Source organism: Bufo gargarizans, chromosome 2 (genome assembly GCF_014858855.1).
Source record: "Bufo gargarizans isolate SCDJY-AF-19 chromosome 2, ASM1485885v1, whole genome shotgun sequence".
Taxonomy (NCBI): Eukaryota; Metazoa; Chordata; class Amphibia; order Anura; family Bufonidae; genus Bufo; species Bufo gargarizans.
The window spans coordinates 459,680,789-459,752,877 of NC_058081.1; positions in this window are offsets into that span (position 1 = coordinate 459,680,789).

Below are 72,089 nucleotides of genomic sequence, written 5' to 3' on the forward strand. Positions count from 1 at the left end.
CGATAATTACTGCATGGGCGATTATCTTTCAGCTGGCAACAAGTAATTTATCCCCAACTGGTGCAATGAGTTGATTCTCATTTCTTAAACAACCATGTAAAAAGAGACATCTCGTGTGCATGGAAAAGATGTTAGTCTGAGAAGGATCAAATCATTGGCATGCATCAAGCAGAGAAAACCTCTAATGAGATAGAAGAAACTACTAAAATTGGGTTAAGAACTGTCCAACACATTATTAAAAAAAATTGAAGAATAGTGCGCTGGGGACCCATCAAATTAGATTAATAAATATAGCAGGAAAAAAATTCAGAATGATACTGCTTGGCGATTACTTCAACGTTTGGTGAAATGAAATTTGATGCAAAGAACTGTTGAACTCAAGCCTATGTGTCATAGTGAAAATAAGAGACTTATCAGCTGTGTAGCCACAAGAAAACCAATAATCAATGGGACAAACAATAAAAAAGGCTTCAATTTGCTAGGGAGAACTGTGGAGGCATGAACGAAGGTTATGTGGTCTGATAAGTCCAGATTTACTCTGTTCCAGAGTGATGGGCGGATCAGGGTAAGAAGAGAGGCAGATGAAATGATGCACCCATCATGCCTAGTGCCTACAGTACAAGCCTGTGGGGGTAGTGCTATGATCTGGGGTTGCTGCAGTTGGTCAGGTCTAGGTTCAGCAACTGTATGTACTCCAAGAATGAGGTCATCAGACTTACTGAATTAACAGGTTATTGCATCAATGGAATTTTTTCTTCACTGATGGCACGGGCATACTCCAAGATGACAATTACAGGATTGATCATGCTCACCTTGTGAAGGATTGTTTCAGCGAGCATGAGACATAATTTTCACACATGGATTTCACAAAACAGAGTCCAGACCTTAACACCTTAGGATTTTTTTTTTGTTTAGTTTTCTTTTGAAACAGGCAGTGCATTGCACTGCAACTGTCGGCCTTATTCTGCCAAGTTAGGAGTCGGCATTCTAGTACAGACAGTGTTAACAAATACCTACAAATAGGACTTTGACAAGTATAGAGTATTTGAATTCTCTTTAACTGGTGGGCATGGTTCATATTTGCGCATGTGCCATGTTCATTATGTATTGTCAATAATTTTAAACTTATATTTATAGAAAAAAAAATATTTTTTTATTTTTATTGTGCGGTGTTCTGCTTCATTCTCAAAATATAAATGTATTCATTTAATTTTTTTTTATTATTTTGCTGAAGTTGGGTTTGCGGAGGCCCATTTGTGGTTCTCACTGTAGCAAGGTGGGGACCACATGTGACATTCCCTTGTCAAAAGGTCTTGTGCATTTAACATTGTACAGGACTGATTCATGAACCTGATAACAGTTTATTATTTTTGTTTTATTTTACATACGGACTTAGGTTCAAACATGCGTTGTCTGTTGTCCTGGAAAGGATGCCTGACTTCCGTGTTGACCTCTCTACATGGTTGGGTGTGACTGGCATTATACTCATTTGTGTGGTAATCCGGTTTTGTGAATGGAGCCTTATTGCCACATGTATATATTGATATAAAGATTTATAATTATATGTTACTTATTGACAAATATGTAATGATAATTTGCACATGCTCATTTTATATAAATACAGCTTTAAACTTAGCAGTATAAACTGTGGACTATATAATCTTCTTGAAGTAAAAAATTTTTATTGTAACTTTTTTTGTTATGACACTTAATTTTTTTTAAAAATATTGCTAAAAATGATCAATTAGATGAATTAAGCTAATTTTATTCATACGCATAGTGTTAGTGAAGTTATTAATCTGTTCACTGTATGGATAATAGTATCAAATGTTCTTATTTTTTTCATTTTTTTTTCAGTTATAGAAAATATAAAAAGCATGTCAAATTTTTGTTGATGCACGTAATAATATTTTTCTATAAAAATACTAAACATAGCCATGGTCCAGGTTTAGATCTTCTGTTTCGTTCTCGGGTTGGGTGGCATCCGGGGTGCTCCCTGATTCCCCTCCTTAATACTACCCAGCTATTCTCTAGCTATGCCCTACAATCTCTCCCCCCCCCCTCCTTTTGTGTGTCGTCCTGTCTCCCCACATTTTTGTCTTGATTGTCTGGAATTATTGGCCCTTACATCATTTGCTTGAGGCCTTGTTGAGCCCTTCAGGGCCTATGTCTCCGCCGTCTTCTGTAAGCTGATTGTTTGCTTGATTATACTAATACAGTTACATCCGCAAGCCTTGTCTTTGATGCGGTTTTGCTGTTTACAGTTGCATGTCGCAATGTAACCTTGTGTGCGGTTTGTATACTGCAATGTGTGATGTTCTTTTATGAGTACAAATGATAATTATATCAATAAAATCTTATTGAACCATAAAAATACTAAACATTTGGTATTAAACCTTAAAATTGCCACAATTCACTTTGGTCACTATTTGAGAAATGTCTCATTGTGTTGACAATAGCACTGTAAAGTAGTATAACATGCTTATCATTTAAATGTATTTAACTAATTATATGCTGCTAAAGTTATTCTAAATATTTGTGATCTCGAACATTTTTAGTAACATTTTTCGGAATACATACAAATTGTCATTTTAACTTGTTTATGACTCACAACAATACTTATTGCCCCAAATCATTAATATCTACTCAAAGTTAATTGCTGTTAAATAAATACACAATTTCTGTTTAAACTTACAGGGTATTTGGTTTATGTTATCTGATATATAGGACTATTTTATATTGAACTTTTCAATCTTAAACAAACAAATTAGATTTTTTTATGCGTGGGAGAACACTCCTGATGTAACTGAGGAACAAACATGCGGCTGTTGGGATACTATAATTTTTATAGCGTTATTTACCCCGTCTGCAGGGGGCAAATTCCTGGGAACACTTTCCTGCTGCAAAACAATAACATGCTGCTGTATGTTCCTGCTGAGTTACGTTGAGCTATGTGTAAACCTTAAACTATAACGGTAAATAACCATCTGCATGCTGCTATTGTACTGATGCTTCTTAGTTATTTGTAGGCATTATACTCCACCGTTACCAATGACTGCTTCTATTATCCTGATCCTTCAGAGTTATATGTAGGCCTAATACTTCACCTTTACCAATGACTGCTGCTATTATCCTGATCCTTGAGAGTTATGTGTAGGCCTAATACTTCACCTTTACCAATGACTGCTGCTATTATCCTGATCCTTCAGAGTTATGTGTAGGCCTTAAACTACACCATTACCAATGACTGCTATTATCCTGATAATTTAGAGTTCTCTGTAAGCCTGATACTACACCGTTACCAATGACTGCTGCTATTATCCTGATCCATCAGAGTTATGTGTAGGCCTTAAACTATACTGTTACCATTGACTGCTGCTATTATCCTGATCCTTCTGAGTTATGTGAAGGACTTATACTGCACAATTTCAATGTACCTGCGGCTGCTGTATGTCATAATAATGATGAATTAGGGCTGGACTAAAGGGTCCATACTATAGCCATATTGGTTAAATTAAAACAGAAACATCAATATTAGAAAAAAACACTAAGTTAAAATTTAAAGAGAAAACCTTTATATTAATAATTAACATTATTATAAAACATTATTTTTACAATAAAAACTATGGGAAAGCTTTTATTTGGTCATGGAGGTTTACCAGCTCCTCCACAGCCTTGTTGCGTTTCTCCTCCAACTTTGGTATTTTATGAGAAAACTGGAGATTCAGCTCCCGCAGATTGTGCTCCCGGATCTCCTCTTGGCGGTGCTCCTGCTGAATTTTTAATATTTTATTTTTTCATTTGTATTAGTACTGTTTAAACCAAAAAAAAATAAAAAAATTTTTTCTTATCTGATTAAAAGCCAATTAGTGATTATTGCATAAAGCAGCTGACAATATGCATCTCAATTCATTATATTGTTGTTTATTTAGGAATAGTTCATAAGCGTCTATTGTTATTTAGTAGTTCATTTAATGGTTTTTATGTAGATTAATTAATTAGTGTATAGTGTTGCTGTTTATATTACTGGAGTGTTTGTTATACGTTAATCGTTGCAGTTTTTTTTTTTTTTTAAATAACATTTCTACCATTTTATAGATATAGATTAATATTGCTGTGTATACTGTAGTGGCCAAAATGGGAGAATAATGGATAGTCGGTTTGTCTCAAAGAGAATGTACGCCTCATTGAGATAATTTCCGGGAATCGGTACGCCAGTAACACTAGGTTACTGTGAGGTTATCATTAAAGTGGATTTGGGTCTCGGTTTTAGGCATGACCAGAGACAATGGGTGGAACAGGTAAGTCCCGTACTACATCCAGGGTTTTCATAAAGGTGTGGTTCTAAAGGCTGGGTAAATAAAGTGTGGACAGGCGATCTGAATGCTGAACAAGCTGAGAAGGGAACCTGATCTCTGAAATACTGTAAAGAGTGTTAAGATACTACTGTTTTGTTACCCTGCTTGGACTGCACACAGTGCAAGTGTGTGACTTTATGTTATCCAATATGTGTGGGCTGAAGAAAGATTTTGCTGGAATAAACTGTGCCTATGGTGAAGATTAAACTGACACGTGTGTGTGTGTGTGTGTGTGTGTGTGTGAACAGTGAGTTAAAACAACAACAGCACATATTTACCCTCCTGGTGGGGGGTTGTCACAACCTCATCCTCCTTGTCCTCCTCCTGAGAGGCTAGGGGTGGTGAAGCAGGATGGTGTGAGGTTCCAGCCTCCATCAATTGACCCACCTAAGGTGGGGTAGGGGCATTCTGCTGCCCAGAGGGTCCAGGAGGCTCCTCCTCCGATGGAAAGACCTCCACCACTGCCTTTTTGGAAGTCCTGCGGTGGACGCAGGGAACAGGAACATCTATAATGACACAATTTTCATAATTTATAAAAGCAAATATTAAAGCATAATTGTACATATACATTAACGAATGTTGGCGAAAGATACAAAAGTTATGTAAGCATTGTACCTGGGCAAACTTTGATCGCGGATCTGTTTTATCCTATCCAAATTCCACCGCTTCAGGTTGGACCATTTCTTAACGATGGCCAACCTATTGTGCTGGCCATCATGTTGTCTCCATAGCTTGTAGCCAATTCTCCTCACTATTCGTCGTTTGTCAGCATGGGACCAGGTGTTATCATAGCCCTTCTACAACATGCGCTGTAGGACGAAAATGCAAGCATATATTCACAACTTTTTAAAAGACAAGTATTAGAATTTAAAGGGTTTCTCCAGGATTGGTTATCAATATCTGATCGGCGGGGGTCCAACAATCGGCACCCCGCCCATCAGCTGTTTGCGTGGACTGTGTTCGCAGTGTGCACGTCCTTCTTCCGACTCTCTTCTTGCCCGCTGCTGCTGTCCCATAGACATACAGCAGTGAACAGGAAGAAAGGAGGGAGATGGCACGTGCGCAGCGGCTTCTCAAACAGCTGATCGGCAGGGGTGCCGGGTGTCGAACCCCACCAATCTGATATTGACGACCTATGAAATTTTAGGCGTCTGGGGTATGATCTCATCTGAGGAGAGCTGTACCTGTCTAGTGAAGTGACGGTACGGTATGGGGTGTACAGCTGGTTCACCTCCCCGTGGTGTGCCCTGGGTAACGCTAAATGAACCATCAAATACTAGAAGTCAAACATTACTTGTCCTGACCAACAAGACACAAATTAGAATCTATAGACTGTGTGGGTGGTTGTGTGTGTGTTTGAGGGTATAGTGTGGGGCAGGAAAATGGATGTGTAATGTGCAGATGACAGATATTTGTCTGCTATTCATACATACATGCTACAGATAAAGTTGTGTGATGTCAGATAAAGTTCTCCTAAATATCCATGATCTCGAAAAAAAAAATGTACTATTTTTTGGAATACATACAAATTTTTATCATGTTTGAGTAGATATTAATGATTTGGGGCAATAAGTATTGTTGTGAGTCATAAACAAGTTAAAATGACAATTTGTATGTATTCCGAAAAATGTTACAAAAAATGTTCGAGATCAAAAATATTTTGTATCTGGGCCTGACACAGAGACTTCCATTCGTCCATCTGGGGAGGAATGGGTTGTCTCTGGTCCTAACCTTTTCCAGGGCCTTATAAGGCTATGAAGGCCTAGGTATGCCTACCGTCAGGGTCTATTCATATTATTAGATAGTTAGGGCCCGGATTAGGGTTGTCTAGGAGGTGACCTGTTTCTTCCCTAGTTTCCAGTCCTAGTTACTGTTCCCCTTCCCTCCTGTGTTCAGTGTGGAGTCCCCCCCCCCACACTGTTCGTTACAATTAGTGGCACAAAAAAAAGTATTTGCCGTTGTATGGTGAAGTGAGAAAATTACAGCTCTTTCTGGTGTGTATTAGTGGGGAAAAAGGGCTTATTAGCCATTCTGTGGTGAAGTGAGAAAATTACAGACTTTTTTGGGTGTGACTTTTTTTTTTATTATTTGATCTAACAGTATGTCAGACAGAGAAGTGCCAGGCCCTGCACAGGGGAGTGGCAGAGGCCTAAATGTTTCCAGGCACAGGTCGCAGCAGAGTAAGGTGGCATGGAAGCAGGAGTCGCAGCGAGAGGCCTGAGATCCCGGTGTCATCTAGCACTGTACAGTGAGGACAAGCTACTAGAGGACAGTCAGCAGCTACTGGCCAGCCAAGATGTGGAGGAGACATCCGCCGCTTCCTCCGGTAGGCGGGCAAGTAGTGATGAGGAGAGTGGCTTGGGAGCTGGTGTTGCGAGCGGTCAGGCTCCTGATCCAGAGACCGTTGAGGAGGACATCAGTGACGTACAGACAGTACTTGATGATGATGATGATGTAGCTGATTGAACTTGGGAGCCGGGTAAATTAGGGGCTTCATCATCATGATCAGAAGAGGGTGGCAGCTTGCCCATGAGGCAGCGGCGGAGCCAGCAAGTCGCTAGTGTGGCCAGGAGTCAGCAGGATGGCAGCAGTGGGAGGTCGGGAGCCAAACATGCTCGGGGTAGACCACCCGCTTCTCAAGAGTCTACCTGCCCAGAAAGTAGTGATGCAGGGGTTCACGGAAGCAGCGGCGGTAGCAGTCAGTCGGTGCGGAGTGTTGGGGGTAAAATCACATACTCGGCGGTGTGGCAGTTGTTAAGCTGCCGGAGGAGGTGAACATGCCCATTTGTAGAATCTGTGGGCAGAAGGTGAAGCGGGGCCAGGGTGCCAATGTTGGCACCACGGCCCTGCGTAAACATATGTAGCATCACCATAAAGTGGCCTGGGAGAACCGTGGCTCCGATGTGGTGGTTCAGCCTGCCTGCTGTTTCAGGCAGTCAAGGCTCCACCACCTCAGCCGAAGGGAGCTGTCTGTCCTTCCCATCATCTACTGGTCTTGAGGCTCCTACTCCTCCTCCTACTCCTCGTCAGTTATTCCATCAGCAATCGATCACCAAGAGACAACAATATGCATGCACTCATCCAATGGCGCAGAAGCTGAATGTGCTCCTGGCCAAGTTGCTGGTGCTCTCCCTTTTCAAGTGGTCGACTCTGCACCTTTCAGAGAACTGATGGCTTGTGCCGAGCCCCAAGCCGGCATTTCTTTGCCAAAAAGGCAGTACCAGCCCTGCACACGTATGTTGAACAGAAGGTAGGCCAGTCCTTGAACCTGTCGGCGTCTGGCAAAGTGCACGGCAGCGGCAACGTGTGGAGCTGTAACTACGGTCAGGGACAATACATGTCCTTTACTGCCCACTGGGTGAATGTGGTTCCTGCACAGCCACACCAGCAACTTGGCCAGGTGACTTCTACCTCCACGTTCTCACTAGTGATGAGTGGCATAGGCAATATTTGTTTTCGTGATATTTCGCAATTTTTTCGCATAATATTCGCAATATATTCGCAAACTCTAGAATTTGCGATATCCAGTCATTATTTTTGTGATTGCGCAAATCGGCACTAATGATGCTTATTTTTTTGCACAATATGTGCAACTTAACATTTTATCAGATCTGAGTAGATATTACTGATTGGTGCATTAAGAATTGTTGGGACATCACAACATAGCAATATTCCCTATCACAGCACAGTAATTCCTATCACACTACCTAACACCCTGCACTGGAACCTATCAGTTACACTATAATCACTATCTAATCAAAACAGACTGACTATCTCCCTCTAACTATCTGTATTATATATATATGAGCTAACTATCTAATGACACTGCTGTCTCTCTCAGAACTGCAAAAAAACAGCAGAAAATGTCTGCTGTGGAGTTTCTTATATAGTACAGGAGTAGGCAACTTTCCTATTGCTTGCTAGAGATGTTGCTAAGCTCTGACAAGGATATTGCAGCCTTCTCATTGGCACACAAGCAAGAAGCAGTAGTACTGCTGAAAAAAAACTAGAATATTCTCGAAGTGCCGATATTCGTGATAAAAATTTGCGATTAGAATATTCGCGATCAACACTAGTTCTAATGCCATTGGTCCTGCGACAATGTCCGCCTCTGTCTCCTCATTCTCCACGTATCCTCAGCCTCCACTGCAGGGAAAATTCACAGTACCCCTCCAGCATACCACATGTGCAGGGCACAGCGGTGTCATGCTGTTCTGCACCTGTTTGCCTGGGCGAACAAAGTCACACAGGGGAGGAACTGCTCTGTGTCCTTCATCAAGAAATCGAATCCTGTCTTTCTCCGCGACAACTCAAAATCGGGACCATGGTGACCAACAATGGTGAGAACATGGTGTCGGCTCTGCAAACCCCAGCATGTTAGATCAGGAAATAACTGCTCCATCACCATCATGTTCAACACTGGTACTCCACAGGGCTGTGTGCTGAGCCCTTTCCTCTACTCCGTTTCACCTATGACTGCAGGCCTAGGTATGGATCCAACTCCATCATCAAGTTTGCAGATGACACCACTGTGATCGGTCTCATCAGTGACAACGATGAGTCGGACTACAGGGAGGAGGCAAAGCACCTAGCTGTGTGGTGCACTTACAATAACCTGCTCCTGAATACCAGCAAAACAAAAGAGCTCATTGTGGACTTCAGGAAAGAGAAGAGAGACCCCATCAACATAAATGGCATGGCTGTTGAACGGGTCTCCACTTTCAAGTTCCTGGGGACCCACATCTCTGAGAATCTGTCCTGGTCCACCAACATCTTCAGCCTGGTCAAGAAGGCACATCATCGCCTCTTTTTCTTGAGGACACTGAAGAAAATCCACCTATCTGCTGACATACTGGGTAATTTCTACCGCTGTGCAATAGAGAGCATCCTGACCAACTGTGTTAGTTTGGTATGGGAATTGCTCTGTGGCTGACCGCAAGGCGCTGCAGCGGGTGGTGAAAACTGCCCAACGCATCACAGGGACTCCGCTTCCTGCCATTGAGGATGTTCACAAGAAGAGATGTCTACGCTGGGCAGGCATCATTCTTAGGGATTCCACTCATCCTGCCAATAAACTCTTTCAGCTCCTTCCCTCTAGAAGGCGCTACAGGACCCTTCAGACTAAAACCAGAAGATTTAGGTACAGCTTCTTTCCCACAGCTGTCACTCTACTGAACTCAATCCCCCGATGAAACTTTCTATCCACACTCATTTAACCCCTTACACTCCTCCATCCCTCCCATGACCATAATCATGACTGTCATTCATTCTCAATATTCACTGTATGTTCACATTGGTTACTGCTATAGTTTGGTAGACTGTGATAGCATAAGTCTCATTTACATACGTATACATTAGCACAGCTGTATATATGTATACATCAGTACATCAGTACAGGATGACAGGTCGAACTGGATGGACATGTCTTTTTTCGGCCTTACGTACTATGTTACTATGTATCTGTATATTTGTCCATAGTACATCTGTACATTAGCTCTCTGTATAGCAATATAAACATCTGTATACTTAACTTATTTGTACATAATCTGTACATAACTATTCCTACCTTCTACACTACCCTTATCTGTATATAACCTGTTTTTATTGCACTTGCTGCTCTTTGCACTTCTGATTAGATGCAAACTGTATCTCGTTACTCTGTATTTATACATGTGTAATGACAATAATGTTGAATAAAATCAAAGCGGTTCCTGGAGTCTTCCACCCATCTGCAAGACATCCTAAAATAGCCAGGAAACTTCATGCAATTCAGCCACTTGTACACCACAAAGCACACCCTTCTTGAGCGGCATCCCCCAACATAGGCTCATATGCGACGATTCCACCCGTTGGAATTCCACCCTCCATATGTTGGACCAACTATACGAACAGAGAAAGGCCATAAACGATTTATTGATGATCCAAGCGGACAGGAGTACTCCCCTGTGTAACTTCGATGTCAGTTTATGCGTGACACCTGCCGTTTGCTCAGGCCCTTGGAGAAGGCCACATTATTTGTCAGTCGCCAGGACTACAAGATGAACAATGTCATTCCACTGCTTCATGTCCTGAAACAGATACTGGTAAGGGGTCTGGAGATGAGGTGCCTAGATCTCACGGCTACATGAGCAATGTGGGGGCTGAACTGGAGGACATTGGAGCATAAGTAATGTGTAGTGAAATGGGTGGTTTTTCTACACAGGTGACAGGAGAGGAGGAGCAGGAGCAGCCAGACGAGGAAGACGAGGCAGAGGACCCAGACACACCGTGGCAGTATGCAGTGGAGATGGAGGCTGGGAATCCCTCCAAGTCACTTGCGCAAATGGCCCAATGCATGCTCACTTGCTTGCGTAGTGACAGCAGAATTGTCACCATTCGGCAGAGGGATGACTTCTGGCTCTCCACTTTGTTGGACCCTCACTGCCGGTCTAAAATTGGGGCCTTTTTTACACAAGCTGAGAGGGGGGACAAACTGAACTACTATAGAGACATCCTATGTAGTGAGTTTGCCGCTGCCTATCTGCGCCATCGTCCTCTCGCAGGTCTGAACGGGGAAGCCCTCTGTGCTCATGCTCCTCTGCCATGGCTGCTGTGGCAGGGTGGGGGGGTAGGAGCAGTTTCAGCTCCATCAGCAGCAACTTGAGTCTAGAGTCACTGATAAGCAGCTTTCTTCACCCGCCTAGTGAAGAAACTACTCACCATCAGGACCTGGAGTACGACCTGAACCAGCAGGTACCCTGCCACCCCACAATGAAGATCCCGTGGACTACTGGGCAGCCAAACTGGATTTGTGGCCGCAGCTAGCTGTCACAGTACTGTGGCATCAGATCGGGTGTTTAGTGCGGTGGGGGCCATAGTTACCCCAAGAAGAATTCGCCTGTCCACCCAAAATGTGGAGAGACTGGCCTTTGTCAAGATGAATCAGGCATGGATCAGCCAGGATTTCCACCCACCAATGCCTGATGCATCAGACTAGATCATCCATGGTGCCACACCAACACTTTGACAAAAGAGACCGGTTTCATTTGGCTGGCTGCCTCAGCTACTATTCTGATGCTGCCACCTGCCTGATGCCACACATCTGATGCCAAGTACTCCTTCTTTGACCCACCATCTTCAGCTGGTACTCGTATTGCCACCCACCTCCCCACTCTGTCACCAGCTCACTTTGTGGTCTCACTTTGTGGTCTCCTGATGCTGCTGCCACCTCCTCACTATGTCACCAGGTCACTCTGTGGTCTCCTGATGCTGCTGCCGTCTCCACACTATGTCACCTTCCACTCTGTGGTCTCTTGATGATGCTGTCACCTCCACACTATGTCTACTTGCCATTCTGTGGTCTCCTGATGCTGCTGCTGCCACCTCCACACTGTCATTGTGCCACTCTGTGGCCTCCTCCTCATGCTGCTGCCACCACCTCTACACACTGTCATTGTGCCGCTCTGTGGACTCCTGATGCTGCCGCGAGCTCCACACTGTCTTTGTGCCACTCTGTGGCCTCCTCCTGATGCTGCCACCACCTCCAGATTCTGTCATTGGGCCACTCTGTGGTCTACTCATGCTTCTTCCACCTCACCACTATGTCATAAGGCCACTCTGTGGACTGCTCATGCTGTACCCACTTCATGAATGGGTCACTATTTTGCCTTAACATCATCATTTATTTGACCCTTTCTCTGATTTGTCAGGAGAAAGGAAAAATGAGACGCACAGCAGATCCTCTCTGAGTAGCAGCTGTAAAGCCTGTATGGTCCCATTAGATTTGGCTTGTGATTTGGCAGCCAAAAGCAAGAGTGGGTACAAAACACAGAAGACATGCAAATATTCCATCCACGTGTCATCTCTGTTTTGGATCCACTCCTGTTTTGTTTGGCATTAGCAATACTGATGGATTACTGATAGTGTTGATCGAGCATGCTCGGCCGAACACCAGTTCGGCTCGAGCATCTCGATGCTCGGCACATGGCAGTATTCGGCCAAGCCAATAAACGTGCAGGTAAGTACTGCCCTTCACTATAATGCCATAGCCAATCATTATAGTGATTGGCTGGCCGAAATGCGTCATCGGTTGCTATATAGCACCCGATGACATGTGTTCGGCTCAGTGTTAGTCAGGGAGAGCTGTGCTGAAGAAGGGAAAGATAGTGTAGGGAGTGAATTGTTTTAATTTAAGTAGAAAACTTGTCAGAGACCCAAAAGTCCTTTTAAGGACAATCGTGTTTGGCAGCAGCAATATATATTTTTAGCGCAACTTGCACTAAATTGCTAAAACTTTGAAGACCCAAAAGTCCTTTTAAGGACTATCGTTGTGTTTGGCAGCAGCAATATATATTTTAGCGCAACCTGTGCTAAATTGCTAAAGTTTTACAGACCCAAAAGTCCTTTCAAGGACTATTGTGTGTGGCAGCAATATCTATTTTTAGCACGTCCTGTGCTAAATAGCATGCTGCTATTTAGTCTGCTGCTTAGTTAGTCTGCTGCCGACAGCAACATTATCTGTGTTACATCTCCTGTGTAACGTGTGAACATCCCAAAAATATCAGTGATATCCAGTGTACTTTTTCCGTAGAGGGTGTCCGCTGAGGACAGTGACATTACCTGGGGTACATCTCCTGTGTAACGTTTCCACATCCCAAATACCTGTGACATTCCCTGTAATTTGATATTAGCCACTGCTGTCATCAGCAACATTATCTGCTGTATTTCTCCTGTGTAACATTTCCACATTCCAAATACCTGTGACATTCCCTGTAATTTTGTATTAGCCGCTGCTGACATCAGCAACATTATTTGCAGTATATCTTCTGTGTGACGTTTCCACATGCCAAATACCTTTTCTTATTTTTTTGCGCATACACTTACAAATCCTAAGCTACTGTACCTGTGACATATTTTCAAGCATATATAACATTTAATATGAAGAAGGCAAGCAGTAAGGGACAGGGAAGTGGCCGTCATGCTGATGGTGCACGCAAAGGCATTGGTCCTGGGCATGTTGAAACTGTGCCTGCTGCCAGAGCACAAGAAAAACAATCATCCACGATACCTAGCTTCATGTCCCAACGCTCTCGAAGTTAGACCAGTGCGACCAGGTGGTCGGTTGGATTGTAGCAAATAATGCTTCCAGTCAGTTAAGCACCACCCTGTCTTCCACCAAGTCCAGTTCCTCCTTCCTCCCACCATGGAGAGTCTTGCCAAACAAGTGATCCCACACTCGGATATTCAGAGGAGCTCTTTTCAGCGCCATGCCTTCATTTGGGCTTCTCGACAAGCCCGCTTGAAGAGGGACATGAGATCTTGTGCCCTGATTCCCAAACTCTTGAGCATCCACAGTCACAAGAAGATGACCTTGGGGAACGGCAATTAGTATTTTACGAGGTGGATGATTATGATGAGACACAGTTGCCAATAATTAGTGTCTCAAGACGTTGATGATGAGGATAAGACACAGTTGTCAATAACTGAGGTTGTTGTTAGGTCAACAAGTCAGGAGGATGAGCAGAGTGAGGAAGTGAAAGAGGAGGTGGTGTCCGATGAAGTCACTGACCCAACCTGAGAAGCTGGCAAGCCGAGCGAGGACAGCAGTACAGAGGGGGAGGTATCTGCAGCATCGCAACAAGCTGGAATAGGCAGTGGGGTGGCAAAAAGGAGAAGGCGGGCCACACCAAACAGGCCCGCAACTGTTCCCCGGAGCACACCCTTGCGGAAATCTCCCTTGCCAAGAGGTAGGTATTCCGCAATCTGGCGCTTTTTTTTAGGAAAGTGCAGACGACAAAAGAATTGTAATTTGAAACCTGTGCCATACAAAAATGAGCAGGGGCGTGAACACAAGCAACCTCACCACCACCAGCATGACAGCATGGCATCAAAGCACCGTAATAGGTGTGCCGAACGCCTGGGTCCACAATCTGTGTCTGCAGGTCACACCACTGCCTCCTCTTCCCCTGTGTTACGTGCTGGCCAATTCTCTGTCGAAGGCACAGGCCCAGATGCCTCCCACCCTGCACCTGGACCTTTGCAGGCACCATCAGCGACCACATCCACTTCCGTGTCCCAGCACAGCATCCAAATGTCCTTACCCAAGGCATTTGAACGCAAGCGCAAATACCCAGCCACCCACCCAAAGGCCATAGCACTAATTGTGCAACTTTCTAAATTACTGGCCTTGGAAATGTTGCCATTTAGGCTTGTGGACACTGAGGCCTTCCGCAGCCTGATGTTGGCGGCCGTACCTTGTGTGACGCTTTGCGATACTAGGAAATCGCAAATGCGCCATATCAACATAGAAATATAGAAACATAGAATGTGTCGGCAGATAAGAACCATTTGGCCTATCTAGTCTGCACAATATACTGAATACTATGGATAGCCCCTGGCCCTATCTTATTTCACAATCACAAAGACAAAAGAGCCTTCACTAAGAATCTTCTCTTTTGACTAAAAAAGTAATTCACAGAGCAGAGGTGCCATTATCACCACCTTGTGACAAACCTTTCCTGCCCATGCCAAGTTGAGTACCCATCCATCTAGTTCTCTTATGACAGAACCTCATAAACCTGGTCTTTCTGCAGCCATAGTGTCTCCAATACCAGCAGGGGTCTCACACCTTTAGCCTGGGCAGCGAGCTTCAGAAGAAAAGGACAGATCCTTATCACACAGCTGGTTGGTACAGGAAGGAAGATGACCTGAAAGTCCCCTTCAATCCATAAGCTTCATATTTTTCCCATATTTTCCTAATATTTCATGGGGTATGGAAATGTGAAAGGAACCATCTTTTCAGAGATGGTTTTGGTTCTTCTAATCCACCTTCTAGGAAACGGGCACACCCACCAACTTGGATTATTCCTTTCAAAGACTTTGCCTATTACTGGACCCTACCACGGTAATTCTGAACTTACAGACATTCTATTCCCTTCCACCTCTTACCTATTTCTATCCAAACCAATCTGTTCAACTGGCCGGTATATTTATCTGTCAGCTTTAATATATATATTTTTGTGTGTAGTTTTAGAATAAAAACTAACGATTTCATCGTTCCAGTTTTGCCCTTGTTACTTGATGACCTGATCTATGCTAAGAACTCTGTCCTCAGAAGACATACTACCAAATTGTGTTATTTTTATAAATTGTTAATGTACTAGCTAGGTTGCAAATAACCGTTTCATCCCTTTAGGATTAGCTAGCCGGGGTCTCTTCGCCCCGATTCAATACGAAGAGTGGTGGCAGCAAATTAATTTGATTTCCAGCGTGAAATCAGTAATTTTATTTTTACCGATTGTACATACAATCGTGATTGCATCCGGTCTGGGCCCACCAACCAATCTTAAACGTCTTCTGTGCTCACAGTGGATTCGCCTACAGAAGTCTCTAGTGGAGACCTGTATGGCAACTGTGGCTTAGTACGACGGGATTGGCGGGTGGTTGTCACACCTTGTTACTCAGTCCCCAACTGCCACCATTTTTCACGGTGTGCCGTGCCCGCCTTACACCAGCATGTGTCCTGTAACATCACCCGTGCCCTGACCATCGCAGTTACTGGGAAGGTCCACTTAACCACTGACTCATGGACAAGTGCTTTCGGACAGGGACGCTACATTTCCCTGGTGGCACACTGGGTGAATGTTGTGGAGGCCGGGAGCGAGTCGTACCCTGGGATGGCACAGGTTTTACCGACGCCAAGGATTGCGGGCCCTAATTCCATCAGGGTTTTCCGCCAGCACCTACATTAGTGGCTCCAACCCCCACTTCTCCTCCTCCGCCTCCTCCTCAGAATTATCCTCTTGCAGCACCAGTCAGCCATCAGTCGGTAGCTGGAAGCTGTGTAGCACTGCAGTGGGGAAGCATCAACAGGCTGTGCGTAAGCTGATCTGCTTAGGTGACAAACAGCACACCGCCGCAGAGCTGTGGCAAGAGATAAGAGACCAGACTGAGCTGTGGCTCTTGCCACTCAACCTAGAACCAGGCATGGTGGTGTCTGATAATCACCATAACTTGGTGGCGGCTTTGGAGCTCGGCAAGCTCACACACATCCCATTCCTAGCCCACGTCTTCAACTTAGTGGTTCAGCGGTTTATCAAAACCTACCCCAGTTTGCCTGAACTACTGGTGAAGGAGCGCCGCGTGTGTTCCCATTTCCGCAAGTCATCGACAGCTTCCGCTGGTCTGTCAACGCTGCAGCAGTGCTTACAATTGCCAGCTCACCGACTGTTGTGTGACGTGAGCACGTGCTGGAACTCAACGTTCCACATGTTGGCCAGGCTTTGTGAGCAGCAGAGGGCAGTAGTGGAATACCAGCTGCAACATGGTTGTCGCCTTTCCACTCCGCTTCCGCTATTCATAAGGGAGAAGTGGGCATGGATGTCTGACCTCTCTGAGTTTTTAAGAAACTTTGAGGAATCAACACAGATGGTGAGCAGCGATAACGCTATTATCAGCGTCACCATCCCACTTATGTGTCTACTCAAACACTCGCTGCTCACAATTAAGGCCGACGCTTTGCATGTGGAAGTGGTGGAAATGGGGGAAGACATTACACAGGGCGATAGCCAGACCACCCTCAGTTCATCTTCAAAGCGCATATTAGATGATGAGGAGGAGGAGATGGAGGAGGAGCAGGAGACAGTAGTACCCATGGAAGTTTAATTCCATCTGTTCAGCTTGGATGGGCAGAAGAGGAGGAAGAGGATGAAGTGGTTGAGCGTCATCCTCCTGATGACGACAGCGAAATCATGCCTGTTGGGACTCTGGCACACATGGCTGAATTTATGTTAGGCTGCCTTTCCTGTGACCCACATGTTTTACGCATTTTGGACAACACTGATTACTGGCTGTTCACCCTTCTTGACTCCCACTACAAAGAGAACTTCTCATCTCTCATTCCTGTGGTGGAGAGGACGAGCAAAATGGTGCAATACCAGAAGGTCCTTGTTGAAAAATTGCTCCAAAAATTTACAGCTGACAACGCTGGCGGCAGAGTACGTAGTTCCTTGGGCAACCGAGGAGGGGAGACAAGGGGAGCACACAGCAGTTCCAACAGAGGCAGGGCAACACTCTCCAAAGCCTGGGACAGTTTCATGACACCCCGCCAGCACCCTCACCCTGATGCGCGGCCTAGTCACAAGGAGGGAAACATTTTAGAAGATGGTTAAGGAGTACGTAGCAGACCGTGTCAGCGTCCTCAGTGTACGGCATACATATTAGGACATCGTCAGACATCATCCACAACTCCATCCTCCGTCAGGCAAAACTCCATCAGCCCTCAGACATCAGACAAAACTCCGTCCTCCTTCAGGCAAAACTCCATCAGACATCAGACAAAACTCCGTCCTCCGTCAGACAAAACTCCATCAGCCCTCAGACATCAGACAAAACTCTGTCCTCCATCAGGCAAAACTCCATCAGACCTCAGACATCAGACAAAACTCCGTCCTCCAAAACTCCATCAGACCTCAGACATCAGACAAAACTCTGTCCTCCATCAGGCAAAACTCCATCAGACCTCAGACATCAGACAAAACTCCGTCCTCAGTCACCCAAAACTCCATCAGCCCTCAGACATCAGACAAAACTCCGTCCTCCATCAGGCAAAACTCCCTCAGACATCAGACAATACTCCGTCCTCCATCAGGCAAAACTCCATCAGACCTCAGACATCAGACAAAACTCCGTCCTCCGTCACCCAAAACTCCATCAGACCTCAAACATCAGACAAAACTCCGTCCTCCGTCACCCAAAACTCCATCAGACCTCAAACATCAGACAAAACTCCGTCCTCCGTCACCCAAAACTCCATCAGACCTCAGACATCAGACAAAACTCCGTCCTCCGTCAGGCAAAACTCCATCAGACCTCAGACATCAGACAAAACTCCGTCCTCCGTCAGGCAAAACTCCATCAGACCTCAGACATCAGCTAAAACTCTGTCCTCCCTCAGACATCAGCCAAAACTCCTCCTCCCTAACTCAAAATACACCCTACTACACACACTTCATCTGACGGAGCTGCTAGCTGCTGGAGAGACAAAGGACCTGTGATGACGTCATGACCATGTGACGAGTCACATGTGTGGGAGGGGTCAGATGTGCACAGCAGCTGGTAGAGTGTACAGAACAGTAGCCATCAAATAGAGCTCTGTACTAGAGATGTGTGTGTAACCTGCATGTAGCAGAGCTGTGTACTGTGTTACAGAGATGTATGTGTAACCTGTATGTAGCAGAGCTGTGTACTGTGTTACAGAGATGTACGTGTAACCTGCAGATAGCAGAGCTGTGTACTGTATAGCAGATCTGTATATGTAACCTGCATGTAGCAGAGCTGTGTACTGTGTAGCAGAGCTGTATGTGTAACCTGCATGTAGCAGAGCTGTGAACTGTGTAGCAGAGCTGTATGTGTAACCTGCATGTAGCAGAGCTGTGTACTGTGGTACAGGGATGTATGTGCAACCTGCAGGTAGCAGTGCTGTGTACTGTGTAGCAGAGATGTGTACTGTGTTACAGAGATGTGTGTGTAACCTGCATGTAGCAGAGCTGTGTACTGTGTATATAGAGCAGTGTGTGTAACAGCATGTAGCAGAGCTGTGTACTGTGTTACAGAGATGTGTGTGTAACCCGCATGTAGAAGTGCTGTGTACTGTGTAGCAGAGCTGTATGTGTAACCTGCATGTAGCAGAGCTGTGTACTGTGTTACAGGGATGTATATGCAACCTGCAGGTAGCAGTGCTGTGTACTGTGTAGCAGAGCTGTGTACTGTGTTACAGAGATGTGTGTGTAACCTGCATGTAGCAGAGCTGTGTACTGTGTATATAGAGCAGTGTGCGTAACAGCATGTAGCAGAGCTGTGTACTGTGTTACAGAGATGTGTGTGTAACCTGCATGTAGCAGAGCTGTGTACTGTGTTACAGGGATGTATGTGCAACCTGCAGGTAGCAGAGCTGTGTACTGTGTATATAGAGCAGTTTGTCTAACCGCATGTAGCAGAGCTGTGTACTGTGTTACAGAGATGTGTGTGTAACCTGGGAACTATAAAAAAGTGTAAAAAAAACCCATAAATATTCAGATCACCCCCCTTTTCCCAAAATTAAAATAAAAGACACATCATGGGTGTCGCAATGTGTAAAAACGCCCATTGTATAAAAATATATTCCCCATACGGCAAACAGCAAAACAGAAAAAAAAAAAAGAGTCCAAATGTCCGATTCGCCGTTTTTGGTCACTTAATTTGCTACAAAAATGTAAATAAAAAGTGATCAAAAAGTCTTAAACACCCCAGAATGGTATCAGTAAAAAGTTTAGATTGCCCTGCAAAAAATGAGCCCCCATCCAGCTCTGTACACATAATTACAAAAAAGTTATGGGGCTCAAAATATGGCGACAAAAAAAATCGGATATTTTTATTTTTTTTATCACTATTAAAACGCAAGAAAAACTATACATATAAGGTATTGCCGGATTCGATCTGACCTGTAGAATAAAAGTAACTAGTCAGTTTTATCGCACATCGAATGTCGTAAATAAAAATCACGTAAAACTGTGGTGGAATTGCTTTTTTTTTTCAACAGGAAGAATGGGCAGTTTTACCATCTGAGAAAATAAAGACAGTTAGTCCAGCAGAAGTACCCTGTTTATTCATTAAGTAACTAAATTTAATAGGTAATTTCAGAATTTACATATACACAGACAAAACAGTTCTATGCGAATGATCCATGTAGAGGCCAAAAAATGAATACCTAAGATACAGGTATACACGGCGGAAGGCCGGGGAAGGTTATCCCTAGTACTGATTCCCTAATCTGGTCCTCTGCCCAGGGACGTCTCCTGATGGTGGGGGCGCCCTGTCCCCGTACCTACACTCCAACTCCTAACTATCCCTGGTGAGGTGAGTGGTGGAGTGGGACGATATAAGTGGTGTCTAACATGGAAAACAAGCACAGATAGAAAGGATTAGTTGCAAAGGTGTCCACTGTATACTGCCCTCGTGGCATAACCAGGAGGTACAGGGCACACCTAGAAGATAAAATATACAAACAAAACGCACAATTAGGTATAGGTATATTAAGATAAGTATAAAGACCTTCATCCATAACTACCACAAAAGACTTCAAGCTGTCATTGATGTTATAGGGGGCAATACATGGTATTAATAACTGGGGTGTGTAAACTTCTGATCAGGGTCATTTGGGGAGTTTGTGTTGTGATTATGATTTATAAAGAGTAAACACCGTTGTTTGACATAAATGGCTTCAGCCGACCACTAACCACGAGCGAGAGAGAAGTGTCTGTGGTATCAATCATATTCTCTGCACAATGGTTAAAGGGGTATTCTCATCTTAATGATCACTGTTAAATCTGGCAATGATTTGACAGTGATAATTTTTCTAAATACATTTTATTACCCAATTCCCATCCTTTTTTAGAAAATAAGTCCCCTCTTACCTGATGTTGTCTTTGGTCTCCCCTGGTCACGGCCACCTCTCCTGTCGAATCCAGCCGGGCCACGCTTGCGCAGAAGACGGAAAATTCTCTCCCGGCTGGGCCGCGCAATGTCCTGAACGCGCATGCCGCCGCGCATGCCCCATGATGACTTCATCCTGGCCAGTATAGTACAGAGCCGCGAATGCGCACGCCGACTCTGTACTATACAGGCCAGGAATAAGTCACCTTGGCACATGCACGGCGCTGTGCGCATTCAGGACATTGCGCAACCCTCGGCCGGGAGAGAATCTTCATTCTTCAGCGCAAGCGCGGCCCGGCCGGGAGGAGAATACAGGAAGTGAACGTCACGCTCAAGGAAGGTAAGTATGAAAAAGGGAAGATGAGAATACCCCTTTAAGAAATCATAAATTCTGCAAGGGTATGTAAACTTATCAGCACAACTGTAAGTAGCTCTGTGATATAAATCTGTGGAATATGGGAAGCATAAGAGGATGTGCACCATAAATCCCATCTTTGTAAGGCCTCTTGCACATGGTCGCTGTGTGCCTGTGGTCGTATTGTGGACCACATACAGCGGTTCCGCAATACACAGGGCACCAGCCGTGTGCATCCCGCATCCGTGATGTCGACCCATTCGCTTGAACGGAACAGAAACACGGATCGGATCCCCACAGAAGCACTACAGAGTGCTTCCGTGGTGTTTCTGGCCATGCCTCCGCACAGCAGAAAAGTAGAACATATTCACGGACCCATTCAAGTTGAATGGGTCTGGATCTGTCCCGGCTGCTGCACGCACGTTGCCCGTGCATTGGGGACTGCAAATTGCTGTCCCCAATGCACGGAATGGACCAACAACGTTCGTGTGCAAGAGGCCTAACACTTGTGATCTGTGTGAAGCGGCATATATGCATTCATGTTGCATGTATTTATTAATTAGGGTTACCAATTCTGAGTAACTCGGAGTGACAGGAGATTTACAGAATCAGATTTTTTTTTTTTGTCGTCATATTTTGAGCTCTATAACTTTTTTGTAATTATGTGTACAGAGCTGGATGGGGGCTCATTTTTTGCGGGGCAATCTGACCTTTTCACTGATACCATTCTGGGGTGTTTAAGACTTTTTGATCACTTTTTATTTACATTTTTGTAGCAAATGAAGCGACCAAAAACGGCGAATCGGACATTTGGACTCTTTTTTTTCTTCTGTTTTGCTGTTTGCCGTATGGGGAATATATTTTTATACAATGGGTGTTTTTACACATTGCGACACCCATGATGTGTATTTTTTTAGTTCTTTTATTTTCATTTTGGGAAAAGGGGGGTGATCTGAATTTTTATGTTTTATTTTACACTTTTTTATAGTTCCCAGGTTACACACACATCTCTGTTACACAGTAAAAAAGCTCTGCTACATGCGGTTACACACACATCTCTGTAACACAGTACACAGCACTGCTACATGCAGGTTGCACATACATCCCTGTAACACAGTACACAGCCTGCTACATGCAGGTTACACATACAGCTCCGCTACACAGCACACAGCTCTGATACATGCAGATTACACATACAGCTCTGCTACACAGTACACAGCTCTGCTACATTCAGGTTACAAATACAGCTCTGCTACACAGTACACAGCACTGCTACATGCAGGTTACACATACAGCTCTGCTACACAGTCCACAGCTCTGCTACATGCAGGTTACACATACAGCTCTGCTACACAGTACACAGCTCTGCTACATGCAGGTTACACATACAGCACTGCTACACAGTACACAGCTCTGCTACATGCAGGTTACACATACAGCTCTGCTACATGCAGGTCACACATACAGATCTGCTACACAGTACACAGCTCTGCTACCTGCAGGTTACACATACAGATCTGCTACACAGTACACAGCTCTGCTACCTGCAGGTTACACATACATCTCTGTAACACAGTACACAGCTCTGCTACATGCAGGTTACACATACAGATCTACTACACAGTACACAGCTCTGCTACCTGCAGGTTACACATACAGATCTGCTACCTGCAGGTTACACATACATCTCTGTAACACAGTACACAGCTCTGCTACATGCAGGTTACACATACATCTCTGTAACACAGTACACAGCTCTGCTACCTGCAGGTTACACATACAGATCTGCTACACAGTACACAGCTCTGCTACCTGCAGGTTACACATACAGCTCTGCTACCTGCAGGTTACACATACATCTCTGTAACACAGTACACAGCTCTGCTACCTGCAGGTTACACATACAGCTCTGCTACACAGTACACAGCTCTGCTACCTGCAGGTTACACATACAGATCTGCTACACAGTACACAGCTCTGCTACCTGCAGGTTACACATACAGATCTGCTACCTGCAGGTTACACATACATCTCTGTAACACAGTACACAGCTCTGCTACCTGCAGGTTACACATACAGATCTGCTACACAGTACACAGCTCTGCTACCTGCAGGTTACACATACAGATCTGCTACACAGTACACAGCTCTGCTACCTGCAGGTTACACATACAGATCTGCTACCTGCAGGTTACACATACATCTCTGTAACACAGTACACAGCTCTGCTACCTGCAGGTTACACATACAGATCTGCTACACAGTACACAGCTCTGCTACCTGCAGGTTACACATACAGATCTGCTACCTGCAGGTTACACATACATCTCTGTAACACAGTACACAGCTCTGCTACCTGCAGGTTACACATACAGATCTGCTACACAGTACACAGCTCTGCTACCTGCAGGTTACACATACAGATCTGCTACACAGTACACAGCTCTGCTACCTGCAGGTTACACGTACATCTCTGTAACACAGTACACAGCTCTGCTACATGCAGGTTACACACACATCTCTAGTACAGAGCTCTATTTGATGGCTACTGTTCTGTACACTCTACCAGCTGCTGTGCACATCTGACCCCTCCCACACATGTGACTCGTCACATGGTCATGACGTCATCACAGGTCCTTTGTCTCTCCAGCAGCTAGCAGCTCCGTCAGGTGAAGAGTGTGTGTAATAGGGCGTATTTTGAGTTAGGGAGGACGGAGTTTTGGCTGATGTCTGAGGGAGGACAGAGTTTTGTCTGATGTCTGAGGTCTGATGGAGTTTTGCCTGACGGAGGACGGAGTTTTGTCTGATGTCTGAGGTCTGATGGAGTTTTGGGTGACGGAGGACGGAGTTTTGTCTGATGTCTGAGGTCTGATGGAGTTTTGGGTGACGGAGGACGGAGTTTTGTCTGATGTCTGAGGTCTGATGGAGTTTTGGGTGACGGAGGACAGAGTTTTGTCTGTTTGAGGTCTGATGGAGTTTTGGGTGACGGAGGACGGAGTTTTGTCTGATGTCTGAGGTCTGATGGAGTTTTGCCTGATGGAGGACGGAGTTTTGTCTGATGTCTGAGGTCTGATGGAGTTTTGGGTGACGGAGGACGGAGTTTTGTCTGATGTCTGAGGGCTGATGGAGTTTTGTCTGACGGAGGACGGAGTTTTGTCTGATGTCTGATGGAGTTTTGCCTGACGGAGGACAGAGTTTTGTCTGATGTCTGAGGGCTGATGGAGTTTTGCCTGACGGAGGATGGAGTTGTGGATGATGTCTGACGATGTCCTAATATGTATGCCGTATCAGTGATCTCTCTGTGCCTTACAACTACAGGGTGTCCAAGCTGGACACGTGGCATGAACTGGCGCTCTACGCCTTGGAGGTGCTGACCTGCCCTGCTGCCAGGGTTTTGTCAGAGCAGGAATTTAGTGCTGCTGGGGGCATAATAACTGATAAGCGCATCTGCCTGTCAACTGAAAATGCTGACAGGTTGACTCTTATAAAAATTAACAAGCCCTGGATTGCCCCTGACTCCTCTACTGCACCGGAGGAAAGCGGCTGAACATAAAGGCACTTTAAATGTGTTTTTTATAATGTACTGAATACACTGTATTCCCATGTACCCCTTCCACCACAAAAAGGGTATATGGTTCAATCTTCGCTTTTTCGTCCTCCTCCTCCTCTTCCATCATATCAACATGCTTATTAGTCTAACATCGCTCCTAATGTTGCAGAGGGTCAGCTCACTTGCAGGTCCTCGCATATAATGTTTTAGACGGTCAGCTCACCACCAAGCCCTCACCTACAATCTTTTAGAGGGTCAGCTCATCTGTAGGCCTTCGCATATAATGTTTTTGAGAGTCAGCTCACCAGTAGGCCCTCATTTACAATCTTTTAGAGGGTCAGCTCACCTGCAGGCCCTTGCATATAATGTTTTAGAGGGTCAGCTCACCAGCAGGCCCTCATCTACAATCTTTTAGAGGGTCAGCTCACCAGCATGCCCTTGCATATAATGTTTGAGGGTCAGCTCACCTGCAGGCACTCAACCATAATGTTTTACAGGGTCAGCTCACTAGCAGGCCCTCGCCTATAATTTTTCAATGGTCAGCTCAGCAGCATGCATTCACCCATAATTTTTTCGATGCTCAGCTCTGCAGCAGACCCTCACCCCTAATGTTTTAGATGGTCAGCTCAGCAGCAGGCCCTCGCCTGTAATGTTTTAGAGGGTCACCAGCAGGCCCTTGCTTCTGATGTTTTTGAGGGTCACCAGCAGGCCATCAATCCTAATTTTTCATGGGTGTATGATGCCCTTCTTTATTTGTAACAAAGGGTGTTTTGGAGTACCGGTTCCTTGTAATTTTTGGCAGCCCTTTAACTTAGTGCATAGGCTTTATGAGTGTAGGAGTCCCACTACCTGAACTATTGTACCACAACGTGAATGAGGCCCTCCATTATGTGTTATACAAGTTGTATAGAAGTGTCTTTTCCTTGTAATTTTTTGCAGCACTTGTATATACAAGTAAATATACAGGAAAGAATGTTTCCTAACAATTTTTTCTCTAAAATCAATTTTATCTTTGGTTTTGTGCGTATTAGTGTCAGTCTGTAAAAGTGGCGTACTACTCAGACAACATCGTTCCCAGCAGCGACCTGGGAGTCCAAGATGCATCCAGACATCCTCCCCATGCTGTTCCCGAACCATTTCAGTGGTGTTTCCATCCATTTTTTTACCTTTTCCTATGAACCAGACACCCTTCCCTCTTCAGAGCAGGGGGTGCCAGGTTTAATGCTCAGGTTCTCCCACTGACTTGCATTGTGCTCAGGTGTGGAGCACCCTAACATCCTGAGGTGTTCAACACTTTGGTGCTCGATCAACACTAATTACTGACCAAATGCTGTCCGAGTGAAGGTGGCTGCTCAACAGACAGGATCCGTTTATTGGGGGCTATTGTTCTGATGGATCAGAGGAAGGGCAAACTAATCAGTGACGTCAGCACAAACTTACTGCTGACATCCTCTCCTCTCTGTCAGGGGCTCTACTTGTATAAGCGTTTAATAGAACAGGTTCTGTAGACATCTATGTGGAATCGGCTGACAACAGTGTAAAAGGAGGGCGCTTCTTCTTGGCGCTAACATCGACCTGTTTATACTTCAGTTATTTGGTCAGTTTTGGCCCCGTGACTGACCAGATAAGTGAAGTGTCCAGTGATTCTAAGAGTGACGCCTGTCATCTGCATGTCATACTGACTCACAGTGTTATTTCACTACCACAGCAGACTCCCTATGCACGTTACTGCAAGACACAGTGTTCTACACCACTATAAAGGCTGTCTGCAGCCGTATTTAACGCGATTCACACCAAATAAATTTGGATCAAACTAAAAAATTTTTTAAAAATTGGCGAACCGGCCAAATTGAATTTTTTAAAATTTCGCTCATCTCTAATCATAATGTATATTCAGCCTTTTCTAAGCTAGAGCATATTGCGCAAACACCTTTGTCTCACTGGACAAAGTATTTGTATGGTAACTATATACTTTTCTACAACGGCTGTCACCTATACATTCAAGGCAAATTCCTGTATCTGTTGTAAGACAACTCTGTGTACAACACAAATGTTGTTCAGGCAACCAAACAGCTTCCACAGTTCTGTAGTGTTGTCCTAAGTAAGTACACCCTATATAATGTCTTCTAATGTATTTTCTTCATTAGAGATCCTTGTCACTGACCTCCTGACTCGCCTCCTAAGCCTTGTAATGGATATGCGTTTCACCCCTTCTCCGCTAAATATTCCTGAATTTGCTTGGCTAGGACAAATGTAAATTCAGGTTAATAGCCATTATTTTTTTTCCAAGGTATACTGCTGCCATCTACAGTTCAGATTTGGTACTAATTATTAGCAAAACTATATTCTAAGAATGAAGCAGCACATAATACATCAAAGAAGATGTATTTTCCATATTATGATAATCAGTAATCTGTGGACAGTCATTAAAAATGAGCATTAATTGCCTTTAAATCCAAAAGGGCTAAGACTTTCTGCATATGTTATATTTCCACATATGAAAAAAAAAAAATTCCTGTGTATTTCCAAATCCAGAATGTTAAATGTTTAGACCGAGTGTTTCAAGTTTAATAGTTTAAAGGGGTTATCCAGGATTAGAAAAACATGGCTGCTTTATACCAAAAAGAGCCCGACACCTCTTCATGGGTTGTGCATTGCAGTGAATACTGAGCTGTAATACCACACACAAACTGTGGACAGGTGTGGGGCGGTTTTCGGAAGAAAGCATCTATCATGGACAACTTCATATTAATAGAAGAAAATAGTGTATGGGGAAGAGATCGGTGATGCCTTTTGTATAGATAAATCTTTACTATGAATATCATTTACCTTGAAATTGGAAAAGTCAATGGTGTGTTCAGAATACAGAACTGCTCGCAAGCAAATGACTGCTTTCTGCCAATTGCTTGAGAGGCAAGAATAGACCTCCAATTCTACAAAGCAAACCTAACCTAAAGTTCAGAATCTACAAAGGTGAGCCCTACTCGTGCAATCCCCATAGCTAAATGGCTGCAATCAATTTCATGTTTTTGGCCCTTAGTTATATTGAATAGTGGAATTGTACTATAGTTTGGAGATGAGAAAGTAAGACAGAAATACATAACACTGTACATTTTTCACATAGCCCTTATTTATATGCCACTACCAGCGCCATGCATGGTTCTGATGCTTTACACTTTAGCAAATGGCATTCATCATGTAGAGAAAGTTAATACAAGGCACTTACTAATGTATTGTGATTGTCCATATTGCTTCCTTTGCTGTCTGGATTCATTTTTTCATCACATTATACACTGCTGCAGTGCAGATATGAGGTGGCTGGAACAGGACCTGCTGTGCATGCATGCTCCCACCAGAGAAGCCTGCACTTTCTCCTATAGTGTGCAAGCATGGCCACCACTGCGGGATGGCAGGAGTGTTTTGTAATGAGTAGGAGCAGTGATACTAATAATTACTGAAATTATATATTTCTATTAGAAGAATAGCTCTGAAGTGGCCCTGTATTTACTGAACTGTGGCTGACTGCTGCTGCCTCTCCTATATAAATATATATATATATATATATTGTGACAACTCGGGGTCATTTAGCTCTCCAGGATCGCAGTCTTCTCACCTTAGGATACTTTCACACTCGCGTTTCACAGATCCGTTGGAGACAGATCTGTCACACAAAATGGAGGCGAACTGAACCCGTTAAAACGGATCCGTCTGCAAAGCGGATCCGTTCGTCACGTTTGTTTCCGTTTTCACTTCCGTTTATCGGATCCGTTTATCAAGGAGGAGGCGTGTCTCAAAGTGTCCACCCACTTTTACGGTGTATTTAAGCAGGGAAACCTCCAATCAGGCTCCTTGTGTTTTGGGACCATGTTGCCTGCACACATACATCTGCGATTGAGGTTACTAATCCTGAAAGCAAGATGGAGAAGACGTGCCCAGGAAAGAAGACGCTGACGGTTTTGGGTCCACCCGATATCTTCCAAACGGATGACCAGAGGTATTTTTTCTGTCCTGTATTTGGAGCTTCTTGCTCATCCCGAAAAAAAATTCAATTATATGTGCATGTCTGTCAAGAGTTATGAGCAGCTACTGCAGCAACTTTCAACATGTATCAAAAGACAAGATACCGGCTACAGAAGGGCAATTTCTCCTGCAGAGCGGCTAGTGGTGACAATAAGGTAAGGTTTGTTTGTCCTAATGTTTTTTTTTTTTTGTACAGCTGTATATAATATACACACAGTTGCAAGAAAAAGTATGTGAACCCTTTGAAATGATATGGATTTCTGCACAAATTGGTCATAAAATGTGATCTGATCTTCATCTAAGTCACAACAATAGACAATCACAGTCTGCCTAAACTAATAACACAGCCTGATGAACGTTTAAACGAAAAAAAGAAAAACTTTAATAAAGTCAGTTTAAAAGGAGGGCAAAAAGCCTATATGTCACAGTCTGTGACCATCAGGCAACCAGACCCAAAAATTGTGCAGAGAAGGAGTATAAATAAATCCTCTGTACAATTATAGGTCTGGACTAGAGACCTGACTTGCTAGCAAGTAGTTGCTAATCAATTGCAAGCCGGATGTTAGGACACGGTTCACACTATGAATGGACACTGGTATGTTTGTTGCAAGTGACCCTATAGGATATATTGCTCAAGTGTGGTAAATCCAGCTAATTCCTGGCCGTGTGAGGCTATGTTCAGCTGATCGCACTGACTATACTAAGTGCTGCACCCTTGGTCTGCGATACAGATCAGTGTATCCAGTACATATACGCTAGACCATTATGTCTGGAGCGACTATGTGATAGCCTCACTACTCCAGATGATTTCCTCACCCGCAACGTCTTTCTTTTTGATCAGCATATCTACCACCAGCTCAGGGGCATCGCCATGGGCAGTCCCTGTGCCCCGACGTTCGCCAATCTGTACCTGGGCTGGTGGGAGAAGGAATTTGTGTTTGGCGATGCTATGGAGCAGCACACATCAAATGTGCAACTGTGGATAAGGTACATCGACGATGTACTGATACTGTGGAAAGGGACACGAGAGCATTTTATGGCATTTGTGGCAGCATTAAATGTGAACCAGATGTGGTTATTTTTCACATCAGAGGTACAAGAGCGACAGATTGCGTTCTTGGACCTGATGATCACCATTGGTACTGACAGAAAGATCACCACTAATCTGTTCGGGAAGAAAACTTCGACCAATAATCTCCTGCACTGGGATAGTGGTCATCCACTGGCCCTAAAAAGAAGTATCCCGAAGGGACAGTACCTTAGGGCCAGGAGGAATTGTTCCGAACTAGGTGATTTTAGAGCAGTTGCATCTGACTTGAGAGGCCGATTTACGAATCGGGGGTATCCCCAATATACTTTGAAAAGAGCCTTCCATCAGTCTATGAGCACAGATCGCACCCGGCTCCTGGTTCCAAAAACGAGCAGCAGTGAGGACCCCACACCCAGAATTGTCGCAACTTTTGATAAAGCCCACAAAAATGTCCGTGATATTTTACAAAATCACTGGTCTATTTTGCAATCAGACCCAGATATTGGGGAGCTAATTCCAGACCATCCCTCAATTACGTATCAACGTAGTTCTAATTTACGTGACCATCTGGTACACAGCTTGTATACACATCCTAAGTCTGAAACTTGGCTGAAGAATACCTTAAAGGGCACCTTTCCCTGCGGCTCATGTATTATCTGTAGGAATATCCTCAGAGGGGGATTCTTTACTAGCCATACAACAGGGAAGAGGTATAGCATACGCTCATTCATCAGATGCACTTCTATAGGTATTGTATACTTAATCAGCTGTCGATGTGGGTCACAATACGTTGGCAAAACCAGACTTGAATTGAGACGTAGATTTGGTGAACATCTGTCTGACATTCGGAATAAGCGGGACACATCAGTGGCACGTCATGTATGTGATATGCATGACGGTAACCCTGATGTGTTGAGAGTGCAGGGAATTGAACAAGTGAAGATATCAATCCATGGAGGTGATATTGACATACCCCTACTCTGTAAAGAAGCAATGTGGACCTTCAAGTTGCAGACAATTCAACCGCAAGAGCTAAATGAGGCCATATCATATGCCAGCTTTATCTGATGTACCAGCCCTATCATATACAGCATGATGCGCGTCACCCGACACAGTGTAGCGCTTTTTAATGTGCTGCTCCATGGCATTAGTGATTTTATTACTCTTTCCGTTTATGTAAAACACCTGTGTACATGCTTGCAAGCTTTAATGTACACTGAATACATTCCGTTTTATGCCTAGCTGCGATCTGCAGCAGTATATCAATGTCTGTATGTAGTGGGGATGCCCCTCCCCGTTACTGATGTACTACTGAGATGGGGATCGGTACCTGCTTCTTCAGAGGACTACCGCCCCTGTGGATCCCGACCAGCAGACATGTTCTAAATTAAAAGATGGTATACAGGCCTGCGACTTGGATTCCCCCACGAATAGCGCAAGCGCAAACTCGTCAGGAAGGGTAAGGATCATTACGGCATCTGCCGGTCAGAGGGCGGGACTGGGAACCCGCCCCTACTTCTGATTGGTGATGTAACCGCCACACCCCTCCTGACAGGCGGGGCTTCGGCCATATGAAGTCTGCGTTTGTTCGGCAGCTTACGGCCATCACAGCGCCGGAGCCATAGCACGCTACAGTGCGCCACTTTGTCCTGACATAGGCATTTATCTAATAAGCTCCTGAAGATACGTGACAAACATATGTCACGTGGAAACGCGTAGAGCTGCTGTTAACCATCAGGACATGGCTCTTTAGGCAGGGTTGTACGAGATGCGGTATTAACCTGATAGCCTGAGTGTGTGCATGCAGCCACAATATACTGGCCGCAAATATGTGGATGGAGTCAAAATATACTGGCTGCAGGTGTGTGGATGGAGCCAAAATATACTGGCTGCAAGTGACTGGATAGAGCCACATATACTGGCTACAAGTGACTGCATACAGCCAAAATATACTGACTGCAAGCGAATGGATAGAGCCACATATACTGGCCGCAGGCTATCTGAGAGGCTGGTCTGAACAGTGCACAATATGAGGGCGTATATATGTCCACAGAGACTTTACTAACGCAGCACGCTGTAAAATCATCTGGATGAGGTAGGCTATTAAATAGTCGCTCCAGACATAGTGGTCTAGCGTATATGTACTGGATACACTGATCTGTATCGCAGTCCAAGGGTGCAGCACTCAGTATAGTCAGTGCGATCAGCTAAACATAGCCTTACACAGCCAGGAATTAGCTGGATTTACCACACTTGAGTAATATATCCTATAGGGTCAATTGCAACAAACATACCAGTGTCCATTCATAGTGTGAACCGTGTCCTAACATCCGGCTTGCAATTGATTAGCAACTACTTGCTAGCAAGTCAGGTCTCTAGTCCAGACCTATAATTGTACAGAGGATTTATTTATACTCCTTCTCTGTACAATTTTTGGGTCTGGTTGCCTGATGGTCACAGACTGTGACATATAGGCTTTTTGCCCTCCTTTTAAACGGACTTTAATAAAGTTTTTGTTTTTTTCTTTTAAACATTGATCAGTCTATTGGTATTAAGGAACTTCTACCTACGTATCTGTATAAAGTGTGAGATAGTTAAACTAATTACACACAAAGAATTAAATGTTACCATGTTTTTATTGAACACACCATGTAAACATTCACAGTGCAGGTGGAAAAAGTATGTGAACCCTTGGATTTAATAACTGGTTGAACCTACTTTGGCAGCAATAACTTCAACCAAACGTTTCCTGTAGTTGCAGATTAGACGTGCACAACAGTCGGGAGTAATTCTTGACCATTCCTCTTTACAGAACTGTTTCAGTTCAGCAATATTCTTGGGATGTCTGGTGTGAATAGCTTTCTTAAGGTCATGCCACAGCATCTCAATCGGGTTGAGGTCAGGACTCTGGGCCACTCCAGAAGGCGTATTTTCTTCTGTTTAAGCCATTCTATTGTTGATTTACATCTATGCTTTGGGTCGTTGTCCTGTTGCAACACCCATCTTCTGTTGAGCTTCAGCTGGTGGACAGATGGCCTTAAAGGGACACTGACAGGCCCAATTAGCATATTGAGTTATATATATCACAGTACAGGTCATATAAAGTGTATTAGAATCATGTAAGTATCCCCCCTGCCCACCTTATAAATACGGAAATATAAAGTTTTATAACCTGCTTGTCCGGTCTCCAATCTGCCCAAGGGGCGGCGTTTCATCTGAAAATGCGCCCAGCCAGCCGCTCCCAACTGCCGTTCTGAAGCCCCGCCCAGCTCATCAATATTCACTTTGCTGGGCGGCGGCTACAACTCTCCAGGTCACGATCCTGCGCATGGGCAATCGAATCCCCCTTTTGAGATGGGAGTGAGCAGCGCTCTGAAGCGCTGCTGCTATGAACAGTGTCTGGCGCATGCGCATGAGACAGAGGCTCGGGGACGCAGGCAGGGTGTGTACGCAGGCGCGATCTAACCACGGCGGGGCGCAGGCGCAGAAGATTACACACGAACAATGCCAGGAGGATTCGATTGCCCATGCTCAGGATCGTGACCTGGAGAGTTGTAGCCGCCGCCCAGCAAAGTGAATATTGATGAGCTGGGCGGGGCTTCAGAACGGCAGTTGGGAGCGGCTGGCTGGGCGCATTTTCAGATGAAACGCCGCCCCTTGGGCAGATTGGAGACCGGACAAGCAGGTTATAAAACTTTATATTTCCATATTTATAAGGTGGGCAGGGGGATACTTACATGATTCTAATACACTTTATATGACCTGTACTGTCATATATATAACTCAATATGCTAATTGGGCCTGTCAGTGTCCCTTTAAGTTCTCCTGCAAAATGTCTTGATAAACTTTGGAATTAATTTTTCCTTCGATGATAGCAATCCGTCCAGGGCCTGACACAGCAAAACAGCCCCAAACCATGATGCCCCCACCACCATACTTCACAGTTGGGATGAGGTTTTGATGTTGGTTTGCTGTGCCTCATTTTCTCCACACACAGTGTTTTGTATGTTTCTTCCAAACAACTCAACTTTGGCTTCATATGTCCACAGAATATTTTGCCAGTACTTCTGTGGAACATCCAGGTGCTCTTGTGCAAACTGTAAACGTGCAGCAATGTTTTTTTGGACAGCAGTGGTTTCCTCTGTGGTATCCTCCCATGAAATCCATTCTTGTTTAGTGTTTTAGGTATCATAGATTCGCTAACAGGGATGTTAGCATATGCCAGAGACTTTTAAATTTCTCATCAGAGAATAAAACTTTCTTCCACCTTTGAATGTCCAATGTTTGGTGCTCTCTTGCAAAATCCAAACGAGCAGTTCTGTGGAGTTCAAGGAGACGAGGTCTTTGAAGATGTTTTTAGTTTTTGAAGCCCTTCAGTCTCAGATGCCGTCTGATGGTTATGGGGCTGCAGTCAGCACCAGTAAGAGCCTTAATTTAGGTCGAGGATGGTCCAGTGTCTTGACGGACAGCCAATTGGATCCTCCGGCTCAGTGCTGGTGAAATTTTTTGGGGTCTTATACTTGACTTTATTGTTCCATAACCCTCAGGATCATTAAAAAAAATTCCAAATTACTGTCTTACTGCGTCCCACCTCAGCAGCGATGGCGCGCTGTGAGAGACCCTGCTTATGCAGTTCAACAACCCGACCACGTTCAAAAAGGGAGAGTTTTTTTGCCTTGTGACTGACAGAAAATGACAATGAATCCACATCTTTGCACAGATTTGGCCTTTTAAAGGCATATGGTCCTAAACTTTTGATCAGCTGAAAAACAGCCCGTTTCAGTTTAATCGTTACTTTCAATTAATTGAGTGCTCTAAAAATGTTTTGTCGCACTCTCATTTCTTCTTGTTGCATGTTGAAGCTCTACTTGGAACCTTGTTAAGATCCAACAATGTAAAATATGATTTTTTGCCATTTTTCAAGTGGTCTTGAACTTTTGATCAGGACTGTATATTTCACACAGGATGTGTATTAGTCTGGTTGGGTTTAATTCACTTGTGGTCATGGCTACGGCCAAGAGATATCCGAAGAACCCTAGGGAGAGAAACAACGGGAACAACCTAACCCAGCTAGGCGTGTCTTAGCTAACCTGACTAAATGGCTTGCTGTGTGCCCTAAGCCATGATCGTGGGTAGGCCTATAAGTGGGCATACCCTGTGGAAATGAGAAGATAAGGGAGGGAGGGTGGGGCACCTGAGAACACACACCTGTGAGTGAGGCTGTGGCTCGTATATGAAGAGCCTCTGCCCCTCCCACAAATGCAGGCTGACTAATCAGCCTTACCAACTTGTGGTCATGGCTACGGCCAAGAGATATCCGAAGAAACAACTGAATTTATGAAAACAGAGACACTTGCGCTGCCGTCAGGTATATCTCTGAGGCTTATGTATTCACCTTGTATGCCGCTGCCTGGTATTAGGGGTGAGTGTCCAACCTACTCTCCCCGATAATGAATGGCTGATAGCTATAGATATGTATGGAATACCGGCGCTGCCACAGAGAAGGTAGGGGAGGGTGAAAATTAATACATATATACACAGGGCACTGATTATAAAGTCTCTACCTGTACGTTTCACCCTCCCCCACCATCTCTGTGCCAGCGCCAGTATTCCATACATAGCTATAGATATTCAAAGAACCCTAGGGAGAGAAACAACGGGAACAACGAACCCAGCTAGGTATGTCTTAGCTAACCTGACTAAATGGCTTGTTGTGTGCCCTAAGCCATGATCGTGGGTAGGCCTATAAGTGAGCAAAAACCAAGCCAAGTAGGGTAGAAAAGGAACTCATATGGCATGTGCAAACTAATCCCCAAGCCAACTGCAAGGTGTCAGGGATCTAGAGCGAAAATTCGGGGTGTATGAGGCAAGACCAGAAGGAGACCTACAACCCATCTTGTGGATGATAAGGCCAGAGACATGATGCTCAATATTGTGGATACTGCCCCAAAGCGGAATGGAGGACCAGGAATATGTTGTAAAATGGATCATGAAAACCAACTGAACCTTGTAAAGTTTTAGTTCTAGTGCGAGTACTGGCAATGCCCTAGCCTCATGAGATTGTGGGACCGAAACCTAACTGCCTAGACTATGCAGGAATGAGGGCCAAAAAGAACCATGTAGATAGGAAGAGAATCCTTGAATAGTTCCCCAGGCAACAGCCATCTGCTAGCCGTGGTCCGCGCGTTGTTCTACTGTGTGCCCTGAGAATTGTTTTAACGCTTGAGACGTGAAGACCGACTTACTATCTGAATTGTCTACTGTGAGGAAATGCTGGACCTTGTCCAAAACCCGATTCAACGTGGTTGTAGGGAGTCTGAGGTTAGTGCGGCAAGAAGCTACGAAGCCATAATATACAAGATTCTGTCTATGACCTCCCATGAGTGAGGGAATGCAATTGCAATGAAGCTACCGGCAAAAATGAATTCCTGGTCGTGGTAAAAAGGCAATGACTTTCTGCGGGGACCTGGTTGACAAGATATGCTCGACTACGATCAGAGACTGAAATGTTAGAGGGAATTACCCTACTTGTTCCTCCTCTGGCAGGACCTGAACGAAAGCATGAACAATTAAAGAAAGACGAAATATCTGCGTAAGACATGAGAATGATGCTGTAGAGCGAACCGGACCGATTTGCGGTCAAAACATAAAGTAAGCGATCAACATGGATTATTAGGAAATTAGGGAAGCAGGTATGTATGTGATACATACGGGCCAAATCAGCCCAGATGCACAGATGGACAACCAACCAGGCAATCAGCCCAGCAGAACTGCAAACAGTCATCGGGCCCCGAAGCCATGGGACCGAAGCTGTCATCGGGCCCCCAAAGCCATGGGGCCGAGTTTTTTTTTTTTTTAATCAAGAAATTATAACTATGATAAGTGACCTGAATAAGGTTCAGGTGAAATTAAACCATGAGCCTGACCGATGTGGCAGGCGATACCTAAGATAAACTACGTGGCCTGAATAACATGCAAGGCGAAATATCATTAGGAACGAGACCTGATCGACATGGAAGGTGACCCCCAACATGAGTTTAACTGCATGACCTGAAAAGACTAAGGGAAACGTGACAGAAAATGGAGATAATAACGGACATTAACTAAAATGAAACCTAAATAACATAAGCTGGCAAGCAGGTAAAGATGTAAGTCATTCAAAAGCATAGCTGCACGGGTGGACAGACAACCATTGGTCGGACCCCTGAAGCCATGGGGCCGAAGTAACCACCAGGGGCCCATGGGGCTGGGCAGCTGCCGGGATGCGAACCTTAAGAATTAGGGACGGCTGGGGAAAAGATTGGGGCTTAACCCGACGGGTTTAGTAATCAACCGGGACTCGATAACCTAAAAAGACAAAGACATGGGGTAAAGCTTCTTAATGAAATGAGGCTGAAATGAACCGCAAGTACTAATCTGTGAAATATAAATGAACAAAAGAAAACTTCTGAAAGGTGTGCCATGGAAAATAGTATCAGATGGCCGTATGACCTACCAATGTCGGTGACAATTGTGAAATCCTCTAAGCCAAGAGCCACTCCAGCGAACCTCTTATGGCGGGAGCCATGCGTGCGAGCCCCTTATGGCGGGAGCCATGCGTGCGAGCCCCTTATGGCAGAAAAAAAGTATCAGATGGCTGTGCGAACCGTGTCGGTGCCAATCGTGAGGTCCTATAAGCGAAGAGCCACTCGTGTGAGCCTCTTATGATTATATATATATATATATATATATATATATAAAATTATTTTTTAAATAAACCACTTATGCAGCACCAGAATGCCTTGGGGACCGCATAACCATGAATCCCTCCAACAGCAAACCTGGGACACTAACCAGCCTAATACCATGTCGTACCCCTAACAAACAAAACATGAAAAATGGTAATGGGGCCCCCGAAACCATGATGCCAGATCAGTCATAGGGCCCCCGAGCCAGAGGCCCAACGTTGCGGTGACAATAAGTAATTAAAACGTAAGCCGGTCGTTGGGATATGCAACGACTTGAATGATTGGATTGGCTAGAAGGTGGCCTAAGGAACATAACTGCCAACAGGCGTTGAAAATATAGAAATTAGTAATCCGAAGCACACCGCGAACAATAAAATGTAAACATGAAATTAAAACAGAGATGGGAGAATAACAAGAGCCTGAGGCATTGCAAGTTTGCCAAGAGAAGTCTCTTATCGTGACAAACAAATGAACAGCTTGTGAAAACATAGCAGGAAACTTACTCCTATTGGCCGACTGACCTCCGCTGAGGAGTTGTTTGGTCAACTGGGGCAGGAGACCAATCTGAGTGAATACGAACCAGAAGTAAAAGGAGACCAGTCTGAGTGATAATTAACCAGGATTAAAGAAGACCAAAAAGAAATTTAAAAAAATCTCACTGGGGTGAACAGAAAAGTAGGCCTATGGAATGTAACAGACCACTGAGGAAAGGAACGTAAGACTAAAAAGAAGGCAGTTATGTTTGTCGAGAGAAAGGTACCAAAGCGGTGGGTGCAGACTGCCCCGGTGAGATTATTGAGTAAAACCATGACGTAGCAATGAACAGGAGAATGCAGCTTTGAGTGGGAGCAGAGTACAACACATGATGTAACAACAAATGTGAATGCAGCTTTGGATGTGAGTGGTACCTAAAAAACATATGAGAATGGGTAGCGCATGAAAAGCATGGTATAAAGCAGACGTATAAATGCAATCTGAAAGTGAGCAGAGTATTGACGTGATGCGAAAGCAGACACGTGAACGCAGCTCTAGTAGTGAATGGAGTATAGGACAAGATGTGAAAGCAGACATGCGGACGCAGCTTTGGATGTGAACGGAATATTAACTTGATGTGACAGCAGACATGGAAAGCGGCTTTGGTGAGTGGAGTATACGATGGTGTAGCAGTAGAAGTGTGTACACAACTCTGGGTATAAGCAGAGCATGAAATTTGGTATAACAGCAGCTCTGGTTGTGAATGGAGCATAACATAGATGTAACAGCGATGTGAATGCAGTTCTTGAAATGGGCCTGGAAAGAACCTGTAGTAGCATAGGACGTGTGAACACAGCTTTGGGTGCGAGTAGAGCAAACATGATATACCGATAGACGTATGATTGCAACTCTGGTCGTGGGTGGAGTGCAAAAAATTATTTTACAGCGTAGTGTGAATGCACCTCTGGGTGTAGCAGAGAATGAAATTGGTAAATAGCAGCTCTAAATGTGAGTGGAGCATAAATATGTAACAATGAACGTGAATGCAGCTCTGAAACAAGCCTAGTATGAACATGTTGTAACAGCGGACATGTAAACACAGCTCTCACAGTGAGCAGAGCAAACATGGTATACCAGTTGACGCATGAACGCAGCTCTGGATGTGAGTTTACAACATGTAATAACAGGCGTGTAATACGGATCCTGCTGTCGGCTGGGTACGGAATGAGAACAGCCAACAGGTGACCGCAGCTTGAATGTGATTAACGGGTGAAGAATGATGAAAATAGCAGACGTGTGGACACAGCTCAGGTGAGCAGGGAGTAAAACATAACGTAACAGCCAAATGGAAAGGCTGGTCTGGGAATGAGCAGAGTAGGAAAGTGCTGGACAGTAAAGACGTGCGATGCATCTGAGGGTGGAGGCGTATGAAGCATGGGGCAATAGTAGGCATAAGAAGCATAAGACATGAAAGAAAAGACGAAAGTGTAAATGCCACTCAGGATAACAGCAGAGCATAAAAGTGCGGCAGGGGTTTTGAGTACATGGAGCAGTGAAATACGTGGAGTCTAAAGATGGTAGTAGCGGGGGAGGGGCGAGACACGTGGCAAGGAACAGCTACAGCAAGAGGCCTAAACAATAAACGCTGCGTCCGATCTCCAAACATGACGTCACGTGCAGCCCGGGTAACTCTTCCTTTGCAGCAAACCGGCTGAAGAAACTTTTCATACGAGGTGAACAAAGCGAAGTAAAACTTGTAAGATTTATAGGAACTAACTCCTATCACCAACAAACAAAGGTGAAAAGAAATAGAAGTATTTAGCCCCAACGAGCAAACCTGAGGTAACAGATTCTGAGGCGAAGCCTCCCGTTCGCTAGCAAAGTCGGTTTCCGACCGGCCAGGAGAGACGGCCCCAACCAAACCTACTTACGTAGTATGGCGCGTGAGCAAAATAACAAGCTCCATGCTGCAAAGAAAGAATCCTACCACCAGAGAACCTAGTGTGCTAATGACACCCATCGGTAGCTGCGCACCTGAGAACACGCGCCTGTGAGTGAGGCTGTGGCTCGTATGTATATTTACAGGTACTAAACTTACAAATGGGAAGAGCAATATGCACAGCGTCCACCTACCAGGTTGCAGTGCATGGGTATCCCTTTGATCATGTGATGACTATCATATTGTACTTCAATGATCTTCGCTATAATGTTGGGCTCTGCCTTTCTCTCCGTTGTGTACATCTTATAAAAATGTAAAACGGACATATGGATGTGGATAGCACACAGTGTGCTGTGCGCATCTTTTGTGGCCCCACATCCAACCTGCAAAAAATGCGTATCAGATGCGGACCAAAAAAACGTTTGTGTGGATGAGCCCTACAGCAGTGATTTCACCACAGGGTCAGTGGAGGTCCCGGAGGTCAGACCATGCAGATCATAATGGGCCTACATATCCTGTTGATATGCCACCACTTTATTAGATGGGAGAAGCCCTTTAAATGACTTTTTTCCTGTGTGCTATCTCTTTGCTCTGACTTACTTTCTTTATCCCTCATTAAATATGGCAATATGGCTTTATTTGCACTTGTGATACATTGCTAACTTTTCTAAACGTCTGTTCCTGTGCAATTCATTTATTTGATCAGCCTCATTTGCTGTAATCACATCATTTGCATTATTAAACTTTAAACAAAAAGGCTTAATTTGATCTACATCATTGTTTTTAATTAAATGTAAAAAATATACATTTTTAAAGAAAAATGTTTTTGTCAGGACAGCCACAAGCCACTGTGTGACAGCTTCACACCTGTTCCTATATTAGCATTGTTTGTGAGAGCTGCCCACCAGCAGTTAGCAGTCATCTAATTTATGCTATACATATCCATCAGCAACTCTCGGGAGTAGGGACATTCCTCTTCTTGGCTGCACATCATTATAGTATGATTTTCTGCAGGTATTTCCTATAACTACTGTAAGAAGACAAAGTATTCCCAAGATCTGTAAATACTCCGGAGAGAATTGGGTCAGCGTATAAATAGGATAAGAGCTGTCATATCAGGCAATTAGGTGGAATAGTCCAGAAATATTCCACCTTATTTGTTTTACAGTCTGTAGTGTCATCTGCTTGTGGATGTTGCTTGCATAAAGTCTACAGGTTAGAGGAAAATGCCAGTCACTACATCATTTTAAAATATTAAATACTGGTGCAGAATACTAACAGGACAGCAGTGAGGATGAGAAGGTAAAAGGGTTTCCAGGATTAGAACATAGGGTCTGTTCTTCCACAAATAATGCTGCTCTTGTACATGAGCGATGCCCGGTATCAGCACAATTCTCTTAAAAGGAAGGAGCGGCCATACTGGATACAACCCAAGAGCGGCTTTGTTTTTGCATAAAATGCAGACCCTTTTTTTCTAATCCTAGAAATCCCTTTAACCAGTTGAATACCGGGTGATTTTCCATTTTTTTTCATTTTAGATTTTTATTCCCAAAGCAATAACTTTTTTATTTTTCCATTCACATAGACATATAAGAGCTTGTTTTTTTGAGGGACACTTTCTAATAGCACTATTTATGGCTGCATACAACTTGGTAAGAAGTGGGTAAAAAATTCCAAAATTGATGAAATTGGAGAAAAAAAAACACACAATTCTGCAACAGTTTTATGGGTTTTGTTTTTACGTTCCCTATATGGTAAAAATGACCAGTTACTTATATTCTCCAGGTCAGTACAATTACGGAGATACCACAAATGTATATTTTTTCTTGCATTTTATACTGAAAAAAAAAAACTGAATTTGTTTTTGTTTTCTTTAGTTGTCATATTCTGACCCCTATGACTTTTTTGCTGTTATGTGTACGGAGCTGTGTGAAGACTCATTTCTTGCGGGCGATCTGCACTTTATATTGATACCATTTTGGGGTGTGTGCGACTTTTTGATCACTTTATATTTAATTTTCTGTGAGAGGAGAAGCAACCAAAAAACTACAAATCGTCCCTTTTGACTTTTTTTTTTTCGTTTTGCCATTTCCATATGGGATAAATATGTTTATATTTTAATAGTATGTATGTTTTTGCATGCAGAGATACCCATTTGTCTGTTTTTTGAGGGAGCTTTAGGGGTGATTCGAATTTTTATATTTATTTAGTTGTTTTACTTTTAAAAACATATATTTTTTTATAATACGCAATCATTAGATTGTTTCTTTCATAGACGCCAATGCATTATATAAAAATAAGACTGGATGTCCAGCTTCCAAAAAAGACCTAGTTCTTTATTCCAATACAACACAGAATAAAAAATCCAACACGGCAAGCAAGTCTACATGTTTCAGATGCTCTAATACTGATCCTTATTCATGACAAGTTTGTTGCTGAATGGCTACACACTTAAATAGCTGAACTTCCTGGCACTCACAGATGATTCAGATTAGCAGGAACGAACACACAAATTGGGTTCCGCCTACTATCCAAATGCCAGGTGAGTATGAAAGCAAAGATACACATTAAAAGTTGGATATATCAAAAAACATAAACTTTAAAAAAATATATAATATGAGCAAAGATCAGTAATGCAGGATTAGATCATGTTTACGATTCAATCCTGCTGGAACTCGGGAACCCATGCTAAAGATTCCTATTCAGGAGTTTTTCGCTTGTAGTCTCCACCTCTTGCAGGAGGATTAACCCGTTTTAGGGCCTGAACTTGGAAACCTGCGGTATCACCCTGGTGAGAAACCACGAAATGTAGACTAGCTGTCACGACTGTGACTGATCCAGACAGGTCTGGGAGGAGAAGGTCGCAGCGACTTGCTACTCGCGATAGCTTGTGAGTTTGCTCTGTGGTTCAGGGTATGTCATCAGGGCTTTGCCTTGTGAACCTTTTTGTCCTGACTGGGAGTTTGTAGGCATCCTTCTCAGGTGAGTCCTGTCTGCCACTCCCAGCTACTATATTAGTTTCAGTTTCACTTGCAGTCATTGCCAGATATAGTCCTTATTTCCAGTGCTATTCTGACCTTTGAAGGAGATCGTTTGATGGTATTGCTGTGGAGCTCTCGTCTGGTGTGGACTGTCGTTATTGGGATCACCTTCTCTGCTCGTGACTGGATAAGTCTATCTATGTTTGATTGTTTGTTTGTTTGTTGCTGTCTTCCCCTGTTGTTCTCCTAGACGTGAGTGATGGTGACTAGTGCTCCCATCTGCCTTTCCCCAGTCTAGTCTTGTTAGGGTGACTGAGGGTTTAGGCATCCTGCTCGCCGCACGGGTTCACACCCCGTCTAGGGTATCAGGGCAGACAGGTGCCAGCTTAGGGTTAGTCAGGGGTGACTGTTCTATTTTCCATCCGTAGATAAGGGTCCCCCTTCCCCTCCGTCTGGTGCGACACGACTGCTGCTGGTTACGGTTTTGGCAAAAGAATTACAGGGGTTATCCCTGGAAGTGGCAGGATTAAAAGCAACAGTGCAGCAGCAGCAGCAATCCTTGGGTTCCACCGTTGCTACGGGAAGCCAAGGTACTCCTGAGCCAAAAGTGGTTTTACCTGATAGGTTCTCAGGAGGAAGAGACCAATTTGTAACCTTCAGAGAAGCTTGTAAATTGTTCTTCAGGTTACGCCCTAGGTCCTCCGGCGGTGAGGAACAACGGGTGGGCATTGTAATTTCGCTCCTGCAAGGAGATCCGCAGGCTTGGGCTTTCTCTCTACCATCAGACTCTCCGGCCTTACGATCAGTGGAGGAGTTTTTTAAAGCCCTGGGTCTCGTATATGATGACCCGGACAGGGTCTCACTGGCTGAGTCTAAGCTACGTAGACTTCGGCAAGAGAACCGGTCTGCTGAACTATATTGTTCCGAATTCCGTAGGTGGGCTACTGATACATTATGGAATGACTCGGCCCTTAGGAGTCAGTTCTGCCAGGGGTTGTCTGAAAAATTAAAAGACGCGCTGGCGGTATACGAGGTCCCTGGGTCTCTTGAGGCTGCTATGTCTCTGTCCATAAGAATCGACAGACGACTCAGGGAGAGACTATTAAATTCTACAGAGGCCTCTATAGGGCAGGGATCGGTTTGTTATGATCCAGTCGAACCAATGCAAATTGGGGGCGCCACTAGACGGGTGAATCCTTCTAAGGTCCGCCGTAGGTCAGAGGTTTGTTTTCGTTGTGGGGGGAGGGGTCATTTTGTAAAGGTATGTCCCTCAGAACCCAAGAGACCACAAACAAGGGAGCCGGCGGAAAACTAGAGTCCCCAGATTGTGCGGAGGATAACAGTCTGGGCGTATTTCTTTCCTCCATACGCATGTCTCAGTTTTTGTTGTCCGCTACCGTTGAGGCGGGCAATAAGACTGAGATCTGTTCCGTCTTTTTGGACAGTGGGGCAGGGGTCAACTTGGTGGATTCACGGTTTGCTCAGGCTCTGGGTTTTACTCCGGAACCGGTACGCAGAACTATTCCTGTTTTTGCCATCGACTCCTCCCCTCTTACTCAGAGAGAGTTAACTCAGATCATCCATAATATCCATCTGCAGGTAGGGGACCTCCATAAAGAACATATCTCTTGTTATGTCCTGGACGGTCTTCCGGCTCCTATGGTATTGGGGCTTCCCTGGCTGGTGACCCACAATCCAGTGGTGGATTGGCAGGCCGGGGAGATTGTGGAGTGGAGTGAACATTGTAAGGACAACTGCTTGAGTAGTAGGTTCTCTACACTCTCTGTAACATCTCTACCTGCCTTTCTGTCAGATTTTATGGATGTGTTTTCTGAGAAGGGTTGTCAGGGGTTACCACCTCATCGTCCATATGATTGCCCGATTAATCTTGTACCTGGGGCAAAACTTCCTAAAACCCGGTTATACAATCTTTCCGGCCCGGAGAGGAAGGCTATGAAAGATTATATTTCGGAGAGTTTGGCTAAGGGACACATCAGACCCTCTTCTTCACCCGTGGCTGCAGGTTTCTTTTTTGTTAAAAAGAAAGATGGGGGCCTGCGTCCTTGCCTGGATTTCCGGGAATTAAACCGGATAACTATCCGAGATCCCTATCCTCTTCCTCTCATTCCCGACCTCTTTAATCAGGTTGCTGGTGCTAAATGGTTCTCTAAAATGGATCTCAGAGGAGCCTATAACCTGGTTCGCATCAAAGAGGGGGATGAGTGGAAGACGGCTTTTAATACTCCAGAAGGGCATTATGAAAATCTGGTCATGCCATTTGGTCTTACTAATGCGCCTGCGGTGTTCCAACATTTTGTCAACGATATTTTTAGTCACCTTATCGGGAGATTTGTTGTGATATATCTTGATGACATCCTGGTCTATTCTCCGGATTTGGAGACACATAAGATCCATGTGAGACAAGTGCTGCAGATATTAAGGGCCAACAAATTGTTTGCTAAATTAGAGAAATGTGTGTTCGCCGTAAAAGAACTGCAATTTCTGGGGTATGTGTTGTCAGATTCAGGTTTCCGCATGGATCCAGAGAAAGTCCGGGCGATTATGGACTGGGATCTGCCTGAGAACCTGAAGGCATTGCAACGTTTCCTGGGGTTTGCCAATTTTTATAGAAAGTTTATAAAGAACTATTCCTTGGTGGTCAAACCACTGACTGACATGACCCGAAAGGGATCCGATTTTTCCAAATGGTCACATGCAGCCAAAACTGCCTTTACATCTCTGAAGGAGAGATTCACCTCGGCCCCTATTCTCGTACAGCCAGATGTCTCGCTTCCTTTTATTGTAGAGGTTGATGCATCAGAGGTGGGGGTGGGAGCGGTACTTTCTCAGGGCCCGTCCCCTGGTGAATGGCGTCCGTGTGCTTTCTTTTCGAAGAAATTGTCTACTGCAGAAAGGAACTATGATATTGGCAACAGGGAACTTTTGGCTATTAAGTTGGCCTTTGAGGAGTGGCGTCATTTTTTGGAGGGGGCGGTTCACCCCGTCACAGTGATTACTGATCACAAAAACTTATTATATCTGGAGTCTGCTAAACGTCTCAACCCTAGACAGGCTCGGTGGTCGTTATTTTTTACTAGGTTTAATTTTGTAATAACCTATCGCCCGGGGGCAAAAAATACTAAGGCGGATGCATTGTCTCGAAGTTTTCCTGGAGGGGGTGATGTTGAGGTACCAGAGCCTATTTTGCAAAAGGGGGTGGTGGTCTCTGCATTACACTCAGGTTCTGCATTACACTCAGGTTTAGAGGGGAGGGTGTTGGAAGCTCAGGGGGACGCCCCGGCCTCCTGCCCCTCGGGTAAACTGTTTGTGCCAGAAAATTTACGCCTGGAGATACTAAAAGAACACCATAACTCCACACTGGCAGGACACCCAGGTAGTAAGGCAACCTCTGAATTAGTGTCTCATCGGTTCTGGTGGCCTCAGTGGCGCCAGGAGGTGTTTAATTTTGTGTCTGCATGTGCTACCTGTGCTCGTTCTAAGGTAGATCATACTCGTCCAGCAGGGCGTCTTTTACCTCTGGCCATCCCCAACAGGCCTTGGACGCACCTATCAATGGATTTCATTACGGATCTACCAGTATCAGCTGGGAAGACTGTTATTCTTGTAGTTGTTGACAGATTCAGTAAAATGGTGCACTTTATTGCTCTTACCGCATTGCCTAATGCTAATACACTGGCTCAGGTTTTTATTGACCACATCGTGAAGCTTCACGGGGTCCCTTCCGATATTGTTTCGGATCGTGGTACCCAATTTGTTTCTAAATTTTGGAAAGCTTTTTGTTCTCGTTTAGGGGTTCATCTGTCGTTTTCTTCATCTTTCCATCCACAGTCCAACGGTCAGACTGAACGTACCAATCAAAACCTAGAGACATATTTGAGATGCTTTGTTTCCGAAAATCAGGAGGAATGGTCATCTTATTTACCGTTAGCCGAGTTTGCCATTAATAATCGTCGTCAAGAATCCACAGATAAGTCACCATTTTTTGGTGCGTATGGTTTCCATCCTCAGTTTTGTACGTTTAGTGAGGGGGGGCCGTCTGGGATTCCCGAGGAGGAACGATTTGCATCTTCACTTTCATCAGTGTGGCAGAGTGTGCAAGAAAGTTTGAAGAGAATTGGTGGTAGATACAAACGTGCGGCTGATAAGAAGCGCTCTGAAGGTCCGGACCTTGGGGTGAATGACTTGGTGTGGTTGTCTACCAGAAATATCAAGTTGAAGGTTCCCTCGTGGAAATTAGGTCCGAGATTTATTGGTCCTTATAGGGTAATTAAGGTCATTAACCCGGTGGCTTTTCGTCTGGAGCTACCTCAGACTCTAAGGATCCATAATGTCTTCCACAGATCTCTGCTTAAGAGATATGTAGAACCTCCTGAACCATTGCCACTACCGCCTCCACCGGTAGTTGTTGATGGCAGTCTTGAGTTTCAGGTAGAAAAGATTGTTGATTCACGATATGTTCGCCGCTCTCTTCAGTACCTGGTGCACTGGAGAGGTTATGGTCCCGAAGAGAGAATGTGGGTGCCAGCATCAGAGATAAAGGCGGACAGACTTATTCGAGCTTTTCATAGGTCCCATCCGGAGAGGCCGGGTCTTGAGGGTCCGGTGGCCCCTCGTAGAAAGGGGGGTACTGTCACGACTCTGACTGATCCAGACAGGTCTGGGAGGAGAAGGTCGCAGCGACTTGCTACTCGCGATAGCTTGTGAGTTTGCTCTGTGGTTCAGGGTATGTCATCAGGGCTTTGCCTTGTGAACCTTTTTGTCCTGACTGGGAGTTTGTAGGCATCCTTCTCAGGTGAGTCCTGTCTGCCACTCCCAGCTACTATATTAGTTTCAGTTTCACTTGCAGTCATTGCCAGATATAGTCCTTATTTCCAGTGCTATTCTGACCTTTGAAGGAGATCGTTTGATGGTATTGCTGTGGAGCTCTCGTCTGGTGTGGACTGTCGTTATTGGGATCACCTTCTCTGCTCGTGACTGGATAAGTCTATCTATGTTTGATTGTTTGTTTGTTTGTTGCTGTCTTCCCCTGTTGTTCTCCTAGACGTGAGTGATGGTGACTAGTGCTCCCATCTGCCTTTCCCCAGTCTAGTCTTGTTAGGGTGACTGAGGGTTTAGGCATCCTGCTCGCCGCACGGGTTCACACCCCGTCTAGGGTATCAGGGCAGACAGGTGCCAGCTTAGGGTTAGTCAGGGGTGACCGTTCTATTTCCCATCCGTAGATAAGGGTCCCCCTTCCCCTCCGTCTAGTGCGACACGACTGCTGCTGGGATAGCGGTCGTGATACTAGCTACTGAAACATTTCTCACTCTGGTGTATGGAATGTCTGAAAGGTGTTTGCAAATTCTTACTTTTAAACTATTGGTTGTACATCCAACATATTGCAAACTGCATATAGAGCAGGTAATGTAATACACCACATAGTTTGTGTTGCAATTCACATATTGTTTGTTATTAAAAGAGTTATGAGTGGCCGTTGAAAAAACAATAGAGCCCGTTTTTATGTAGTTGCAACATGTACAGATGCGGTGGCCGCATTTGAATGCACCCTTGTGCCTCAACCAAGCACTTTTTTCTTTTTTACTGGTGTCACTACCAGTAAACAGACTTGGGCTGATTTTCTGCGCAATGGTAGGTGCGCGACGTGCAATGCATCTGACACCAGCAGAGCTGATGTCAGACCACTGCTCGTCACAGTTTAGAACAGATAGATGTTTTCTAACTATAGCACAGATTTGTGAAAATTCCAAACTGTAGTTAGTAACAAAACAAGGAACATTTTATGCGGCTGCATTGGATTTCCTGTTCATGCATGATTCTTGGTCGGGTTGCGCTGTGTCCGGAAAAACAAGTCTGTCTCTGGGTCTATTCAATACATTAGCCCTTGCTTGATCTAGGGTCCGGGGGGGGGTACCTGCGATCCGCAAGTCTCATGGCCACAACCTCCATCTCAGTTTTTAATTTATAATCTTTAGAACAATTTCTTTTGGCCCAAATTAATTCTCCTTTGGGGATGTTACGGACCACATGTGGAGGATGGCACGATGTGGCCATGAGAGTTGTGTTGCCTGACATGTCCTTACGATAGGTGCTGGAATGAACTTCATGAGTCGCAGAGTCACCCTCCAAGGAAAGACCGAGAAAGGCAATGGTGGTAATGTCATGTGAAATGGTGAATTTTAGATGGCAAAAATTATTATTGAGAAAGGTCCCAAAAGAGGGTATGGCCGCAAAATCGCCCGACCACACAAACAGCAGGTCGTCGATATAGCGGCCATACCATCTCAGGGAGCCACTCCAAGGATTATCTGCTGAAAATAAAAAATGGCACTCCCACAATGCCATGTAAATATTTGCCATGGAGGGTGAAAATTTCGCCCCCATGGAAACTCCTGTCAATTGTAGGAAGTAAAGTTGCGAGAACATGAAGACATTATGTTTAAGCAGAAACAGCACAACCCGACAAAACTAAATCCTGAAAAGTATGAGAAAAATCAGAGTAGACATTCAAAAACCAAGCTAAGGAGACCATGGCCAAATTGTGAGGGATGACCGTGTATAAGGATGTAACATCCGCTGTGATCCAAGAGAAGTGCTGTTCCCATTTAAAATCATAAAATGCTTGCAGCACCGCTCTAGTATCCTGAAGATAGCCAGGTATAGATTGAACTAGCGGCTGAAGGATACTGTCCACCCAGGCGGACAATCTCTCAGTGAAAGAGCCTATGCCAGCGACTATAGGCCTCATGGCTGGAGGGAAACCTCCCTTATGGCTTTTTGGTAGGGAATGGAAAATTGGAACCACTGGATGTTGGATAAATATATAATCCAGCTGTTTCTGGTTAATGAAACCATTCTCCAAGCCATCAGTCAATAGTCGCAGCATCTCCTGTTGATAGGTAGGGGTAGGGTTGTGGTCGAGCTCAAGATAGGTACTATTATCTTCTAACATGGCGAGGTTTTGTTTTTTACAAATGTAACTATCCAGGAACACCACAGCCCCATCCTTGTCCGCCTGCTTGATAACAACATCCCTCAAAAGCATCAGCTCTCTTAGAGCCCTATTTTCTCTGAAGGTCAAATTATCGCATTTCTGAACGCTATCCTGTGAGGACACTTTATCATTCAAAACAACCATGTCCCTCTCCACAAGTTCATGGAAGCGATCTAGTGCAGGAGAACGTGACTGCACTGGATAAAAGTCACGATTTGATGTAACAAAATTATGTGCAAAGTTATTCTCCTCTTCCTCATTCTGTAGGGAACGACATTGTTGCATATGGGAAAGGTTGGAAAGTTCCTCAAAAGAAAACAACTGAATGTTATAGGTACTAGTTGAATCTTTTTCATACGGTGTAACAGCCCTGAGATCATCACATTTAGCTGAATCTGCTTGATGAAAGTGTTTCTTCAGAGTAAGATTACGGGCCAGTCTATTGATATCAAGAAGGATATGGTACAGATTGAAATGGTAAGTTGGAGAAAAAGAGAGACCTCTAGACAGAATATCTATTTGTGATTGGCTCAGAGATTGCGAAGACATATTCACTACTTGTGATTTACTCACTGTCTCCTGGTGCGTGAAGGGTAGCGATTGGTTCCAGGCGTGCTTGCGCCCGACCCTGCGTTTTTTTACTTCCTTGTTTGCGAAGCAACTAAAAGCAACTCTGGGAGCTCTCGTTTTTTTTCCGCAATAATTCTTACACATAATCGAGCGCGGCGTATTGGCCCTTATTTCAGACCAGTTGTAAACAGTGTTGCCTTTATAGTCTTGCAGATCATGAGCAAATTTTCCTTGCTTGACTATCATGAGGCTCTCTTCCATTTTATTGAGGTTGTCTCATAAACCAACATCCATTTCTTTGAAAGTATCCAAATTTGAAAAGGGTACAATTGATTCATGCATGGCCTTGATTTCTTCCCTTAAATTGCAAAGGGCTTCTTCCTCATGTGACACTATCAAATCCATTAGTTTGCAATCAGATAGAATATTGTGCCACTGGGTTACAAAGCCATCAGAGTAGAGAGTAGTGTTTTATTTTTCGTAATCTAAGTCCACGGGGAATCATGTTCTTTCAATGTAACGTTGAAGCGAAGTTAGATCCAACCAGGTTCGCATTTCCTTTATTAATAATTTCTCCAGGGAGGCCATTTGAACTTTGAGTTCTAGAGTATCCTGAGAGTCCTTGTCTATATATTCAGAACATAAGATCAAGGAGCAGCATGCCGATTTCCAAGTGGTGAAAACACAAAGGTAAAAAGTTGCATTACTGATCTTTGCTCATATTATATATATTTTTTTAAATTTATGTTTTTTGATATATCCAACTTTTTATGTGTATCTTTGCTTTCATACTCACCCGGCGCTTGGATAGTAGGTGGAACCCAATTTGTGTGTTCGTTCCTGCTAATCTGAATCATCTGTGAGTGCCAGGAAGTTCAGCTAGCCATTCAGCAACAAACTTGTCATAAATAAGGAACAGTTTTAGAGCATCCGAAACATGTAGACCTGCTTGCCATGTTTGGATTTTTTATTCTGTTATATTGGAATAAAGAACTAAGTCTTTTTTGGAAGCTGAACATCCCGTATTATTTTTATATAGTCCTAACTGGTGCCTTTTCCAAGCACAGTCCGTGCTTCCATCGCAAGACTGATCAGATGAGCGCAGCCTATGGAACTTTTTACCTTTGTGTTTACGCCAATGCATTAGCATTGGAGTCTTTGGGGGAGTATACTGTGTTCCTATGGAGCCCTGCCACAGGACTAGTAATTAGCATATGACTAGTAATTAGCATATTCTGGTCTGCAAGAGCTTTTGCAATGTAAATATCAACCATTTGATGCTACAAGATAGAAAATGTGAAGAACAAAGAGACAAAGAGTACATGTCATAGTTGTATTCCAGCCGCCTCTCAGCATGTTTGCTGTGCTGCCGCCAGAACTCCGGCCTGCCCCCATCATAGTCAATGGGGCCGGAGCGGACCTCAAGCGGCACGCGTGCACTTGCGGCAGCATGGATCCGTCAGGCTGTTCACCCGCCAAAACCGCCACCTGCCAGAGAAGGCTGCCGTTAGTGTGAAAGTAGCCATAGATATGTAAGAAAAGATGCTCCAGAATTGTTATCACATGGGGAATGCAAATAGTTACTTAAAGGATCCATTCACACATCCGTGTGTGTTTTGCGGATCCACGCACTAAGAGAATATGCTATTGCGGACAAGAATAGGACATGTTCTATTTATTTCAGGATCGAAATTGCGGACCCGGAAATGCGGGTCCGCACGTCGTGCAGCCCCATAGAAATGTATAGGTCCCCAATTCCGTTCCGCAAAATGTGGAATGGAATTGCGGATGTGTGAATGGAGCCAAACTGACATGTCAGGAGACAAGACAGGTCCTCACTAAGAACATACTGTTAATGGTAAAAAATATAAGTAACTATCCAGGACCACCACCGCCCCATCCTTGTCCGCCTGCTTGATAACAACATCCCTCAAAAGCATCAGCTCTTTTAGAGGCCTATTTTCTCTGAAGGTCAAATTATCACATTTCTGAACGCTATCCTGTGAGGACACTTTATCATTCAAAACAATCTGTCCCTCTCCACAAGTTCCTGGAAGCGATCTAGTGCAGGAGAACGATTCAGGTCTGGAGAAAGTGCAGGTTAGTCAATTTGAGGTACCCCATGTCCAGCAGCCATTCTCTAATGATGCCACCTCAATGAGCTGGCGCATTGTCATCCATGAAGATGAAATTAGGCCTGTGTTGTTCACGCAGAAGCATAATGACTGGATTAATGATGTTATTCAAGCAGTATGGGATTGTCACTGTGCCATTCACAAAATGTAGGGCAGTTCTGTATTGACTAGACACACCTGCCCACACTGTAACACCACAACCACCATCTGGCTCGTCTGGTGACAACAGTGGCTGATGCATAGCGTTCTCCTTGACGTCTCCAACATCGTTGGCAGCCATAATTTCTGCTCAGTGTGAATCGACTTTCATCAATGAACAGCACTGAGGCCCACTGGTCCCTTGTCCAGCGTAGATGCTCCCTGGCCCAAGCAAGATGATGACGCTTGTGGCCAGGTACCCTTGCAGGTTAGAGACCACGCTGATGTAAACGATTTCAAATGGTCTGCCATGACACTTGGGTACCTCTCACCTCCTTTAAATGTGCCTGGAGTTGTGTGGCATTCATCACCCGGTTCCGCAGGGCATTGTTTACAATGAAGCAATCATCAGAGTGAGATCTGGCCAAAGGACATCCACTTCTATGCCTTTCTGTGACTCTTCCAGTCTGTCTGCATCTCTATGGCAACCTGCTGAAGACACTGTGTGACACTCTAAGCTCAGGAGCCACTTCCGTCTGAGAACATCCTGCTTAATGCCTCTCAATGGCAAGGTCATCTTGATCTCAAAATGTGAACATCATGATGAGGAGAATTGTTTAGATACCAATTCTAATTGAACCAGGAAATGTATTGGTAGATACATGGATCAAAAACCTGTTGTGAATTTTGGCTCCAGGGTCTGATCTTTACCCTCATAGACACGAAATTTGTGCGTATATCCTGTGGCCCTTTCACAGAGCTTATACAATTTGACCCCATACCGGGCGCGCTTGCTTGGGATGTATTGTTTGAAGCGCAGGCGCCCGGTAAAATGTATAAGGGACTCGTCTATGCAGATGTTTTGCTCAGGGGTATACAAATCTGCAAATTTGGCGTTAAAGTGGTTTATGAGGGGCCGAATTTTGTGGAGTCGGTCAAAAGCTGGGTGGCCTCTGGGACGAGAGGTGCTGTTGTCAGTAAAGTGCAGGAAACGGCGGATGGTCTCAAATCGTGTCCTGGACATGGCAGCAGAGAACATGAATTTAAGCCCCTTGTTAGAAAACAGCAAGTTGTGCAAAAAGCACTGAAACATTAAACAGTTGGACACGTGCATTCAAAAGTTTAGAGAAGGTCACATTAAGTTAATCTGTAAAGGTTAGAGTCCATTTTAGGTTTATCCTGAAATTCCACGACAAGCCAAATATCCCTAACTTTATGTGAGTATTGTATATGGACTAAGCCCTCATTCTGATATGATAAAATCTGAGACTCTCAGCCAATATATTTTGATCAAAACGCATCTGTGCCCACCTACCAGTGCCAAGGTGGTCTTGGTCAGGCAGGTCCTACTCTAAACCTACCTATGCCATTGGGTATCTACATTCAGGAGTGCAGACCCTGCACTTATAGTATGCTACTCCTGGTTGCCTCTGTGTGCATCAAGCAACTAATGAGAGGAAGAGCCAACACAGATATATATACTACCTAATCAAGGTCGCCTATGGGATAGGTGGGGCAAAAGTGCACAAAGAAATGCTACTCCCAAGGTGAAACAAGAACACATTCACTTTTGAAGGTGCCACTCCTTTAAGTACATACTACAGACTAAACAAAAATCACTGGAAAAAAAACATCCTGCACAATGTCATAAATAAATATGCGGATGTGCATGGCTACATTTATAAGCACTGGAGTCTATAAGCATTTCATTATGTTATTATGGATCCCTGGCACAGGCCTATAGGAACATAGCTGTGGCAGCCTCAGATCCTTCAGGGGGATGGAGGCTGCCAAAGGAAATGAACAGCTCCCCTGGGTAAGCTGCTCCAGTCCCAGGAGTCTTGCAGGTTTTTGGATTTCAGATGCTGTGGTCACATTGGACCATGGCATCTGAAGGGAAAAGTGTTTGTGACCAGCTTTATTGCCGGTCACAGATATTAGTTCCGGATGTCTGTTGTTTAAATCTGCAGGTACCTGGAGTCTATAGGTTATATTTAAATACCCGATTTCCACCATAAATTTACAGTCATCAGGAAGAGGTTATGAAACATTGCAAATAATGATGAAATAACAATGGCATCCACATAAGCAAAAAAGGTCTCCATTAACTCAGTTGGCAATTGTCTGCGCTCTGGAGACATAGCTTGAAGTTGATACACTACCAACTAAGCAATACCAACTAATCTTAGGCTCTCAAATGGAAGCCCCAGTAGAAACTAAAAAGCACACTATTGCCCCCAAAGGGGAAATAAACTTAAAGGGAATCTGTCACCTATTTTGAGCATATAAAACTGTTAACATAGCAATGTGCAATAAAGTACCTTCATTCCAGCATGTGTCCTCTTTCTTTTATTCAACTTTTCATTCAGATGAAAAAGCGATTTTTCTGATATGCAAATGAAGTCTCAAGGTGCCCAGAGGGGCGTTATTCCTCTCCTCTAGTGCCCAGTAACGCCCCCCTGCAGTGCCCAGCCGGCCTTTCTTCCAAGCCCAGCACGCCTCCTAAGAAATAAATGTACTCCCACATACTTGCCGAATGGCGCCGCCCCCTCCACTACGTCATTTAATTTATTCACTGCACCGTCCTTGCTTCCTCCTCTCTTGGCCTCCGAAATCCTGTGCAGGTGCAGTATCGCTGAGTGCTTGCGCCTGTACGATACTCCTGCTCCAGAGGGCAACAGCCTCAATAGTGTCACTGGCCATGCGCCAAGCCCAGTGACATAATCAAAGTGTTGTTGCCTCAGGAGCAGGAGTATCGTACAGGCGCAGGCACTCAGCGATACTGCGCCTGCGCGGGATTTCGGAGGCCAAGAGAGGAGGAAGCAAGGACGGTGCAGTGAATAAATTTAATGACGTAGTGGGGAGGGGGCGGCGCCGTTCGGCAAGTATGTGGGAGGACATTTGTTTCTTAGGAGGCGTGCTGGGCTTGGAAGAAAGGCCGGCTGGGCACTGCAGGGGGGCGTTACTGGGCACTAGAGGAGAGGAATAACTCCCCTCTGGGCACCTTGAGACTTCATTTGCATATCAGAAAAATCTGAAAATGAAAATCTGAATGAAAAGTTGAATAAAAGAAAGAGGACACGTAATAACATAGCAGACCCAATGAACCAATGATAGAATGATCACAGGATGCAAATACGCAAAGAAGTAAATTGGAACGTCCTTACCAATCTTGAAGTGCATCAATGAATAGGTTTAACTGCAGATTCAGTGGCTGATGAACTCTTGTATAGAATAAGCAGCGGGAACAACTAGCCCTAATCAGCCCTAAGCATAGGGAAAAGGACTAGAAATACCCTACCTATCTATACAGAGCACTTGCCCCGAAAGGGACGACCCCATCCGGATACCTCACCCTAATCCCGGGCAGTATCCCTAACGAACCCTATGAGTAGTTTCCGACGTGACACGTTTCGTTATAATAACTCGTCAGGGAAACGTGCAAAAAATAGGTTCTCCACCAGAAAACAAATGTGAAATTGCCAAAAAGAATCTGTAGAATATATGTAGGATTAAGCGTGTCAGGCTAAAATCCAAAAGTATGCATAATGAGTGGACCTCCCTCCAGATCAGTGGACCAGGTAAGCAGGAAGCAAACTGTTACATCCCCCCGTCTAAAATGTGCCCACCAGTGGGTCTGAGTTAACCTGTATGGCATCCGATCACGTGAGGTGCGACGCAGCATCTCATGAAATGCAGCGCAGGGACACGTGAGACGGAGAACGAGCTGTAAAAAGAGGCGGGTTGCTTTGCAACCAAAATGCCCGGTACAAAATGTATACGCCCCTTAGTCTCATGTAAATCTTCAAATATAAGATATAATGATAAAAGATTTTTGGTAGAATTTTTCTATGGTGACTCGTCAATAGGGCAAGGGGCAATACAGCATCTATGGTAGATATATATATATATATATATATATATATATAATTGTAATACAGGGTTGACAATAAATACCTTCAAATATAACAACGGATCCGTCTGACTAAACAATTAGACTTAGACTTTTTTCTGAAATATAATGCAGACGGTTACGTTCTGAACGGATACCATCGTTTGCATTATAGGAGCGGATCCGTCTGTGCAGATACCAGGCGGATCCGCTCCGAACGCAAGTGTGAAAGTAGCCATAGATGCTTACACACTCTTCTACAAAATTCACGGATAGTTTTGCCAATATATTCTTTCCCTCATTCACAAGTGAGATGATAAATGACTCGTGTTTTACAGTTAATGTAGAAAAATCAGGTGGTCTCTAGGACCTTAGCGCGTTGTTGCAGCCTCCCGGCAAAGTATTAAAATTAATCTTTATTATTTTGCAACTGAAAAGAACATATAAGTCTAGGGATCAAATTAAAACTATCAGGAATAGGTCATAGACGGGATAACAATCTATATTGCTGAGATGTGATTCACTTCTAAACTAGTGTGACCCTAAGGGGTTGAAGCCGCACACTCTGTGCCCACATGCATCAATTCAATTTCACTGTATGACCTTCCTGCCTAAAAACTGAAGTCCTGCTTCCCTACATGTTTCGCCGAGCGATTCGGCGTCTTCAGGGGAAACTTGCAGGTTTCCCCTGAAGACGCCGAATCGCTCGGCGAAACATGTAGGGAAGCAGGACTTCAGTTTTTAGGCAGGAAGGTCATACAGTGAAATTGAATTGATGCATGTGGGCACAGAGTGTGCGGCTTCAACCCCTTAGGGTCACACTAGTTTAGAAGTGAATCACATCTCAGCAATATAGATTGTTATCCCGTCTATGACCTATTCCTGATAGTTTTAATTTGATCCCTAGACTTATATGTTCTTTTCAGTTGCAAAATAATAAAGATTAATTGTAATACTTTGCCGGGAGGCTGCAACAACGCGCTAAGGTCCTAGAGACCACCTGATTTTTCTTCTCTTCTTGTTCGATTCATTAGCGTGGCAACCTCCTGTGGGATCCATTTGTTTGTTAATTAAGGTTTACAGTTAATGTAATCACGGATGACATATTCTATTCCAGTTACATTGCTCTTGAAACATTTACCAGTGTGAATATGTTTACATGCTATGCACCCCCCAAATCTATAGCAACCTTTAGTGCTCATCTGGAGCCAGGAGCTGCCTGAAGATGTTATTGGTGGTACAAATTCGCTGTGTACTAATCTATCATGTAAACTCCTACACCGATGGTAGGTAATATGCGGGTGTTCCCCCACAACTTCTTGTAAGTCGGGATCCATAGTAAGGGTTTGCCAATGTTGGTTTACAATCTCCCATATCTGTGTGGCAGCTTCGTCAAAGGTGGTAACGAGTCTTATCAATTTTCCCTCCTGGTTTATCACCTGTTTAGTGACAAGGAGAGTAGATCTCTCCTCCTGTAAGGCCGATTTAAAGGCCGATCTATGAACCTTGTCAGGATAGCCATGCTGTACATTTCCCCTGACGAGTTATAATGAAGTGTGGCACGTTGGGAATTACTCATAGGGTCCATTAGGGATACTGCCCGGGATTAGGGTCAGGTTTCCGGATGGGGTTCATCCCTTTTGGGGCGAGTGCTCTGTATAGATAGGCAGGGTATTCCTAGTCATGTTCCCTATGCTTAGGGCTGTTGTTCCTGCTGCTTATTCTATACAAGAGTTTATCAGCCACCTGAATCTGCAGTTACAGCCGCCTAAATTTGCAGTTGAACCTATCCATGGATGCACTTCACGATTGGTAAGAACGTTCCAATTTACTTCTTTAGGTATTTGCATCCTGTAATCATTCTATCATTGGTTCATTGGGTCTGCTACATTATTATTCAAGTGGGTATAGTATGCTTATTGTGATGAATACAACCCCTCGTGCTACGTCGAGCTCACGAGATACGATATGGTCACTGGTTACCAAGGCGTGTGGTTACGCCCTCCTGGAGGAGCGGGGAAGGTAAGTCTTGGTACAGTTTTCACAGACTCCTCCTGTCCACACAGGCCCAGAAAGGTAACAAGCTGAGAGAGCCTTTTCACTGCCCCAGTGAAACAGCGCGTTCTCAGCCAAGAAAGACTGCCACCAGTTCATTGTTTGATATAGGCCCGGTCCGTTAACAGGATTATATAGGGTAAGAAACCAACCCGCGGTAGCGTATTGCTAGGCCGAAACATGGATGTGGGGATTCATGATCGAGATACAAGACAGCACAAGATTAATTTATATATTTAATCGCCTTAAGGGCTCACTAGAAATAACACTATACACACAAGGAATATATACAGTGGTCTGAGGTTACAAATACAGGTGGTATGGTACAAACAGGGTTAAGAAGAACAAAAGTCAGTTTACCAGATAGATGATTCTTTTTGGGTTGTGATGAGTTCTTAGCTGTATTCACATGGAGGGCAGTGATGTCAGCTGGTTGCAGGTCCATCTAAACACATGGCATGATGTGACCCTCCTTCAGAGAAAAGACACGCCCGCTTGCTGGCACAAGCCTTTTAAACTGTAGCTGGCCCCTCCTCTTATCGCCTCTGGGAAGGTTCCCCACCTCCCTGCTGATCCTGGCAACTCAATGACCCACAAAACACTTTAGGGTTCATAGCTCCAGACCAGAAGGTCACAGGGAGATGGTTCTGGGACCAACATACCCGCCTGGGTTGCGGATAAAAGTAGAGTCCAAGCATGGTACCGGTATTTAGTTTCTGTGGGGAGATATGTATATCTCCCTTCCCTGGCATCCCACCACCAGACTATGACCACGGGCCTGTTTATTGTGGCCTTATAAATCGCCGGTTCCAAGCTGTCTGATAGATTTGATTGAACTGGGGAATGGACTAGACCCCCTGCAGAGAAATCTCCCCTGTTCCATTAGCTGGGGTTCCTGGCTGGCTGAATGGAAGTGTGAAAAGTTGTAAACACTGGTGGACTGCTAGAGGTCCTCTGCCATCTGCTGGCTTTGAAGCAGGGCCCCCCATGTGGAGCTCACTACCTCTGCTACCTTTCAGCTGATGGCTGGTGTGTGGACATGGCTGACAGTAAATATTAATCCATATTCCTCACACTTTACATACATAGTTTGTATTATAAGATTTTCTGGTGCAGTGCAACTATTTTATTGTATACCAGTAAAAGTTAAGTTTTAAATCCCCTCCTTTATTTCCCCTTTGGGGGCAATAGTGTGATTTATAGCTTGAAGTTGGACAAAACAATCCTGGATGCATCAGCATGTGTCTGACCTTGTGTATGATATTTTTAAGTGTTCTTAACTATATCGCATTCACTCTCCTTATATCTGACAGGAGGCTGGCTAAATACATGTGTGATACCCCAGACCTTTGGGTACTCTAAATTGTTTATTGTTATGCATTGTTTATTGTTATGCATTGTATTTCACTGTTTGCTTCCTGGCATATTGCTACTAGCAAGGAAGGTATAGAACAGGCTGGAAGGAATGGCGTTAACCACCCTGTTCCTCCCATCTTGGTGGGAGTGGGCTGGTCCTGCTTCCTGCCAAAGGAGGGGGGGTTCCTGTCTAGAGACAGAGTGGAGAGGACGCAGACTACTGTGCTCCTGCTCCTACAAAGGATTCTCCACGGATAACCAGTAAATTTGCCTCAAGTGAAGCCTTGAGAGGATAAAAACAGCTGATTGAACTGCCATATTCAGTTTCTACAGACACTGCTGCAAAGTGAAAAAAAACGGGCCAAAGAGATCCTCATCACCAAACTACCAAACTAGTGATACCAAACTAGTATTATCTAAATCCTGAATCACAACCAACCTACCTCAATATCCTTGCTGGTGCGAGAAGAAAATTGCACTAAAGTCTGCTGCTACTGTATGGATTCTCAAGTTCTATCAGTAAGGGCCAGCCCCTGGAATTGTAGGGTTACATAGTGATGATTTATTCCCACCACTAGATGTCGCTGTGGCTCTGAGTAAGAGGAAGCTGAGGATTTTGTGAGGCACAGGAGGGGTTTGAGTCCTGGCTGGAGGAGTGTGTGTATTCTGGGGAGCTGTGAGGGTGGCTGCCATGTTAGGAGCCAAGTAAAGGCTAGTGATGGGGCACGGCGCCTGACTGATGGAGTCCTGAGAAGCTGGCTGTGTTTGAGACAGATCAAGCAGCTGTAACCCAGAGAGAGAGAGAGAGAGAAGCAAGCCACATGCTGAGAAAAGCAAGTGATCGATTCAGGAGCCAGAGGACCCAGGCCACCATGCATTCGGACAAGACAAGCATCCATCTCTTGGGAGAAGACGACATCACAGACCTCTACTCAGATAACTCCAGGACTGTGAGTGGGCACCGGTGCTAATCCACGGTAGGGCATAGAGCAGGGGACTTTAGATACCCTGAGTAGCAGGGGTACATAGGAGTATATTAGCTGAGTGTGGCCTGGACTCTGTTGTGTCTGTTGTGGAACGCATTTATCCTAACTCTTGTTCAAGTATTCTGTGTAAAAATGTTCATACTGTTAATCTGATTTTCCAGCAGTTACATCTTGTTCCTTAATAAAGCCGGTTTATCTTCAGCCTCCTTGTCTGCTGTACTGTACTTGAATCCTGCCTTGCTGTCTCTTCCTCCTCTGACCGCTACATACCTCTGGTAGAAGGTAGGATGCCATGACACAACTACACTACATGAGGGCTACTACCACTCCCACCTTCTACACCAGCTCCCACGGGGCTCGTGGCACATGCAAAATCGAAAGTTGTGTAGCATAATCATAATTTGTGCCAAAAGTCCTTGTAGGTGTCTACTGGTGAGATAATATGACTGGAAAGTTTTACAGTATATTTTTAGGAATCTAGGCATACCAAACCTGAATGTGAAATATTAATAATTACAACTGATATGTAATTTGTGGGTTTCCTAAGGCTGAAAATCCTGTTGCGTCTCTGATCATAAATACATACAGTTGTAGCCAGAGTTATTTTGACACCGGCTGCACCTGGGTGGTCACTTTAAATGAAATGTGTCTTAGTTGTGTTACCGTGTTAAGACTGTCAAAATAATGGTGGCTACATTTGCACTTAAGTTTGTTATTAAAGAAAATGCAATTATTACAGGATGGCTTTTGAAGTGTACATTTTTATTTAGCTCTTATGGAGGTCTCCAGCCATATTGATTAGATGGCTTGAAGACAAGCGGTCTGGGTCTGTGGTAGGAATTATTTTCATGAACATATAAGGGGGGCACAGCTGGTGTAGTATACAAGCACAGGAACCAAGCAGGTGAAAGATTTAATACAACTTTACTTCAGTAAGGAAATACATAACTAGATAACTGAGCAGACTGATGTATAGTTCATGGGAAAATATTCAGTATAACTTGTGTTTTATTCATTTAAATTCTTGCTCTTTCTAGGCTTTGAAGTCAAGGAAGCGGTCCTATCAATGACAGCTATCTCTGTATGTACAGTCATAGAGGGAAGGCTGTCAGTCACTGATAGGACCAACTCCTTGACTTCCAAGCCCAGAATGAACAGAAATTTAAATGAATAAAACACACGTTCTACTGAATCTTTTCCCATAAAACTATATATCAGTCTGCTCAGCTCTTCCTGCTCTATAACATGACCAGGGCTGTCTTTAACGTGGGGCAAAAGGGGCAGCTGCCCTGGGCCCAGTTGCTCCTGGGGGCCCAAGGCAGCTGCCTCTTGAGCCCCGCTGGCCACTGGTGACGTGGAGGGCGGCAGCAGGGCACAGGGAGATGAGTGCTTCCATTGTGGAAGCGCTCATCTCCATAGTCATCTGTATCGCCGTCCCTTCCCCGTTCCTCTGAACGCTGGCACTACCTAAGCTGTACAGCGCGGGACACAGGCCGGAAGAGGCCTGCATCGCATCGCTACCAGCCTGATGGAGGTAAGTACAACAGTTTTTTTTTTTTATATGGTACTACTGGCACATGATTGGGGAGCAGCTATGAGGCATTTGTTATTGGCACATGATTGGGGGGCATCTATGGGGGTACTTGTAACTGGCACATGATTAAGGGCATCTATGGGTCACTTGTTATTGACACATGATTGGGCGGCATCTATGGAGATACTTGTTACTGGCACATGATTGGTGGGCATCTATGGGGGAACTTGTTACTGGCACATGATTGGGGGGCATCTATGGGGGCACTTGTTACTGGCACATGATTGGGGGCATCTATGGGGGCACTTGTTACTGGCACATTATTGGGAGCACTATGGGGGCATTTTCTGAGCCCATACAGAAGGGGTATTTTAGATGGGGAAGGGGGAGAGGAACACTATGGGGGCTTCTACTGGGGCCACAAAAGGGGTATTTTATATGGGGGCTCTGTATAGGGGCATTTTATACCGGGGCACATTATGGTGGTTACTATGGGGAATGGCAGAGAGGAGTACTATGGGCTCATCTATGGGGGGCACCTTGAAGGGGTATTTTATACTTGCAAATTATGGGGGACACTGAGGGCATCTACTGGGGCACTATATATGGGGCATTTTATACTGGTACATTATGGGTGCAATAGGAAGATGATGGGAAAGAAACACTATGGGGCATTTACTGGGGGCACTATATAGGGGTATTTTATACTGACACATTATGGGGACATTAACTCAACTGGGGGCATTAAAAGGGGGTATTTTTTGCACTGGCGCATTACAAGGAAAACTATTACTACTGGGGGGGCATTATGATGGGCTTTATTACTACTGGGGGTCTATGGGGAACATTATTACTAGTATGGGCACTATGGGAGCATTATTACTTCTGGGGCACAGTGGGGACATGTTGGGGGCACTGTAGGAGCACTATTACTACCATGTGTGCTCTAACAGAGAATTATTCCTATTGGTGAGACTTTTGGGAGCACTATTACTGTGGGGGCACCTTGGCACAGTATCAGCTTACCACAATTATTTTTGGGGGACGTTATGTTTACACTATTTGTGTCAGGGGCACTATTTGCTGTGCACGGTTATTTTAGGGCACTGTGTGCCAATAATTGTTGAAGGGCAATTAATTATTGAATCTGCATGGTACTACTATGATCAGGGGTTCATCTGTTTTTGCAGTATAGTATTGGGGAGCAATGTCCAGAAGATGGGAGGATGATGGAAAAGTAGTAAACTAAGATTTTGTTTGTCAAACTGCAGAGACGAGAAATGGCTGAAAAATTGGGGTCTGGTCTGAAGGTCTGAAAGGAGATGAGGAAAGAGAACATCTATATCAAAGAGACGTCACTGGATGTAAGAGGTATGTGGCGCTGTATTACCCTGTATGTAGGGGTGGATGGAGGAGTTAGTAGTACAGTACTATCTGCTCATTGTAAAAAAAAAAAAAGTAATCTGCAAAATACTATATATTTGTGTCAGAAGTTGTGCTGTTTTAATTTTTTGAATAATTATACAGCCATTTTATTTGATACATTTGTGCTGATTCTCCCCCCCCCCCTCTATATTAAGGGACACTATAGTCCAGGGGTTGCAAACCTGTGGCTCTTGAGCCACATGCAGCTCTTTGCTTCTTCAAGTGAGGCTCTAGCTATGGAGCCAGGAAGTAGTCAGGCAGGCTGACTCTCCACCCCATGCTCAGATCTCTTTTCCTGATCGGGCACTGTTACTACTTTGCAGCTCCAGCTCACTCTCCACTATGTCCTGATGCACACAGTGTGAGAACGTAGTATGTGGAGACTCGGACTATGACCTGACGTTGTGCTAATCAAGTCACAGTGGAGAGCGTGTCAGACCTACCGAGTAGCAGTTGCCCGAGCAGGAGCCCAGTGCCTGATCAGGAGAGGGAAGAGATTTTTTTAAATGATAGAACTGAGCATGGGTGTCTGATCTTAGCATGGGAGGTTCTAATCTGAGCGTGGGGGGTTCCTTATATGGGCAATGGGGGTCTCATCTGAGCATGAGGGGAAGATCTGAGCATGAGGGTTCAGATTTGAGCATGGGGGGCATATCTGAGCATGGGGTCTTGTTTGAGCATGAGTTGGTCAGGTCTGAGCATGGGGGGGATCTGAGCATGGGGGGAGATCTGAGCACTGAGGGTCTGGCACGGGGAGTCTGATTTGTGTTGTCTGATCCGAGCATTGGGGGTCTTATTTTGGAGGTCTGATTTGGAGGCCTGATGAGGTCTGGGGATCTTATTGTAGGTCAGATGAGAATTGGGTATTTGATTTAGGAGTCTGATCTGTGGTCTGATGAAAAATATTTTTTTCTCTGCTAATGAAAAATAAGAAAAATATATTTTTAGCAGACCTCAGATCAGATTAAAAAAAATCTTATTTTTCTTGCATCTTGTAGGGCGAAAAATGCGGTGACTCGTGTGTAAATGTATAGCTTGTGGCTCCTGGTAGTCAGATGTTTTGTTTACGTAAGGTTGGCCACCCCTGCTATAGTCACCAGAACCACAACAGCTAAACGTAGTAGTTCTGGTGTCTATAGCATGTCTCTGCAAGCTTTTTAATGTAAACACTACCTTTTCAGGAAAAAAGTCAGTATTTACATTACTGCCTAGGAACACCTCTAGTGGCTACTCATCATTATTAAAGTTTACTACTCTACGAGGTGTGTGGATTTTTTATTTGTGTGCATGTTGTGGTGGAGGGCGTGATTGTATGCTATGGCGTGGGAAGGCGGGATCCAGGGGGCCCAAGTAAATTCTTTCCCAGGATCCAATCAACGTTAAAGACGGCCCTGAGCATGACGCCTGCAGCTTACAATGTATTTTGATGGTGATTGGTTCCCATTAATACATTCAAATTAATAATGATTTTTTTAAATTCCATTGGCTAAGGATGAAAGTATACCCTTATACATTTACATTTTTAGGTATTACTGTTGATTTATTAGTGCTGGAATTTCGTTTACCTAAAGAAAAATTGTATGGTATTAAAAATGTTGTAAAACAAAAAGTTAAAAGTCAAGAAAGCCACACTTACAAAAACAGTCTTTACTTGGTCTATTACTTTTCACCTCCAGTATAATTCCAGTTGGTAGGATATTTGACATGTACAGTTGCAAGAAAAAGTATGTGAACCCTTTGGAATGATATGGATTTCTGCACAAATTGGTCATAAAATGTGATCTGATCTTCATCTAAGTCACAACAATACACAGTCTGCTTAAACTAATAACACACAAAGAATTAAATGTTACCATGTTTTTATTGAACACACCATGTAAACATTCACAGTGCAGGTGGAAAAAGTATGTGAACCCCTAGACTAATGACATCTCCAAGAGCTAATTGGAGTGAGGTGTCAGCCAACTGGAGTCCAATCAATGAGATGAGATTGGGGGTGTTGGTTACAGCTGCTCTGCCCTATAAAAAACACACACCAGTTCTGGGTTTGCTTTTCACAAGAAGCATTGCCTGATGTGAATGATGCCTCTCACAAAAGAGCTCTCAGAAGACCTACGATTAAGAATTGTTTACTTGCATAAAGCTGGAGAGGGTTATAAAAGTATCTCCAAAAGCCTTGCTGTTCATCAGTCCATGGTAAGACAAATTGCCTATAAATGGAGAAAGTTCAGCACTGCTGCTACTCTCCCTAAGAGTGGCCGTCCTGTAAAGATGACTGCAAGAGCACAGCACAGACTGCTCAATGAGGTGAAGAAGAATCCTAGAGTGTGAGCTAAAGACTTACAAAAGTCTCTGGCATATGCTAACATCCCTGTTAGCGAATCTACAATACGTAAAACGCTAAACAAGAATGGATTTCATAGGAGGATACCACAGATGAAGCCACTGCTGTAAGAAAAAAAAACATTGCTGCACGTTTACAGTTAGCTCCTGGATGTTCCACAGCAGTACTGGCAAAATATTCTGTGGACCGATGAAACCAAAGTTGAGTTTTTTGGGAATAAACACACAACACTATGTGTGGAGAAAAAGAGGCACACCAACATCAAAACCTCATCTCAACTGTGAAGTATGGTGGTGGGGGCATCATGGTTTGGGGCTGCTTTGCTGCATTGGGGCCTGGACGGATTGCTATCATCGAAGGAAAAATGAATTCCCAAGTTTATCAAGACATTTTGCAGGAGAACTTAAGGCCATCTGTCCACCAGCTGAAGATCAACAGAAGATGGGTGTTGCAACAGGACAACCACCCAAAGCATAGAAGTAAATCAACAACAGAATGGCTTAAACAGAAGAAAATACACCTTCTGGAGTGGCCCAGTCAGATCCCTTACCTCAACCCGATTGAGATGCTGTGGTATGACCTCAAGAAAGCGATTCACACCAGACATCGCAAGAATATTGCTTAACTGAAACAGTTCAGTAAAGAGGAATGGTCAAGAATTACTCCTGACCGTTGTGCACGTCTGATCTGCAACTACAGGAAATGTTTGGTTAAAGTTATTGCTGTCAAAGGAGGTTCAACTAGTTATTAAATCCAAGGGTTCACATACTTTTTCCACCTGCGCTGTGAATGTTTACATGGTGTTTTCAATAAAAACATGGTAACATTTAATTATTTGTGTGTTATTAGTTTAAGCAGACTGTGAGTGTCTATTGTTGTGACTTAGATGAAGATCAGCTCACATTTTATGACCAATTTGTGCAGAAATCCAATCATTCCAAAGGGTTCACATACTTTTTCTTGCAACTGTATATTTAGCCAGGAGTCAGGCTGTGAGCCAAAACCAGGTGCTGGTCAAACACACGGATGCAAATCAAATCATTTCACCTGATCTCTGAGTAGGTTTCACTACTGGTTTTGGCTCACAATAACTGATGGAAAAACTGAACAAATAACTGATGTGTAAACTCAGTCTCATATATAGCTATTTTCAGCATGGTGGCTCAGTGGTTAGTACTTGTGCCTTGGTTCCTGGGTTCCTAGGTTCAAATTCAACCAAGGACAACACTTGCATGAAATCTGTATGTTCTCCCTGTTTTTGTGCAGATATCCTCCAGGTACTCTGATTTCCTCCCACACTCCAAAGACATACTGTACTAATAGAGAATTTCGATTTTGAGCTCCACTGGGAACAGCTAGTAATGATAATGTCTGTAAAGTGCTGCAGAGTGTGTTTGTGCTATATAAACAAGTAAAATACATACATTTTCACATATTAAACTGACATAAATGTGTGGAATTAATTATTTAGCACTTTAAATGGTAAGAGCTGATACTTCAGGATTATTCACCATACAGCACTGCTATTAGATTTGAAGCATCCTTGAATGGGCTCTGGTGTGCAGATAGCTGGCATTAGTCCTGGTCTCGCAAACATTAGTCCAATTAGAATGATTCCGTGCGGTGGTAGCAGTTATAATATAGAGGCAATATCTCAGCAATAAAAGGATCTTATTACATGCAGTATTTGAAATTAATCTTCTTCTAGTTCCAGAATTGTAGTTACATTATTAAGAAGACACCTGACGCTGATGCCATCCTATTTTTCACAATTTATCTTCCTAGCAAAGCTAATGTTATTGCAGATATTTTTGTCAATCGCAGTGGACCATATCTTGAGATTTAGTTCCGGATGTGGATGAAGAAGGAATTCCTTGTTCCACCCACCTGTAGGAATAATTTTTGACAACATAAACTCACCCAGGGTCCTAGGACCTGCCAAAGTTTTTCTGCAGTTTGGAATAAGTGCAGCGAGATTGGGCCTCAATGATTATATTATGTAGATGGGAGTCTAGTACTGTATATTCAAATTATATACAAAACCAAATTTGACTGTAATTGGATTATTTTAGGTAGAATATGATTTGGTTCGGTGGCTGCAATGTGCCAGTCCTCAGAGGTAGAACAAGTGAAGTTCACGGTGGGCCGGAATGTACAAACAGTTCATTGGTTACTCACGGTTTAGCAGACGCCTTCCTGGGCCAGCAGTGCAGTGAAGGGGAGAACAGCTCTGGATTCTCCAGGGCACACTCGGTTAAAGGGGACACCGGCCAGGTGGTGATTGAGGTGCCCTTGATGGTGAATGGGTGCTGAGTGCTTGTGCGGCTGGGCCCCTGGTTTAGGATTTGTTATGACGCCAGCACCTTAATGGTGCAAAATGTTGAGAGTAATAGTGGTGTGGAGTTAGAAGAATGAGGCAGGTTTAAATCCAACTGGGAGCTTTACTATAACCAGGTTCTTGATAACAGTTTACATCCAGTTATTAAACAGTCTCTGATACACATGCAAGTTGGATGTGATGAATCCCACTAACAGGCTGTGCTAGTAGTGATGTGTCAGGCTAGGGTAGTTAGTTATGTACTCACCGATAAACAGCTCTTTGCCTTGCTTCAGTCTCTTTTGAGGTAGTTCAAGTCCTCGTCTTCTACACACAAGCGATGCAACGGAAATCTTATCTGTCCTTCAAATAACGGTTGCCAGAAGCTAATAAGTCCTTCACCTAGATACAAAGGCGCCTAGAGCCTAGAATAATGGCTTTGTCCTTCCTTTGTCTTGGTCAGGTTTATTGTTGGACAAAGATTCACTTGCCACTCCAGAAGAGTGAATGGTAGAATGGAGACTTTTCTTCTGACCCTGCCTTCCTGGCTTAGTATTGAGATACAACTATGGCTCCTCTGGGCCGTGGAGCCCAAGAGAAAGAGCTTGGGAGGAGAGGAGACCTCTCCTGCCTCCTCTACTACATCTTCCCAACTAAACTCAACTCCACTCAACTTCCTAACTAGGCCTGAACTACACTATATATACTGTGATGCTACCCCATTTAGTGGTGGATGTATGTAATGCACCTGACAGCTTGGTAACAAGGGATTTTACACAGTAGTACATTACAGCATGATATTGCAGATGACAACAAAAAGCTTTTGCAGTTCCCACATAAGCTAGTGGGACGCTGCATGGCCTTCTTCATTTATTGGACTTGGAAGTTTACTCTGAAATTCTGAATATGAATTCTATGCAATTTAAGTTTTTATGGTTTGGTGAAAGGGCTTTACATTGGAGAGAAATGAAAGGGTTGCTAGTGCTGGCCAAAACTTTAGGGTAATGCCTGATGTGTTTGTCAGAGAAAGTATGACAGGTACAATTAAAACTTTTGGCTTTTTATATGAAGTATGAACTATTTTCTGAAGTTAGTCCAAGGTTAGTGTGGTCTTCTTCACAAAATCTGTTTTAAGCTAAAATAAAAAAAAGGTTTAACAAATAATTTGAGAAATGTTTATTTGAGTGAATTGAGCTTCAGATCATAGATCCGAAGACGATTTGTTCAAAAACGTCATTTGAAATGCTGTTTCCGTACAGCATTAAAATGTATGGGCTCCATGGAGGAAAACTTTGCATGAGATTTTGGTGAATTAGTACTATATTCCTATCTGCTTACTTAAAAACATTTTAAACATCAGATTCCTATTTTATAATGTTTTTAAATAAACAGATAGAAATACAGAAGTAGTTCACAGAATCCTCCTGCAACTTCAGGCGAGACAAAGTTTTCCTTCACGGAGCCAATTCATCTATGATCCCAAGCTGAATTCGCTCAAGCCTGCCTAACACACATGGCTTCCCCTTCAGACTTCAGAAATTAAAGGTGTTTGAAAAGAACTTAGAGATGATTTCCTTTATTAGTTGATGGCTTAGGTTTATTTCATTTTGAGGTACTGTACAGATAATAATTGAAAAGGCTGCGGTGTTTGGGCAGAGGAGACTGTACATCTTAGAAGGGTTTTCACATAATGAATGGAAAAAATGTAAATCAGACATCATATAGTACAGGGCTGGCCAACCTGCGGCTCTCCAGCTGTTGCAAAACTACAACTCCCATCATGCCCAGTCTGCCTACAGCTATTAGCCTACAGCAGGGAATGGTGGGAGTTGTAGTTTTACAACCGCTGGAGAGCCGCAGGTTTGCCAGCCCTGATATAGTACATGTCAGTGTTTTTCTAACAAATCTAGAACCAGTATAATAATAGCAAAGACAGGTGCACTCTGCGGACTTACTAAACCCTCAAACTGATTTTAAAATTGAGAGATTAGCCAACATATCCTACGGTTTAGGACATGTCTGAGCCCCAGCAACGCGCCAAGGTTTCTCAAGTAGCTCGCGTCCTAACACTCACCTACCTGAGCTGTATGGGCAATACCAGGAGCCAGTGGGCAAATTACAGGAGCACGAGGCCGACTCACAAACAACTCACCAGTTATCTCCAGCATGTAACCTTGCTAGCAATGGGAGGAGGAAGGAGTCTGCGATTCCCACTCAAGACTGGCTGATATGGCCCAGGCCTTGCAGGTCCACCTAAATGAAGCCTGTGGATGGAAAGCAGGCACATTTAAATTGGAGTTTATACACCTTCAGGCATCTCTTTATACAAACTGAAAAGAATGGCGTGGTATTAAACAAGCAGGAAGTGCTCAGCCCCACATGCAGTTGTGCATATATATACAGGGGAGCAAATCCTGCACTTGTGGCCCTTTACTAATGGCGATCCCCAGCAAAAATGCATACAATGGAGGATGCCCGCAGCGAAACACAAGTACCACAATAGACATCCTACATAAGATAGCAATTATGTGGATGTGATAATCAATATAAAAATATAATAATAGCAAAGACAGGTGCACTCTGCGGTCTTACTAAACCCTCAAACAGATTTTAAAATAGAGAGATTAGCCAAAATGTCCTACGGTGTAGGACATGTCTGAGCCCGAGCACCGCGCTAAGGTTTCTCAAGTAGCTTGGGTCCTAACATTCACCTACCTGAGCCGTATGGGCAATACCATGGGCCAGTAGGCAAATTACAGGAGCGTGAGGCCGACTCACAAACAACTCACCAGTTACCTCCAACATGTAGCCATTTGCTAATATTATATTGTTATATTGATTATCACATCCACATAATTGCTATCTTGTGTAGGCTGTCTATTGTGGTACTTATGGTTCGCTGCGGGCATCCTCCACTGTATGCATTTTTGCTGGGGATCGCCATTAGCAACGGGCCACAAGTGCAGGATTTTCTCCCCTGTATATATATGCACAACTGCATGTGGGTTTGAGCACTTCTTGCCTGTTTAATACAACACCATTCTTTTCAGTTTGTATATAAATCTAGAACCAACCCTGTACCTAACATGGATCTAGAGATCTCCACATTCATTGTTTCATTGTTAAAGTTATCTTAAGCTGTTAGCTCAGAAGCATATCCTTTCTCCTAAAGGTCTCTCCCTATCACAGCTGGGGGGGGGGGGGGGGGGCTTTCTGCTGTAGCTCTCCCTATCACAGCTGGGGGGGGTCCTTTCTGCTGTAGCTCTCCCTACAACATCTGGGGGGTGTCCTTTCTGCTACAGTTCTTTCTCTTTATCACAGCTCAGGTGATGTCCTTTCTGCTGAAGCCCTCTCTCTGTAATTGTTGCAGCTTCTAATTCTACAACCACTTCCTTTGGTAAGTGCATTTCTGGTGAAGTACTGTAAGTTATCATTAATAAGT